This window comes from Zootoca vivipara, chromosome 1 (genome assembly GCF_965207765.1).
Source record: "Zootoca vivipara chromosome 1, rZooViv2.hap1.1, whole genome shotgun sequence".
Taxonomy (NCBI): domain Eukaryota; kingdom Metazoa; phylum Chordata; class Lepidosauria; order Squamata; family Lacertidae; genus Zootoca; species Zootoca vivipara.
Window position 1 is genome coordinate 120,971,319 of NC_142582.1, and position 72,089 is coordinate 121,043,407.

A 72,089-nucleotide genomic window follows, 5' to 3' on the forward strand; every position below is an offset into this window, starting at 1 on the left:
CCGCCCCACATAATCGCGGCACACACCCCCCCCATTTGAATGCCAATGCCAATCAACCTTGAGGGGGTAGGGGTGGGCGAAGGGACCTCAGCCCCTAGGAATCAGCTATGATCACAGAAATGAACAGTTGGAAGGGACCCCCAGAGTTATTTAGTCCACCCCCGCACTACAGGCACCTGAACTAGGTCGTCCATGGCAGATGGCCCCCCAACCCCTGCTTAGAAACCTCAACGGAAGGAGAGAGAGCCCACGGCAGCCTGTTCCACGGTGAAGCGGCTCTTGCTGCCTCCAACTGCGGAGGCAGAGCCGAGACGTCGGGGCTAGCAGTATTATTATAATGATTATAATTATTTATTGAGTTTATATACCGCCTTATACCCGGAGAGAGAGGGTCGTGGGTGCCTTCTTCCAGTCTCCAGCGTCGGGGAGCTTCGCCAACCCCAGCCTCTTCCACCCTCGCCACGAAGCGCCCTGCAAGAGACGGCGTCGGGTGGAGAGGAAGAGGGCGCGCCGGGATCGCCAAGGAAGGAACCCAACCCCCGGCCCGACGTGGGGCTGCCGCTCGCCAGAGGGCCCGCCGCCGCGCAAAGCTCTCTCCCCCCCCAAGCCCGAGGGTGGGGTTTGCTCGTCTCTCCTCCGCCCCAGCTCTCCACTCCGCCCCCTTTCCTGGAAGTCTCCGCGCTGCTTCGCGTGCCACGATCGAGGCGCAGCGGCGACAGCTTTGCGCGGTGCCCGGTCCGGTGCTGCGCGTTCTTCTGAGTCGTTGTCTCCCGCTGGCTTCGCTGCTCCGGAAGGCTGCGCGCCCCGCGCTAGGATCGCCGCTCCGCGCCTCCTAAGCTGCCTCGCCGATTCTTTCCGCCTCGGCTGCGCGCGTGCGGAGGAGAAGCAGCAGCAGCTGCTGCGGCGGCAGCGCCTCGGATCTTTGCGCCGCGGACAGGTAAGCGCAAGAGCCGCGTGGATTGCGCCGGACTTGCGAGGGCAGCGGAGACGTGCTGGTTTTCCGCGTCTCTCCCCGCCCCAGGAAAAGGGGATCGCGGTGGCCGGGTTCGAAGGCAGGCAGGCAGGCAGGCAGGAAGGAAGGATGCCGTCCCGGCTCCCGAGGGCGCAGGAAGAAGGGGAAGCGGTGGGGAGGGGCATGGGACGGGGACAAGGGGGGGGGCCGGGAGGGAAAGGGTGCTGGGACCCGAGGCAGGGGGAGGCAGGAGGCAGGCAGGGATCTGGAGGCACGACGAGCGGGGCAGGAAGAAGCCGGTTTGGAAGGGACCCTGAGGATCATCTAGTCCAACCTACTGCAGTGCAAGAATATGCGGTTGTCCCATATGGGGATCGAACCTGCAACCTTGGCCATGCTCTAACCAACTGAGCTATGCAGACATAGCTGGAGGGTAAAGCAGTCTCTAAAAAGAGGTGCTGGAACTCACCCTTGTTCTCTTAGAATGGCCATGGTGCCCACCTGAGAGGTACCGGCACTGAGTTCCTGTGAGTACCACCTGAAGAAAAGCCCTGGTGCTTGGTATGCAGAAGGTCCCAGGTTCATTCCTCAGCATCACCAGGTGGTGCTTGGAGAGAAGCCTGCCTGAGACCCCGGAGAGCTGCTGCCAGTCAGTGTAGGCGATACTGAGCTAGATGTGACTCGCTACAAGGCAGGTATGATAGAATGATCCCACTGCCTGATCAAATGTCGGGGGTCTCCTGACATTTGCTCCTGGGAAGCTCATAGGCAGGACACAGTGGCAAGAGCTGTAGCCTGCCCTCATCAGAGCTATCCTTTGTCTAGATATGGATATTCTGGTCCATCTGTCTCTGATAATGTTACCTGCAGGACAGGTGTTTGTCTGGCCCTTTAAAAACAGCCGCAGCAACAACAACCCTGCGCTGTTGGCCCTCTCTGGCAGTGGCCTTTGGAGCAGGGGTGTGTGGAAGTGTCACAGTGCAGAAGGAAAAGCAGAGGTGGGGAGCAAAAAGAGTAGGTTTTAAGCCATATTTACTCCTGTTGATTTCACCGGGACTATATTCCAAGAAAGCATGCTTTGGGTGGCAGCTTGAGGGGTGGAAGGAACAGAGGTGGGGCGGTGGAAAGGATGAGGTAAAAGCAGAAGAATCATAGAATTGTAGAGTTGGAAGGAACCCCTGAGGGACATCTAGTCCAACCCCCTGCAATGCAGGAATCTCAGGATGGGGGGGGGCATCCAAACCTCTGCTTCAGAGCAAGCACGGGGGCAGGTGACTGGGGAGCAAAAGGGAGAGAGCTGAGGCTGGGCTGATGTAAAGGGAAGTGTGCAGAAATTTGAAGGAACTGTGTAGAGAACTGTGCATAGGTTCAGGAGAACTAACCTGGAGGTTGCCAGGAGCTTTCTCAGCAAATGCCTTTAAACCCAAGCAAGTCCCGTCCCCCCCCTTCCAGTAGTCCCTACTCCAGGGATGGGCGGAAGGTAGATTGGGCTGTACTGGCAGATCTCTGGGTGTTTTGCAGTAGATTGGCAAGGGCTTCTGACTGCCGACTGATTAACATCAGCAACAGCAGGAAAAAGAAGGTGCCTTTTTCCCCCTTTAAAGAAACAAAGAACGCTTCTGGACCGGTTGCTATTTTTGGGTGGGATTCAGCCATATACTGGCAAATCCAGGTCTCACCATGGCCGTTGATCAGGAAGTCTTGTGCAACAGACCTGCTTTCCTGAACAGATCAGGCTTCTTGCGATAAGGAAAGTGATGGGAACATTCACTGGCACGCAAGAGGGAACTTTGACGCAACTGGTCCTTTTACCTCCGCACAAACAAATCAGAATGAATGCTCCTTAAATAGTCACCCTTTGTCTGGAAGTGCTCAGAGGAGCAAACTGGAGTGGGATTGTGTGACTTTTGTGCAAAAGGACGAGTGAGCCCTCTTCGGTTCTGGTTCCAAAAACTTGTTCCTAGGCTCAGGAAGGCAGTTGGGACATTCTTTTTCTTAATTTGGATTGAAGCTTGTTTGAAGGGCGGGGCGGGAAGTGTGTCAAAACACAGTATTTCATAAGCACCAGCAGGATAGACATGGATTGAGTCATAGAATTCTAGAAGGGACCCCAAGGGTCATCTAGTCCAACCCTCCGCAATGCAGGAATATGCAGTTGTCCCACATGGGGATCAAACCTGCAACCTTGGCGTTATCAGCACCACGCTCTAAACCAGGCATCTCCAGACTTCGGCCCTCCAGATGTTTTGGACTACAATTCCCATCTTCCCCGACCACTGGTCCTGTTAGCTAGGGATCATGGGAGTTGTAGGCCAAAACATCTGGAGGGCCGCAGTTTGGGGATGCTTGCTCTAACCAACTGAGCTATGTCCAGGGAAGTCAAACACTTACCGTTTGGCAAGCACAGATCGGTAGCAGAAGGAAAAGGTGCAGCCCGAGAATGCCAAGACTCAGGCAGGGGAAGGGGGGAATAAGTGGAGAGGATATGAAGGAAATTGGTAAAGAATCAAGGTTAAGTATCAACAGCAGAACTAGCACCACACATTCATGATGGAATCAGAACAACAGTAGCTGTTAAACCTGTGAGTTAGGACCATTTTTGTGGTCGAGGATTTTCTTTGGGGAGTTAAATCGGAGGATCTGGTAATTTCCCTTCTCCTAGCTCTTACTTTCCCAGAACTTAAACCAGGGTGATGCCTTCCTCATAGGGTTTGTGTCTTATGTAGAGCAGTGGTCAAAGGTTTTAGGAGAAAGTTAAGATTTCAGCGTCAGTTTGCTAACAAGATTTCATTGGCACGTGGCATTGCCAGCCGGGAACTGGCAGTGCAGTCCAATATATGTCTATTCAGAAGCAAATAGAATTCAGCTCAACAGGGCTTAGCCGCAGAAAAGTATGTTTAGGATTGCAGCCTGCAGCACAGAGGAGCAAACAGGGCTGCTGAAAATGGGAAGGAGAGAGGAAGAATGAAAACACTTGTGGCTCCCGGCTCCCGTTTTTGAGTGCAACCTTTTATTTGTGGAAAGAAGATGGGTATATGGAATCGTAGTCTAATCTACAATCTGCAGCTTTTCGCCCTCAGTCATGAAACATCCTGTGTGTTGCATGAAGCGGAAGGAAAGAAATGGTAAAGATTTGCAACAGACAACCCAAAAGGGAACAAAAATGACTGTAATAGCGAATCGGCTTCTGTAAGTGTAGGAGCGAGCAACCGCTGTCTTGCGTGAACGTCAATGAAAGAATAGCATGTCTCCTATTTGCCATTATTGATAGTTTGCATAGCAAGGTACTTGTAAACTGAGAGGTTGTAACTATAGTTATCGGCTTGTCTTGCGTGTCCCAGCTCAGGAGCCCCCAGAAGGCGAACCAAGTCTCAAAGCGAAGGAGTTGCCTACAGAACTATTGGAACGCATTCTGCAATTGCAAAGCTAGGTTGCCAGCTGAACATACCCAAAAGGGACCCCCCAATTCCAATTCTGATTCTCTGTATTTGTGTGATGTATTGGTTTCAGTGTGAGCACCTAAAAATGTATGTGGGTGAAATAGTCCACAGTGTGATGTGGCAGATCCTAGTACCACGCCTTTCAGGTTTAAGGCCAATGCTCTGTTCACCAGGATGGTGATGGGGGAGCATGTAAAACAGCCTTCATCAACCCTGTAGGGCATTTGGCTTCAACTCCAGGCTGTATAAATCTTTCAGCCCCAACCAGTACAGCCACAGCGTAGCCTAAAAAAATATATCTGGAGAACACCTGGCTGGCGAAGGCTGATGTAAAAGTTAGGGATGCTGCTTTTTAGCGTCCTTGCAGACGCATCTTTTTTGAGCCATTGCTTAGCATTGGTACTTTGCAAATTGCACACCCGCCTCTTCCTTAGCCTTGTGAAAGCAGAAAAAGAGTGGGCGCAGATTCCTGTGCATTGTATTATGGCTCCTTGGAAAAGGCATTGTGCTCCTTCCTGTAAGTGGTTGGGTACCTTGAGCACATAATATCTGAAAGAACAAATGAAAGCACATAAAACTCCCTTACACCAAGCCAGAGCATTTGGTCCATCTAGGCCAGGCATAGGGAAACTCGGCCCTCCAGATGTTTTGAGGCTACAATTCCCACCATCCCTGACCACTGGTCCTGTTAGCTAGGGATGGTGGGAGTTGTAGTCCCAAAACATCCGGAGGGCCGAGTTTGCCTATGCCTGATCCAGGCCAGTAGTGTCCACTCTGGCTGGCAGCCATTCTCTAGGATTTCAGAGCTCGTCTTTCCCAAGTGCATGGCAAGTATGTTCTCTACCACCATTCCACAAAATGAGGAGGATTACATGCATTGTATTTGTTAGAATGTACTGCCAGCAAGAAATGATGTACAAGGAGTTATTTTTTGGGTGGGTGGTGGGGATGGGAGAGAATATGAAGCAAAGTGTTTGGCCATAATGGTGGTTGCTCTGGGGGGGAAAAGTCTCTGTTGTTGCATCAAGAAAGTATGCTGCCCAAACATCCTTGATGAATGACAGCAGTGTTTAAAAGATGGACCACTTTGAATGCTAGGAATGTGAGAAACCCGAAGCTTTTACTTCTCTCAGGTTTCTTGCTTTGGCTCGCTCTGTGTTCTCAGTTCATGTCTTTGGAAATTCCACGCCGTGTCTCTGATATTTCTGCTTTTCTGAACAACCTCTGAGTTTGCAGGGGTACTTGGCCAGGAGCAGAGCTATAAATCTTGCCACAGGTGGTAAAAGCAGCACTGCCGACCCCATTGTGAACTGGGGGGGGGGGCTCCTCATTTGTGGCAGTGGCACTAAATTGTCCCTGCTTGTTTACAAAGCTATTGTACTACCAACCTTACTATATGCTTGTGAAACATGGACCACTTATAAACGCCATCTCCAACTCCTCGAAAGGTTCCATCAATGGTGTCTCCGAAAATTTTTACACATCACTTGGGAAGATAGGCAAACTAATATCAGTGTACTGGAAGAAGCAAAGATCACCAGTGTTGAAGCAATGATTCTTCAACATCAACTTCGTTGGACTGGGGTGACTTCTGTTTCAGTGTATCTGAAGACGTGTGCATGCACACAAAAGCTCATACCAATGACAAATTTAGTTGGTCTCTAAGGTGCTACTGGAAGGAATCCCCCCCCCCCGCCCCGGCTACACCAGACCAACACGGCTACCTACTTGTAACTGGATATAACTGGGTGCAAGGAAGGTTGGGGGAATTTTTTTACTGCACCAGGGGCACCACCACAACTATGTCACAAATGGAACCTGGCAAATTACCACGGCATCTATGTTTAGCGTTCATTTGTTCCACCTTTTCCTAATCCTTCAGAAACTTCAAAGGCTCCAAATTTAGTCAGCCCAGCAAGTGCTCCCTTTCTCCCTTGCAGTTAACCTGGTGGTGTGAAAAAAAAAGCAAGCCTCACCCCCGCCTTCTGACATTTTCCCATCAGGTTGGCAAATTTCACACCTACAATTACATTTATAGAAATAATGAATCCACTATGCCCTGTAAAACTGGCAGCAATGTTCATTTCTGGTTTAAGGTTTGAACTTTCTCCCTGTTTTGACAAAGTCCCCCGTGATATTCTCGCGAGGAAGCTGGTAAGATGTGGGTTGAACGAGGTAACTGTTAGGTGGATTTGTAGCTGGTTGACTGGCCGAACCCGAAGAGTACTCATTAATGGTTCCTCGTCATCCTGGAAAAAAGTGGCAAGTGGGGTGACACAGGGTTCTTTCCTGGGCCTGTCATTGTTCAACATCTTTATAAATGACTTGGATGAAGGAATTGAGGGGGTGCTAATCAAATTTGCAGATGACACTGAACTGGGAGGGGTAGCGAATGCCGCAGAAGACAGAATCAGAATTCAAAATGACCTTAACAGTTTGGAGAACTGAGCGCAAGCTAACAAAATGAATTTCAGTAGGGACAAATGTAAGGTTCTGTGCTTAGACAGGAAGAACCAGATGCACAAATACAGGATGGGGGACACCTGGCTTACTAGCAGTACAGGTGAAAAGGATCTAGGGGTCTTGGTGGACCACAAGCTGAACATGAGTCAACAGTGTGATGCAGCAGCAAAAAATAAATAAAAAAGAGCTAATGCTATTCTAGGCTGCATCAACAGATGTATAGTGTCCAGATCAATAGTGCCACACCTGGAATACTGTGTCCAATTCTGGGCACCGCAATTTAAGAAAGATGTTGACAAGCTGGAAGATGTGCAGAGGAAGGCAACCAAGGTGATCAATGGTCTGGAAACTAAGCCTTACAAGGAGCGCTTGAAGAAGCTTGGTATGTTTAGCCTGGAAAAGAGGAGACTGGGAGGAGATATGATAGCCACCTCCGAATATCTTCACATGGAAGAGAGAGCATGCTTGTTTTCTCCTGCTCTGGAGGGTAGGACCCGAACCAATGGCTTCAAGTTGCAAGAAAGGAGATTCCAACCCAGGGGTCAGCAACCTTTTTCAGCCGTGGGCCGGTCCACCGTCCCTCAGACCATGTGGCGGGCCGGACTATATTTTTTGGGGGGGGGGGGTTGAACGAATTCCTACCGGCATGTCCCACAAACAACCCAGAGATGCATTTTAAATAAAAGCACGCATTCTGCTCATGTAAAAACACCAGGCAGGCTCCACAAATAACCCAGAGATGCATTTTTAATAAAAGCACACATTCTACTCATGTAAAAACATGCTGATTCACGGACCATCCGTGGGCCGGATTGAGGTGGTGATTGGGCCACATCCAGCCCACGGGCCCTAGGTTGCCTACCCCTGTTCCAACCTAAACATTTTGAAAAACTTTCTGACAGTAAGAGCTGTTCAGCAGTGGAACAGACTCCCACAAGAGGTGGTGGACTCTCCTTCTTTGGAGGTTTTTAAGCAGAAGTTGGATGGCCATCTGCTTTAGCTAAGATTCCTGCATTGCAGGGGGTTGGACTAGATGACCCTTGGGGGTCCTTTCCAGCTCTAAGATTCTATGAATCCCAGAGACTGACTGCCAGGCAGAAAAAGCACCTAAGAACGTTCCTGTTAATTTGCACAGATAACTGCTTGCATTTTCACCTCCTCGTGTTAGGGAAAAAGCTAGCATTTCCCCTGTATGCTCACAGATTTAGGGGAGTTGGGTGGGTGGAGGATTTAAACCGAATCCCTTAAATTGCAATAGTTTTGATTCTGCTGGACATGAGGAGTGAGAACTCATTTTCTATTTTTTGGAGTGGTTTTAGGAATTGTTATTTTCGTGCCATTCAGGGAGTGTAATTGAGCTGTTGCTGGCTGTGATGAGCACACACACGTCTTTTTGTCCCACTGTTATCTCCGGCAGTTGTTTTGCGGAGTTTAGTAACAGCACCAAAACATGCACAACTTTGTGAACAAAAAAAGATTGTTGATGCCACTGTTCTTGAGATGAGAGAATTGCGGTTGGCATCACACAACCACTGTGAGGACGTAGGAAGACACCTTACACTGATTGTGTTTCCATGTAATGCAGAGCCAAGGTGGGTGGTTTGCTTAAACCACAATGTGCAAGAGTTGCATGTTGGTGCATGAGTTCAAGGGCTCCTCTTTGCACGTCTCCCTTCCTCCAGCTGGAAACAAACAAACCACCGGGTGTCTGATGTCTGAACCAGCATTTGTGCTTTGCTTCTCTCAGAAAGCCACAACCAGTGGGAAGCCAAGAACAAGCCTTGGCTTCACATTGCTGTTTGGAGAGAAACAAACCATGAATGTTGGTTTGGGTGCCATGCTAAGTCAGAACTTACTCCTGGATGGGTTAAGGGAAAAGTGAAATGGGAGCACTCGAGAGCTCAATCATGCGACATCATGGTTTAAACCAGGCATCCACAAACTGCGGCCCTCCAGATGTTTTGGCCTACAACTCCCATGATCCCTAGCTAACAGGACTAGTGGTTGGGGAAGATGGGAATTGTAGTCCAAAACATCTGGAGGGCCGAAGTTTGGGGATGCCTGGTTTAAACCATTGTTAGGAATTCAGATATATAAACTAGGTGCCGAATGGCTCCTTAAACCAGGGTTACAGTCGCCAAAATGGAATGCCTAGTTGCCATTTTTCAGCCAGACGGCTCAAAAGTCAATACAACTTCAATACTTTTGGTTCCTGAATTTCATTCTGATTGTGCAGCTAAAATATAACGGATAGAATTATACAGGATGTGTTGCTGGTGTGTGAAAACAGTCAAGATCCAAGGATCCCCAGGCATGCACCTCCAGATGGTGACGTCAGATACCATCCTGGCGCCTGGGCATTTTCACTTGGTGTGAAGTGCGCCTTGTGCCCTGGCGAATTTTGAACCCTGGTTTAAACCAGTGTTAGTCAATGTGCAACTCTCCATATGTTGCTGGACTCCAGGTCTCATCAGCATGGCCAATGAATCATAGAATCATAGCTGGAAGAGACCATGAGGGTCATTGAGTCCAGCCCCCTGGAATCTTTCACCCCACATGAAACCTACAAGCCTAAGATTAAGAGTCTCATGCTCTATCAACTGAGCTATCCCTTATGGTCAGGGATGGCTGGAGTTGGAACCCCACAAAAGGTTTCTGTTTTGTTGATTTTCATCAGTAACCCTTTTTTTCAATGTTTAGCAAGAGGATATTTTGTCTAGCTCAGGCATCCCCAAACTGCGGCCCTCCAGATGTTTTGGCCTACAACTCCCATGATCCCTAGCTAACAGGACCTGTGGTCGCGGAAGATGGGAATTGTAGTCCAAAACATCTGGAGGGCTGAAGTTTGGGAATGCCTGGTCTAGCTGGTAATGATGTTTCAAAACTTGGGATTTTCATTGTATCTTTGTAGCTGTTTTCCATCCACAGTGTTTGTTCTGACTCTTAAGAAGATGCCCTAATTCGTAAAGTGTTTTACAATGTGGGATTTTGTTGTACTTGGTCTTTATTTATGACGTGTTAAGATATGTTGTTTGTAGGCCACTTAGGGATCCTCCCCTCCCTTAAAATTCAAGCAGCAAATAAATTCCTAAATAAATAAAAATATATATATAATCTGGAAGGTAGCACATTGGCTGCCCCTGGTTTAAACAAACCACATGCCACGACTCAGTATTATGTCTGAACGCAGCCACTGATTTAGACCACTGGTGGATCTAGCTCAGTATTGTCTAACCAGAGTCTCCCCCAGCCTGACCTGAAGAAGTTGGGGATAAAATCTGGGGCCTCCTTTATGCAATGCATGGGCTCTTATCGACTTGTTGATTTCTGTCTCCAGCCTTGCAACTTAGTGGCTGCCACACCTGGGGTGTGGAGGGCCCTACTCTTAAGTCCCTATTTACCTGCACTACAAAGCCATCCCTTAATTTGCCACCATTGAGTGATAGTTGTTTGACAGCAGCCAGGGATTGAAAGAACAGCTTTCTCAACTGAAGTGCCTTGCGGGAAGCGGAGGTGGAGGAAGGGAGGAAGGAAACTTGTGTGTGTTGCCTGCCTACACGTAACCTGGACAAAGGCAGCATTTTATGTCCCCGAGCCTGGCGAACAAGACATTCAGTGCTTGGTGGAAAGAAAGGGGGAAAGTGTCACACAGCACAGCCTTTTCAGAACCGATTCCTGCCCCCAACACACATTTCCAAAAGCAAAACAGAGCCTAGACGGCGGATTTTGGAGTCAATATTATGGGTACAGAGGGCGCTGCCTGTGGGGTTTGTTAAGCAACAGTCGTTTTGCATGCACATCCCCACCATGCAGCTAAACTATTTAACACGTGAAGAGATTCAAATGAATTAACATGTGCAACTGATGAGCCCACTTTTCGTTTTTTTTTACATGAATGTATGACGGTGCCTTACATAAATATATGAGTCAGGCCATGCTGGAAGCAGATTATATAGTCCTTGACACACTCCAGCTCAGCATGGCCTCCTTGGACTTGCAATGACTCTCTTAAGCTCTGCTAATGGAGATATTTTAATTGGGCAAACTGGGAATTTTGCTGAAGATCTCAGAGTTTGTTTGCTCTGCCTCTGAGAAGAGGAGGAGGAGGAGGAGGAGGAGGAGGAGGAGTTTGGATTTGATATCCCCCTTTATCACTATGCGAAGGAGTCTCAAAGCGGCTAACATTCTCCTTTCCCTTCCTCCCCCACAACAAACACTCTGTGAGGTGGGTGGAGCTGAGAGACTTCAGAGAAGTGTGACTAGCCCAAGGTCACCCAGCAGCTGCATGTGGAGGAGCGGAGACACGAACCCGGTTCCCCAGATTACGAATCTACCGCTCTTAACCACTACACCACACTGGCTCTCATTGAGCTCATGGACCCATCTCCTTTTCAGCTAGGACAGATAGTTGGTTAGATGCAATCTCTAATACCAAGACGCCAACCACAGGACTTCTTTCAGGGCTGTGTGTGCTCACTGCTCATCTTGAAATTGAACAAGGCACCACAGTTCAAGAAGGATACTGACAAGCTGGAACGTGTCCAGAAGAGGGCAACCAAAATGGTCAAAGGCCTGGAAACGATGCCTTATGAGGAACGGCTTAGGGAGCTGGGTATGTTTAGCCTGGAGAAGAGAAGGTTAAGGGGTGATATGATAGCCATGTTCAAATATATGAAAGGATGTCATATGGAGGAGGGAGAAAGATTGTTTTCTGCTGCTCCAGAGAAGCGGACACGGAGCAATGGATTCAAAGTACAAGAAAGAAGATTCCACCTAAACATTAGGAAGAACTTCCTGACAGTAAGAGCTGTTTGACAGTGGAATTTGCTGCCAAGAAGTGTGGTAGAGTCTCCTTCTTTGGAGGTCTTTAAGCAGAGGCTTGACAGCCATATGTCAGGAATGCTTTGATGGTGTTTCCTGCTTGGCAGGGGGTTGGACTGGATGGCCCTTTGGTCTCTTCCAACTCTATGATTCTAAGGCCCCAATACGTGGAAGGCTATGGATTCTGTGAACTGCCCTGAGATCTTATTATGAAGGGCAGTATATAAATCTTTTTCTTTTTTTTAATGCATGGCTGCCAGTGTTTTCCCCCACCAACAATTCCAACTTTTATTGTGGTGTTGAATTTCTGAAGAGGGTTTGCATTCGCTATCTTACCTTATGTTCCTTATTCCCAGCTTAAGCCCTACAGGAAACTGGCACCGAATGATGCCTAGAGTGGAGGAATCGGAAAATAAGCGATACTGCCAATTTTGTCTAATCATGTGTTATCTGTCTCACCTTTAGCTCCTTTCTACTGAGAGCCGGCACAGTTTGTTTTTTTCCAAACTTCGCCTGGTATTCAAGAATCATAGGTCCCATTCTGGGCATACCACGCTGCCTTGTGGATATAAGTTGCCACCCTTCCTAGAGGAAATGGACAGCAGGTCCGGGAGGGGGGGGGGGAGAGAGAGAGAAGCACACACCCCTCAGGCATGCATGCTCATTTGCATGTGTTAATTGATTTATGCAAGGAAACCGACTTAAAAGAAGTGCGAGATGTAGGGGCAGGGAGGGGAGCTGTCAGAATAAGTACAAAAACAAGCCAGGTGGCAAATCAATGGTGTCTGGTTCTTCAAACGCTGTTTGGTGAGGATGATTTCTAGCCTCTTTTCTGATGTTTAAAGCCTTAGCATGGCTAGGGATCCAGGTACCTTGAGGAACGTCCGACGTCAAATACCTTGGCTATTTAGATCTTCTGTGGAGGTCCTTCTCTCGTGCCCCTGTCATCTGAAACCTGCTTCGGGTGTTCTCGAAATTCAGGAATCCCTGGTCCCCACCACTTCTGTGGAGGATTCCTGCGCTATGCAGAACTCTTTTCTAGAGTTCTCCATTGCACAGAGAACATCTACAAGTCCTGAAGGATCCGTGCTTCCGACAGGTGGCCTTCAGCTCATGGAGGGCAATGGCAATGGAAGCGGGAGGGGACCAAGCTGGCACGCTCATTGCTGAGATCCTCTCCAACGAGCCTCTCCTGGATTAGAGGAAGGCTAGATATAAAGAGAAAAGGGACACGGGTGGTGCTGTGGGTTAAACCACTGAGCCTAGGGCTGGCCGATCAGAAGGCCGGTGGTTCGAATCCCCATGATGGGGTGAGCTCCCGTTGCTCGGTCCCTGCTCCTGCCAACCTAGCAGTTCGAAAGCACGTCAAAGTGCAAGTAGATAAATTAGGTACCGCTACAGCGGGAAGGTAAACGGCGTTTCCATGTGCTGCTCTAGTTCGCCAGAAGCAGCTTAGTCATGCTGGCCACATGACCTGGAAGCTATACGCCGGCTCCCTTGGCCAATAAAGCGAGATGAGCGCCGCAACCCCAGAGTCGGTCACGACTGGACCTAATGGTCAGGGGTCCCTTTACCTTTAGAGATAAAGCAAGTGGGGGGCAAAGTAAGGTGCTTTTCAGCTGCTGAGCCTGGCTGGATCAGGTGAAAGGCCCAAGTCGTCTGGCACCCTGTTCTCACAGTGACCAACTGGATACATATGAGGAACCCGCAAGCCGGACTTGCAATGGGATATCCTCTAGGCAAAAGCCCTTCTTAGCCTCCCAGACTTTGGAATTATTTTTCACGTACTTCTTAAACACGGATAGTTTTATTGTGCGTTCGTGATCCGACTGTGTTGTATTTAAAGGCACTTTTGGTGCCTTTGCTGTTTACCGTATTTTATTGCTTATGGACCTGCGCAGGGCAATATATAAATTCTCCCAATAAATAAGGATAAAGATAAGCAAACAAATAACTCCTGATAATTTTCGAGGGGAAGATAGGAGCACGAGTGCCAGTCTCCTGCGTGGCAGTACTTTGTCCTGTTACCATAGCAACCGCCGAGCCTCCTTTGCATAAGGCACCCAAGTTCTGCGCTGCTCGGTAGGCCTCATACTCCTGGCAGGCCGCTAAGCAAATCAAGCTGGGTGTGTTTTGTCGTATTTCACATGTGTTCATGGACTGGTTTGAATTTGGAAAAGTTGTGCGTCGTCTTGTCACAGCATGTGTCTTTGCCCACAGCCTGTAAACAGAAGTCTTCAATGGAAAGGCACTTTTCTTACGAGGAGAGCTTGAGAACGAGATGGGGTTGGCTGGTGAGGAAGGGCAATCTGTTCATGCTCAGAGGCGCTTCTCTGCCTGTCCATCTCTGGCAGAGGGTGTGTGTACAGGTGAAACTCGAAAAATTAGAATATCGCCGAAAAGTTCATTTATTTCAGCAATTCAACTTAAAAGGTAAAAGCAATATAGGAGATAGACGCATGACAGGCAAAGCGAGATATGTCAAGCCTTTATTTGTTGTATTTGTGATTGTTATGGCGTACAGCTGAAGAAAACCCCAAATTCACAATCTCAGAAAATTAGAATGGTGTTTAGCTACTCAATCCATAACACCAGCAAAGGGTTCCTGAGCCTTTAAATCAGGCATCCCCAAACTTCGGCCCTCCAGATGTTTTGGACTACAATTCCCATCTTCCCCGACCACTGGTCCTGTTAGCTAGGGATCATGGGAGTTGTAGGCCAAAATATCTGGAGGGCCGCAGTTTGGGGATGCCTGCTTTAAATGGTCTCTCTGTCTGCTTCAGCAGGAATCACAATCATGGTAAAGGCTGCTGACCTGACAGATGTGCAGAAAGCCATCATCGAGACCCTCCATAAGGAGGGAAAGCCTCAAAAGGTTATTGCAAAAGAAGTTGGATGTTCCCAAAGTGCTGTATTAATGCACATTAGTGGAAAGTTATGTGGAAGGGAAAAGTGTGGAAGAAAAAGGTGCACAAGCAGCAGGGATGACCGCAGCCTGCAGAGGGTTGTCAGGAAAAGACCATTCAAACGTGTTGGGGACTGAGGCTGGAGTTAGTGCATCAAGAGCCACCACACACAGACGGATCCTGGAGATGGGCTTCAAATGTCGTATTCCTCTTGTCAAGCTGCTCCTGAACAAGAAACAACGTCAGAAGCGTCTTACCTGGGCTAAAGAAAAAAAGAACTGGTCTGCTTCTCAAGTCCTCTTTTCTGATGAGAGCAACTTTTGCATCTCATTTGGAAACCAAGGACCCAGAGTCTGGAGTAAGAATGGAGAGGCACACAATATTCTTAATTTTTCGAGTTTCACCTGTAAGCCCAACCAAATTAATCAAATGAATTTCTATTTCGCATTTATTTTGTTTATGGAAGTATTTATATACTGCTTATAGTGTCGTCTGGTAGAACTCAGCTTCCTGTGTCTTCCAGGGCAGCGCTTTCTTGAACTCCTCTAACTACTTTTGAAACTTTAAAAAAGAATTCTACCAAAGAAGGGGGGGGGAGGGAATAAGGCATGGGTCCTTGTTTCATGATAAAGCTGCACCAAAAAGCAAAAGCAAAAACCGCTTGCATTTCCCTAGGACTCCCAGTGCCAAATGAGGCGCAGGATCATGACCTTAAAATTACACATCAAGTTGCAATAATCCAATGGTGGCAGGCCTGTCATTTTCATTTCGTTCTCTTGCTTTTACATTTACCTTCAGCGCACCGGCTACAGTTTCTTGCTTTGGAACCCACAGGGCTGGGTTGTTGGTTTTTTTTTTGTTCATTAACAATTTCTTTTCTTTTTCACCCCATGGTCGAGTGCAGCTTTTTCTGTGCAACTGAACTGACTTCCGAGACACCACATTACATTGCTCTGTGGCAATCCTTAGTACATTGGAAACTCAGTTTAAATTGATTTTAGCTTTTTTGTAAAAAAAGAAAAGAAGAGAAAAGAAATCACAACAAGACACCCACCAATTCCTTATAGTGGTACAAACCTAACCATACATCCATTGTTCGAAATAAACTCCCATAGAACAGAGAGTACCTATTAAGACTGTAATCTGTGGGTTCAGTCTGTAGTTAATTGAAATGATTGACAGATGTCCCATTAAATTTTAGTGAATTGCACTCTAACCCATCTGTTTGTCTCCCTGTGTTCCTGCTAGAGCTGAGTGAATATTGCCTACCCATATTCAATATTATTTTTGTCGCTGCCAAAAAATGCTCTCTGCTTTTGGCGTTTGTTTATCAGGTGACTCACAATATTTGTCCAAGTTGGTCTGCGTTCTGAATTGCACATGGTCAACAACGATGCGACGACGCCCAACGTTGTCGGTGCGGCATGTCGTATGCTGTCTTGACCCATGTGACTTATTTCCTGGTTTTTGCTGACTTAATAAAGTTCTGCATTTCCGTGCAACTATATAGTGCTTCTTATGGTCTGTGCAGGTGGAAGTAAATGGAGTCAGGGGATCCTGTGCCCCAGTTGATGGAGTGGCCTGCTCTGTGGCTCTCAGGTCTGACAAAGCAAGAAGTGTTTTGGTTGAGTGTGGGGAATGAGCATTGTGTGCATATAAGGCCAAGTTGTGGTCCATCCAAGCAAAATCTAAGCATAATACCTCTACTTACGAGATCCTTTGCATCCCGGTCATCATCTGTTTGACTTGCTTCCATCTGGACGTCGCTACAGGACTCTATACACAAAAACAGCTAGGCACAGGAACAGTTTTTCCCCTTGTGCCATCAATTTGTTAAATTCGTAGTTGTGTAGCGGAAGGGGAGGCCAGTTAGGGGTGGGGTCCCTTTGCTGTGCTATTGTAATGTGAGTGGAACAGTGTTTGTATAAGGTTGTAGTCGAAGCAAAATTCCAAGTGTGTTTGGTATTGGCCAATAAATTATTCTATTCTATTCTATTCTATTCTGGTTACGTATCCTTCGGGATACGCATGCGGCAAACCCGGAAGTATTTTTCCAGGTTTCGCCCCCTTGCACATGCGCAGAAGCACTCTACCGTGCCACGCGTATGCACAGAACAGGCACCTCCGGTTGCAAAAAAACTCAGGATCTGACCGGAGCTCTGGAACGAATCCTGCCCGCAACCGGAGGTACCACTGTATGCATGTTTCCTGGGTAGCAGGAATAGCTGGTGGAGAGGGTGCTGCTGTGGACCTCTCCTCCCAGCAGTGGTGTTGCTTCTTCATATCTGGATGGTGGGGCAGAAGGCAATGAGGTCCTGGTGGCTCAGTTGCACCAGCAGAGCCAATCTTTGTGACCAAACTGTCCTAACCTTGCTACCACCCCCTGACGTCCCAGTTAATGGTAGGCGGCCAGGTGGCCCTATATGCAGTGCCACCCCTCCCCTCCATCTGCTCCAACTGTTTCATTGGATTGTATGAGGCTTATTTCAAAGTAATTGTGCACAGCCTTACAGTGCAATCCTACATGTGTGATACGGAAGCGGTCTTTTTGTAGTGACACCAGTGTTCTGGAAATATTCCAGTAGTCCAGAAAACTTCAGCCCTCCCTGCTGAAATACGAGGTGTCATCTCTATTGGCATTCCACCAGCATTTGAAGACACACCAGTTTACAGAGGGATTCCACTGGTCCCTTGACCCGAGTCTCTTGTTCTACTTGCCGTATTGTCTTAATGGGATTGTTTTATTGTAAGCTATATTTACTCGAGTCAAACGTGTCGTTGAATCCAATGCACACCTCAATTTTCAGAACCTTGAAACCAAAAAAAAATATTTGCTGGCAAATGTAAATGTGCCATGGAATCTAATGCGCACCTTTATTTTCGCAGCGTAATTTCGCCTCAAAAGGTAAGCATTAGATTCGAGTAAATATGGTATTTTCGATATGGATGTTTATATTTTAATGCTTTTGTATTTGGCCTTTCTACTTCATAAACCACTTAGAAGTCTGAGTATATTTCATTGCCCATTGTTGTAGATACCAAGGACACAATCCAGTCAAAGATTTCAGGACTTCAGTGGGGGATGGAAGTAGTGAACTTCAGCCAGTTTGTGCCCCAAGCTTTTAGGAGTGTGTATCACCAGTGAACATACCGCATTTTTCCATGTATAAGACGCCCGCATGTATAAGACGACCCCTATTTTTTTAAACCCAAAATTAAGAAATTAAGTTATTTAGCTTTTGGGGTGGGGGTGGGGAAGGTCACTTCCGCCAATCGCTCACCTGCCTGCCCGCCACAGCTGATCACACACCTCGCTGCAGCCGCCAATTGTCTGCCCGTTCGCTGCCACCAACAGCCCACCCGCCCACTTGCCGCAGCCGCCAATCGCCTGCCCACTTGCCGCAGCCAATCACCAGCAGGCATTGCCACAGCTGCCAGTCACCCGCCCAATCGCCGCTGCCAATTTCCTGCTTGCTGCTGCCATTAATCACACATCTCCCCTCTGCATCCACTATCCATGAATAAGACAAGACCCAACTTTTGCCTAATTTTTTTAGCAGAAAGCATCGCCTTATACACAGAAAAAAATACGGTAATTTGCTCTTTTCTTGCAGAGAGAGAGAGAGAGAGAGAGAGAGAGAGAGAGAGAGAGAGAGAGAGAGAAGCAGATTTTTTTTTGAATCTCTTGTGCTTCTTTTTCTTTCCCCTCCCCACAATTTATTTCCCTCCACTGTCTTGACACTTGTCTGGTCCTTGCTTATGTTCCGAAAGACTTGCCCACACAGCCTTCTGCTCGGGGGAAACCATGTACAGACATTTGGTCGTTGCGCTTCAAGCTCAGTAAAGAACAGTGAGCAGCATGCGTCTCTGTTTGACGGATTGGGAACATTCGCATTTCTAAAACCCTGTCCAAAATTAAAATGAAATGAAGAGGAGATGGTGGTGGAGGAGCTAAGATCAGGTCTGCCATCAGCTCCCTGTAGGTGCTGAAAAATGCAGTCATAGAATAATAAAATTGTAGCATTGGAAGTGAACCCAAGGGCCATCTCCTCTTCAGTGAATCTCTGGCAGACGGCCATCCAACTTCTGTTAAAAAATCTCCAGTGAAGGAGAAAATGATGTTGACGGTTCTTCTTCTATTTCTATGCTAGAAACTTGGGAGCCAGAAAATAAAATATATGTATGAGTTGTTCGCGACTGGACTTAACTGTCAGGGGTCCTTTACCTTTTTATGTTTCAGTGCAAAGGGGGGGGGGCTTGTTCAACCACTTCTCCTTCTGCACTTAAAATGTTTCTTCACCCTTTAATGTTGAGATAAATTCTAAGTTACTCGAGATATAATAATAATAATAAATTAATAATAAATTTTTATTTATACCCCGCCCTCCCCAGTCAAAACCGGGCTCAGGGTGGCTAACACCAATAAAATTACAATAAGACATAAAAAAAGAAAACAATTAAAATACAGATTAAAATACAATATTAAAATTTAGAATGCAGCCTCATTTTAAGTAGTCCATAAATCCAAACCATGAGGGAGGAAAACACAGGGGTCAGACTGAATCCAACCCAAAGGCTAGACGGAACAGCTCTGTCTTGCAGATCCTGCGGAAAGATGACAAATCCCGCAGGGCCCTGGTCTCCTGTGAAAGAGCGTTCCACCAAGTTGGGGCCAATACTGAAAAGGCCCTGGTCCTAGTTGAGGCCAATCTAGCCACCTTATGGCTCGGGATCTCCAGAATATTGTTGTTTGTGGACCTTAAGATCCTCCGTGGGGCATACCAGGAGAGGCGGTCCCGTAGGTACGAGGGTCCCAAGCCACATAACTTAGTCCGGTAATGGTAGTGAAAGATGTATGCAAACTATAAAATAATTGCAGAAGAGATAAGTTTTTGGGACAACACTCAGGTTAGCAGAAGAAACAATATCCTAGAAGTTGTCATGTCCAGCTCAATGGAGCATGGGGTTTTTCAACCCCCGTTGTGAGGCTGCCCTTATTACAGACAAAGAAAATCCCATGTGTTACAACATGAAACAATCTGATCGACAAAATGCAAAATGCTAATAATGTATTGGCGATATTTATGAAACGCTATCAATTGTTTCTTGATTCATAAACAAAAGCCATATAATATGTGCAAGAAGTCACAAACTAATAGAAGTCAAATAAATATTCCTGGTTGCACTATCGCCAGATCAATGAAATGTATCAGGGAAATTTGAAAGAAAATGGATTTGATCATAATAAATCAAAATATGAAAGTGAAATATTAAACAGTAATTGTAAAATATTGTCGAAAATGTATAAATTGCTGTTGGAATGGCATTTGAAGGGCGAAGAGGTGAAGTCGGTTATGATTCATTGGGCCAAAGATTTTGGGTATAATATACAGTTAAAAGATTGGGGGAAACTGTGGAAAGAAGGGGGGGAATTACAGCCTGCAATGCTTTGAAAGAAAATATGATGAAAATGATGTATAGATAGGATATTATGCCAGTGACGTTAGCTAAAATGTATAAAAGAAGTAATAAATAGCTTCAAAGTGTTGAAGGACATGGGTGAAAGGACAGCCTAGGAAGCTTGGAGGTTCGTCTCTCTATCTGCTTTCTCCCCATGCGGACTCAGCAGCCTCCAGTACAAGCTGAGTTGTATTCCAACGCTTGCAACACACCCTGTGTTCATTCACACAAAGCCATAGTCTGACTTAACATTATGTTCTTAGTTAGTGCACAAGAACACCAGAAGAGCCCTACTGGATCAGACCAGAGGTCTCTCTCATCTAGTACAGTATCCTGTTCTCACCATACCTGCCAAGTTCCAGCCTGAGAAATAAGGGACCGGACCGGAAGTAGCAGACCGCAAGTAGCACTGCCGCCATTTTGGAACTGGGCGGAGCATGCTCAGAAGTGACTTTTGATGCTGCTGTGCCCAGTTCCAAAATGGCCGCCGCACCAGAAGTCACGCTGCAGCCATTTTGGAACTGGGCAGAGCAGCATCAAAAGTCGCTTTCTGAGCATGCTCCGCCCAGTTCCAAAATGGCCATCGCGCCAGAATAAACCGGGGGGGGGGGGAATTGTTTTTTCGGCTGGGAACAGCTGGAAAAACGGGGGTTTCCCGGGGAATACGGGAGACTTGGCAGCTATGGTTCTCACAGTGGCCAACAACCCAATGCCTTTGGGATGCCTTCAGGTTCCTTGTTCATCTATTTATGGGCATGAACCAGCTTTTTAAGGGTCCTTGCGACAACGTGTCTTGTGCTGAGACAAAGTCTTGAGCCGGATGAGACTGGGCGAGAAGATTATGACAGTGGCGGTTAACATGAACAGCAGTTAAGGCTGATGCAGCAAAGGAAAATTACAAGATTAGTTTCAAACATGTTGGGGTTTTTTCATTGTTGTTGTACTGATAAGAAAGAGAGACAGATTGCCTTGCTGACATGGTTAAACGTTCGAAAAACTAATTTAGAAAGAAAAGGAGGTACTCGCCCCAAAATATGGAGATTATGGGTTGTATTCAACTAAGTGTTACTCAGAGTAGACTCACTGAAATTAGATGACCTAAGTTATTCATGCCCATTAATATCTATACCACGAGAGTATTATTAGTATTCGTATGTAATTGCTTTATACTTCACACTTTCCTGCAAAGGAGCCCAGGGTGGAAACCATATCAATACGAATGCAATTAAAACCACTAAAAAAAACCAGTTTAAAACTAAAATTAATGACTTGCTCTCAAGCTAATAATTTCAGGGTTTCCATGCATAGAACTTTCAGCCATCAAATGCCTGGCTGGTCCCATGCTGGGAGACTGAGGCAACTCACTAGGGAGGGCATTCCACAAATGTGGGGGATACCACCAAGAAGACCCTTTCACAGCTCACAGCCAGCCAGGCAACCCCCAGTGGAGCCACCACCAACAGGGCCTCTGTATGGCCAACATTGACCACAACCCATTGCACTGTCAAGGGGTGGCTACTTTTCAGGCTACTTTTCCAATAACAATCAACGATGACAAAAAGCCATTTCTGCATCAAAGTGGACATTCGTTGCAACTTTCAGCAAGTATGCCAGTCCAGGTGTGGGCAGGCGGTTGGTTGGGATCTACTGTTAGATCCCTGGGCAATTTGTGGTATAATATGCAAGTTGTTTCACTCCAGTGACCCTGAAAACTAGGCTACTGAAATGAAGAATGTTTGTGAGGAGGAGCAAAAAGTGAGGAGTGCATTTTTCAGATCCTGTTAACAGATTTGAGCCACGTGTTTGAGCCACGTGTTCAAAAGCACCTTATTTATTTATTTATTTAGAAAAATGCACAGAGCACTTAATCAAACACATCTTAAGTTGTCTAAATAATAAAATAACCACCAGTTAAAACTCTAGGGATGTGTCTTTCCTCCTGAGCTCCAATTGAGGTAGATCTTGAGGTTCTAGTAGACCCCGTCTCACTTGTGCACTAGTCTGATTCTCCCCCCCCCCCAGAAAATAATTTCAGCCTTATTTTGTGGTGACCAAGCTTTACCTCACAAATATATACAGCTTCCCATTGTGGCGCCTGCAGTCTAGGATTTGCCTGCAATCCTGAGATGCCCCCAAATTCTTTCCCCACGTATCGCTTGTAGTCTCAGACGGTGAGATAAAAACCTCTTTGCTTAAGTTCTTAGGTAGCCCTTCATTTTAAAGTCTAGAAGTTAAGATTGCTACATTCACCCAGGTTTTTGCAGCATGAATGGAGATAAGCATGAATGATGGATGAGTGTTTTTTTTAATTTTGGGGAGGTCTAGTTAGAATTGCCTCAGAGTATTCTGTTTATATAGGCTGAACACGCACCATACATTTAGAACAAAATACTATTGTGAATGGTCTTCTTTGCAATCCACGGCGTACATGTTTAGAAAATTGTGGCGATTTTCTTGAGCTGCTATTGCAAATCTGGCCACTTTGTTTGTATTGTAACCTGAAGGAGCATCTCCACCCCCATCGTTCAGGCCGGACACTGAGGTCCAGCTCTGAGGGCCTTCTGGCAGTTCCTTCACTGTGAGAACTGAGGTTACAGGGAACCAGGCAGAGGGCCTTCTCGGTAGTGGCGCCCGCCCTGTGGAATGCTCTCCCATCAGATGTCAGGGAAATAAACAACTATCTGACTTTTAGAAGATATGTGAGGGCAGACCTATATGTTGTTGTTTAGTTGTGTCTGACTCTTTGTGACCCCATGGACCAGAGCACGCCAGGCACTCCTGTCTTCCACTGCCTCCCGCAGTTTGGTCAAACTCATGTTCATAGCTTCGAGAACACTGTCCAACCATCTCGTCCTCTGTCGTCCCCTTCTCCTAGTGCCCTCAATCTTTCCCAACATCAGGGTCTTTTCCAGGGAGTCTTCTCTTCTCATGAGGTGGTCAAAGTATTGGAGCCTCAGCTTCAGGATCTGTCCTTCCAGTGAGCACTCGGGGCTGATTTCCTTCAGAATGGATAGGTTTGATCTTCTTGCAGTCCATGGGACTCTCAATAGTCTCCTCCAGCACCATCATTCAAAAGCATCAAGTATAGGGAAGTTTTTAACATTTGATGTCTTACTGTGTTTTAATTTGTTGGAGGCTGCCCAGAGTGGCTGGGGCAACCCAGTCAGATGAGTGAGGTACAAAGAATAAAATTATTATTATCATTATCATGGTCTGCCAGTAGATCACAAGTAGTATCAGTCAGGCTCCAACCTTCTGTAGGTCTCAAAAACTATCCCAAAAGGCAAGCTCTGAGATCTCTATACAAGGGACATTGCAAAAGGTATCTTCTACTGTATCTTTCACTTCCCCAGTACCACAAACATGTATCTGCTGTATATTAGAGAATCCTTCATTCTTTCCCTCCAAAGAAGATAAAGGCATTGTTTGGAAACAACGGGCAGCAAAAGCTTTTTCCGCAGCAAACAAAAGTAAGAGCTGTTGATAATATGGATCCCTCTTCAATAAACTAAACTGAGGGGGAAACACTTCGAGTTGGCTGGCAAGAACATCTTCATGAGAATCTACCTCAAAAAGTCTGCTTCTAATTTGTCCTTATGGACTTGGAGAATCTGAGTACCCCCAACACAAGATGGCGACAATCGTAACCAATGAAGGGTCCATCCACCTGTGGCAAGTTGTTCTGTGAATTGGTGTGTCGATATACTGATAAACAGAGGGTATCTCTTGGACTACAGAGGAGGCTAAGTTGCTGAACTGCTTCATATTATGTGCATTTCATTCATAGACAAGTTAAGCATGGTTAGCCCTGCAATGGCGGTAGGCCTGGACCCAAAAGAGGTGACCTGAAAGAGGCCCCTCTGCGTATACAGGTAGCTAGCAAGCACTTGGGAAGTAAAGGTAAAGGTAAGGGACCCCTGGACAGTTAAGACCAGTCAAAGGTGACTGTGGGGTCGTGGCGCTCCTCTCACTTTCAGGCCGAGGGAGCCAGTGTTTGTCCATAGACAGCTTTCCAGGTCATGTGGCCAGCATGACTAAACTGTTTCTGGCACAACTGAACACCGTGACAGAAACCAGAGCACACGGAAACACGGTTTACCTTCCCACCACAATGGTAGCTATTTATCTACCTGCACTGGTGTGCTTTCAAACTGCTAGGTTGGCAGGAGCTGGGACTGAGCAATGGAAGCTCACTCCGTTGCGGGGATTCAAACCGCCGACCTTCCGATCGGAAAGCCCAAGAGGCTCAGTGGTTTATTCTTGGCTCAGGAATCTTTTTGACCCACGTGGGGCTCAAACCCACAACCTTGAGATTAAGAGTCTTATGCTCTGCCGACTGAGATATCCCAGGGATAGATTATGTAACCCTTCCAGCAGAATTCACTTCAGATCAACAAATAGTTGGTGACGGGGGGGGGGGGATGAAGATATACAGAACCCCAAAAAGGTGCCTTGCATCCAGCACTTGAATGCACATCACCCAGTGTGTGTGTACATGCCCTTGGAAATACATGCGGCATTTACCATATTTTTCAGTGTATAAGACACCCCCATGTATAAGGCGACCCCTATTTTTGAGCCCAAAATTAAAAAAATAAATAAATGCAACATTCTGTATATAAGACGACCCCCCCCCCATTTTAAACTTTAAAAAAAAATGGGGGAAAAATATGGTGTATTTGTACAGTGGTACCTCGGTTTACAACCACAATTGGTTCCAGAAGTCTGTACTTAACCTGAAGCGTACTTAACCTGAAGTGAACCTGTACTTAACCTGAAGCGTACTTAACCTGAAGTGAACTTTCCCATTGAAAGTAATGGAAAGTGGATTAATCTGTTCCAGATGGGTCCGTGGAGTACTCAACCTGAAGCGTACTTAACCCGAAGTATGAGTGTAATTGGTTCCGGAAGTCTGTACTGAAACTGAAGCGTACTTAACCTGAATCGAACTTTCCCATTGAAAGTAATGGAAAGTGAATTAATCCGTTCCAGATGGGTCCGCGGTGTTTGTAAACCGAGGCGGTTGTAAACCGAGGTATGACTGTATTTACAAAGTGTGCTGTAGAAATCCTCTTCTGTTTTCTCTACTGCAGAAAAAGGTGGTTTTGCCTATTAAAGGCATTTTCCAACCCCCAGAAGATTTGTAGCACCCCCCCCCCAACTATATTATCCAGAAAGAGCAGCCTCCCACTCCCTTTCGCTCTCTAGAACATCATGCTGTGTGCTCCATTCGGAGACGTCTGAATCTTCACATCAATAAGTTGCTTTATCTCCTTGGCTTTTGGAGATAAATCCAACATCATTAGAGCTAATCTACACATCTGTGTGGAGGAAGTCAGCTCCGGCCGTATAGAAACCAGGGGGAACTCAAGCACAGCGTGGGTGGGAAGAGACAGGAGCGGCTTCTGGAAACAGAGAATAGAAAACAACTCTCTAATTTGTAGTCCCTGACATTCCTCGCTTTCCCCAGTTGCTTAGGAGAGAGAAGGGAGGAAGAGAGAAGAGATTTGAATCCAAAAAGGAGTGGGAGGTTTTAAAGAGGATCCCCCACACAAGGGAGAATTTATCTCTGCTGGGTTGTGTTCGGAGAATAATTTTACACATTTTATATCATTGCCACCGTTGGTTTCAGGAACCTTCCGAAGTGCTAAATGTTCTTATCTGCCCACCCATCCCTCCTGAGAGAGTAACCACCGAGACACACTCAGTACAGAGAAGATAAGGACCACCACACTGGATCAGAGTGAAACAGACTAATTCAGCACTTGTACTGCAAGAGCTTCTATGGGGATTAGAGAGGCCTGAATTCGTATCCACCCTCGGCTATGAAACTGATGGGGAGGCCTTTGGCTCTTCAGCCTTTCCTACCATACAAAACTGGCGTAAGGGTGAAATGAGGTAACACGTGAATGCTGCTTTCAGATCCTTGAAACAGATGGGCTGAATGGCTGCGTTAAAACAATTAAGACTTGGCTTAATGAGCCAAGATATGCATGAGCCTTTCCCCCATGCATGAAGCCTTTTCTCCTCGCTTAACCATAGTTTCCCATTTCAACTTAGGAAACTATGGTTTGGATCAAGCCAGGATTGTAAACCAACTTCCTATGAAACCAAAGCACTCACGAATATTCACCCACATTGCAGTGTGAATTTTTCCTAGTGTGCACATGTTTGCAGATTTTAATCAATGTGCACATTTTTTTTGCAACCCAATCTCCACTAATGTAATGCATTTTTATGCTGATTTGATGAATATATGCATTTGTATGCACAATTTGCTGCAGTGTATACATTTTTACGCACATTACTTGGCTGGAGAACCACATTGCAACTTTCAGAGAAGTGCAGATTTCAGAGGATGCCTGTGTTTCGGTTCTCGTATTGTTTTTGGGAGGTGCAAATTAGGTCAGTTCCCTTTCATTGTGAACTGAATCGGACTTCTCCCTGATCCCTAACCAAAACCTTCTTCGTGAAAACCATGTGCTCTAACCATTGAGCTACAGCCCTTTCACCAGCGATAGGTAGCAGAAAACAATGGACAACTGGAGCATAACTAAATCCTATATACAAAGTGACCCTGGACCGTATAAAGTGCTATTTGTCTGGGAGAGAAAAGTGTGGCCTGTTTTGGTCCTCTGGTGCCAGATCATCTTTTAACATTCACAAATGCCTATATGCAAACTTGAAATATTGCTCTGAGGCAATGGGCTTTCTGAAGATAGTTGCCATGAGGCAACTTCCCTTTTGTTGAAATGATTGCTAGGCTGTTATGCTAATATTTCCTCGTGATATCATGGAGGAATGATTTGCCAGAGTCATTTGAGCTGTTAGTCAGGTTGGTTGGTGTTCTTATTACTGAATTTGCTGGAAGATCAGAAAACAACAACAACAACAACAACAACAACTTATTATACCTCGCCCATCTGGCTGGGTTTCCCCAGCCACTCTGCACGGCTCTCCACAGAATATTAAAAACACAATAAAACATTAAACATTAAAAATTTCCCAATACAGGGTTGCCTTCAGATGTCTTCTAAAAGTCAGATAGTTGTTTATTTCCTTGACATTCAGTGGGAGGGTGTTCCACAGGGCGGGCGCCACTACCGAGAAGGCCCTCTGCCTGGTTCCCTATAACCACACTTCTTGCAGGGAGGGAACCGCCAGAAGGTCCTCGAATGTGGCCCTCAATGTCTGGGCTGAATGATGGGGGTGGGAACACCCCTTCAGGTATCATCCTTTAAAAGATGATTGTTTAAATTAATGGGGGATAAGGATATCAGTGGCTGCCAGTCACAGTGACAATGTTCTACCATGGCTGAATGGCAGTCTCTGGGAAGCACAAATCAGGTACTGCTTGTAGAATTCCCATAGACCTCTGGTTGGCCACTGTGAAAACGGGAAGTTGGATTGCATGCGACTACTGGCTTAATTTTGCAAAATTAATAATGTTTAATATGGTCTGAAGCTCAACATCAAAAAAACCAAGATCATGGCCATTGGTCCCATCACCTCCTGGCAAATAGAAGGGGAAGAAATTGAGGCAGTGAGAGATTTTACTTTCTTGGGTTCCTTGATCACTGCAGATGGTGACAGTAGTCACAAAATTAAAAGACGCCTGCTTCTTGGGAGAAAAGCAATGACAAACCTAGACAGCATCTTAAAAAGCAGAGACATCACCTTGACGACAAAGGTCCGTATAGTTAAAGCTATGGTTTTCCCAGTTGTGATGTATGGAAGTGAGAGCTGGACCATAAAGAAGGCTGATCGCCGAAGAATTGATGCTTTTGAATTATGGTGCTGGAGGAGACTCTTGAGAGTCCCATGGACTGCAAGAAGATCAAACCTATCCATTCTTAAGGAAATCAGCCCTGAGTGCTCCCTGGAAGGACAGATCGTGAAGCTGAGGCTCCAATACTTTGGCCACCTCATGAGACGAGAAGAATCCTTGGAAAAGACCCTGATGTTGGGAAAGATTGAGGGCACTAGGAGAAGGGGACGACAGAGGACAAGATGGTTGGACAGTGTTCTCGAAGCTACGAACATGAGTTTGACCAAACTGTGGGAGGCAGTGCAAGACAGGAGTGCCTGGCGTGCTATGGTCCATGGGGTCATGAAGAGTCGGACACGACTAAACGACTAAACAACAACAAACAACAACTGGCTTAATGGAGAAGGTTCTTATGTTCTTACGTATTCTCATCCAGATAGATTGTTCCATGCACAATAGCAGCTTTTGAAATTGCTTGCCTTTACAGGTCAACTGGTTCAGGTCAACTGGTCCAGGCAGAATTTTAGCGGGTGGTGATATCATGAGCAGAGAGCTTTCTCCCAGGGCTACTATCTCTGGTCCCATTTTCAAAACAGATGTAAGCAACTTGAACTGGGTGGTGAATTTCACAAGGAGGAAAGATGTCATCGTCTTTGATTTGATAATTGGGTGAAATTGCCTAGAGCTTTTAGTCGAATTCTGGAACGGAGTTGGGTGGCGGCGGCGGAGGGGGGGTTGTGCTAGGAGGAACAGGATTATTAATATTAGCTTGGAAACACGGAGGTAATTACTGTGCACTCGCACAACCCGAACACTGCCTGTGTGCCCGGGGCTTGGTCAAGGAATAGGTGTTAGAAGACAAGGGACAATTTTGCCTAATCACCCTCTTTGAATGAAATCAGTGTGTTGTTAATCTGCTAATCTGAATCCTGGCAAAAAAAGAGGGGTTCCTAAACAAGAAGGTTTGTTTAATCGCTTGGGCTGGGATCCAAGTCACCGGAGGACATGCAGCGCGCAAACTGCTGCTATTCACTTTGGCGAAAACGCCTTTTCTGCATCTGAGGAAATAGCTGTGGCTGGCATAAAAATACTTTTGGCAAAGGATTCCTGGGGGTGGGGAGAAGCAAAGCGTGTGTGCTGAAGCAGCTATCATGACTGCGATTTTCATGTACTTTTGAGAATGCGGGACCTTCAAAGAAGCAAGGCCCTGCTGTAATTCTATCGGGGGGGGGGGACTGGGCTTATTCAGTACCCATGTGGGAGCGATAACCCATTCAGTGGCCGTCATGTGTGTGGGAACCTGGGCTGGAAATGCTATGAGGGGAAACAGCAGCAGGGGTGATTTGGAGGGGAAACACAGCCGGTGGGAGGAGGGATGTCAAACCCGTCTTCACCTGCCGCCCACATCTCATCTGTATCTCCCACCCTGCTGGGGTTAGAGAACTACATTTCCATCCACGGGCTGGGAGATCGATGTGGAATACTGAAAAATTAAAGGTAGGCGTATCTACCAAGTAAACAATGTTTAATGCTTGAGAACTACCCACCTGCCGAAAGGGTAATCTCACTGCAGTCATCAGCAGTCGTTAACAGCCATCAACAGGTTCACCACTCCTATAAGCCCATCACCCATTCCCACCCCCCCACCCTCTGAATATAAATAAGGGTCTGGTTGATTCTGTTTCAGTGTATCTGACGAAGTGTGCATGCACACGAAAGCTCATACCAAAATAAAAACTTAGTTGGTCTTTAAGGTGCTACTGAAGGAATTTTTTTATTTTGCTTCGACTCAGACCAACACGGCTACCTACCTGTAACTCACACCTTCCTTGTTATCTTTTAGGCTCCAGCTAAAGTCTGTCATGCTTACTCAAAGTTTTTTTCTGGGGGGGGGATTAATTTGATTTGCTGCATTGTCTGGTTTTTTTATTAAAAAATCATTCTGTTATCCTTGTCCGTTTTAATAATTGTTGCGATCAGGGGTGGGAAGAGTTTAGGCCTTGTGAGATGGACTTCATTTTCTTTGAACTAGAATCCCCAAATCCACCAACTCGAGTCTGTTGCAAAAGCCATACACTTAAGAACTTAAAAGTTCTGAGCCCAGGAAACGGATTAACAGAATTGAATGGAGTCTTGAACCTCTTGTACATTCACCAACCAGCACCCTATTCCCCGTTACCCCAAACTCTCTTCATTTTAGCAGTGTCCCAGGTTTGATCCATGGCATCTCCTGGTAAATCTGGGAGAGACCCCCATCTGAGACCCAGTGTAGTCACTGTAGACAATACTGAGTTGGATGGACCATAACAACAAACAACAACAACAACAACAACAACAACAACAATATATTTATGCCCCAGCCACTCTGGGTGGCTTCCAACAAAATATTAAAAATACAATAAAACATCAAATATTAAAAGCTTCCCTAAACAGGGCTGCCTTCAGATGTCTTCTAAAAGTCAGAGAGTTGTTTATTTCCTTGACATGTGATGGGAGGGCATTCCACAGGGTGGGTGCCACTACCGAGAAGGCCCTCTGTCTGGTTCCCTGTAACTTTGCTTCTCGCAGTGAGGGAACCGTAAGAAGGCCCTCAGCGCTGGACCTCAGTGTCTGGGCTGAGCAATAGGGGTGGAGACACTCCTTCAGGTATACTGGGCCGAGGCTGCTTCTTCACCATAGGCAGTTTCTTACCTCCCTAAGATGATTCAGCTTTTGGGTGGAGACACCCCAGGTATTGGAGACTACTCAACATCACCCAAAATAGCTCTGTCGGGTAAGCCTTCGCAACGATAAGGTGATGATATCATTTCTACTCATGAAAAGAGAATTGGTTGGTCCCAGCAAATTTATACACAGGAAATGGCATTTGGTTTTCTTCTTGGCTCTGGAATTGTATGAAACTTCCCAACACAGGACTTTCTTCTCTCCCTGTCCGTCATGTTCGTCACGCTCATCCTTCCTTGCCATTTCTCCAAGCTTCCTCACTTTCGCTACATCCTCTGATTCACTCCAAGGTTGTCATTTTCAGATACGTCGAGTGTTTGACGCAATTTGCACAAACACTTCCTCCCCAAAGCGAACATTGGCAGCAGGACTAGGTCTTTCTGGAGACAGCATCCATTCATGTGCTTGGAAGGTAAATGTGATATTCATGCTCAGATGCTGCAGCTATTATCATGTGCGCTCAACCTCCTCTTCCTGTTTTTGTCAAAAAATAATATTGATTTTTTTAAAAAAAACAAAAACCCAAAAAACTGCCTCATGTGTGGTTTAAATTCTGAAAATTAGATTATGTGTCCTCCTGACAGACTTCACTCTTGAGAGCATTTGTTCCCAGTTGCAAACTAGATTTGGGGATGGGGGAGATTTTGTAGAAAAAAAGATCAATGACTTTTGTGTCTGGATTTTCACTTTTTAAAATATGGCAACCCTAGGGTTCTGTCTTGGGCCCAGTCTTATTCAACACCCAGTGGATTTGTAACTGGTTGACTGACCGAACCCAAGGGATGCTCATCAATGGCTCCTGGCTCCTCCTCATCCTGGAGAGTGGTGACTAGTGGGGTGCCACAGGGTTCTGTCTTGGGCCCAGTCTTATTCAACATCTTTATCAATGACTTGGATGATGGGCTTGAGGGCATCCTGAGCAAGTTTGCAGATGACACCAAATTGGGAGGGGTGGCTAATACCCCAGAGGACAGGATCACACTTCAAAATGACCTTAACAGATTAGACAACTGGTCCAAAGCAAACAAGAGGAATTTTAACAGGGAGAAGTGTAAAGTACTACACTTGGGCAAAAAAAATGAAAGGCAGAAATACAGGATGGGGGACACCTGGCTTGAGAGCAGTAGATGTGAAAAGGATCTAGGAGTCTTGGTAGACCACAAACTTGACATGAGTCAGCAGTGTGATGCAGCAGCTAAAAACGCCAATGCAATTCTGGGCTGCATCAATAGGAGTATAGCGTCTAGATCAAGGGAAGTAATAGTACCACTGTAATCCGCTCTGGTCAGACCTCATCTGGGGTACTATGTCCAGTTCTGGGCACCACAGTTCAAGAAGGATACTGACAAGCTGGAACGTGTCCAGAGGAGGGCAACCAAAATGGTCAAAGGCCTGGAAACAATGCCTTATGAGGAACGGCTTAGGGAGCTGGGTATGTTTAGGCTGGAGAAGAGAAGGTTAAGGGGTGATATGATAGCCATGTTCAAATATATAAAAGGATGTCATATAGAGGAGGGAGAAAGGTTTTCTGCTGCTCCAGAGAAGCGGACACGGAGCAATGGATTCAAGCTACAAGAAAGAAGATTCCACCTAAACATTAGGAAGAACTTCCTGACAGTAAGAGCTGTTCGACAGTAGAATTTGCTGCCAAGCAGTGTGGTGGAGTCTCCTTCTTTGGAGGTCTTTAAGCAGAGGCTTGACAGCCATATGTCAGGAATGCTTTGATGGCGTTTCCTGCTCGGCAGGGGGTTGGACTGGATGGCCCTTGTGGTCTCTTCCAACTCTATGATTCTATGACTGGAGCATGGGCTATTTCTGCATAATGCCATCAACCTTCAAATCATGATGGAGCAAGTGGTGCTAGCATGTGCATTTATTATTATTATTATTATTATTATTATTATTATTATTATTACAAATATGAAACATCAAAAAATGAAAACATCATCAGCTGACATTAACAATATAAATAATCTGTCATTCCTGGCTTCGTATAAGCGGTTCATACATCTGAATAGAAATCCAGATATTGGCTATTACAAGATGTAGAAAGGGCAGTGAGATTTTCAAACTACTGAGAAAAGGATGGTGAGTGTTTATCCTTCCAGCCTTGAAGTATAAGTCTCTTTGAAGCCATAAGGGCTCTCAGGATTCACTTCTGTTGCCCATCTGTTAGTCCTCACATCGCAGGAATATAGCTTAAAAGTGTGGGAACATACGCAAAGATCAAGAATTTCTTCTACAAAATAAAAAAAATTCCTTCTAGTAGCACCTTAGAGACCAAGTTTGTCATTGGTATGAGCTTTCATGTGCATGCACACTTCTTCAGATAACAGGATTTTTTTAAAAAAAAATGTTTCGACTACAGCAGATTCTAAACCAAAGTTCACAAGAAGAGTAATTATTGACCTGAAAGAAGGCACTACAGCACACAGCAGTATTATATGCCTGAAAGAGGCATGGTGCACATTATGTTGCCAGCTTCTATATGAGGAACCAGATTTTTTCCTATAAAGGCACTGTGGGCTGTTTTATTATTATCATTATTTGTGTGTGTGAGTGTAAAGGTAAGGTGAAGGTAAAGAAGGTAAAGGACCCCTGGATGGTTAAGTCCAGTCAAATGTGACGATAGAGTGCTGCACTCATCTCTGCTTTCAGGCCGAGGGAGCCGGTGTTTGTCCACAGACAACTTTTCCGGATCATGTGGCCAGTATGACTAAACCGCTTCTGGCCCATGGAACACCGTGACGAATAGCAGAGTGCATGGAAATGGCATTTACCTTCCTGCCACTGTGGTACCTATTTATCTACTTGTGCTGGTATGCTTTCGAACTTTTAAGTTGGCAGGAGCTGGGACAGAGCAACAGGAGTTCACCTTGTTGTGTGGATTCGAACTGCCGACCTTATGGTTGGCAAGCCCAAGAGGCTTGGTGGTTTAGACCTCAGTGCTACCAGCATCCCTCTGTGCGTGTACACACTACACACACACACACACACACACACACACAAGCAGTGCTTTTTTTCTTTTTTCTTTTCTTTTAAAATGTTTAGGGGTACTCTCATTTTAACTCAAGAAAATCACCATTTTATAGTTCAAATCAGAAAAAATAAATACATTAAAGGACAAAAGCACAAAGATTCACAAAATGTTTAGGGGTATGCATACCCCTGTGTACCCCCAGGAAAAAAGCACTGCATAGAGGCAACCTCTGATTTGCATGGGGGTTGCATTCTGGGTCATTGTGTGTGTCAGCAGAGCGTGCTTAAGTCTGCGCCACTGTGCCCATGCCCTGCTCCTGTTCCACCCCCATTCCTCCCTCTTTCAGGTCCGAAAATGGCCCATGGCCCACTTGTGCATGGCTGCACATTCTCTGAATGGGCACAAAATAGGGGTTGCCTGTATATATTCATGATTTTCTCTGTAGTCCTCCCAAAGGCAGACTATTCAGCACACATTTTTGATGCCCGCTGCAGCAATTGCGGAGAGAGAATTAGAACCAGCCAGGCTTGTTACAACTCATGGTTGATGAGGTGAGAGCTTCACCACGAGCCTCAGTTGGGATGGCACACTAAGACAAACCTTGGTTTAGTGTGGCTTGGCAGCAAAAGAAGACCACAGATGAGCTTGCACAGTTTTGCTAAGCTTAGTCTACTGTGCGAACCAAACCACTGACAGAGTGGCTCTTCAGGACTGACCCCGTGACCTTGTGCAAAGCATATCCTCTACCACTGAGCCACAGCCCTTCCATAGTTGCTTCCAGAAATGCCGTCGTATTTTAAACCTTTGCTTTCCATGTGCAGGTGGGGCTCTTGTATGCCGGAATTCAATCCCGGGCCCTGATTTTGAAAGCCATCCTTGCAACATGTTAAAAAGACGACAAAGGAAAGACATCCGTTGTACATCTGCGGAATGACAGTTGTCACAGTGAAGTTGCTACAGGTCCACCCACATTGGGTGGCGCTGTGGTCTAATCCACCGAGCCTCTTGGGCTTGCCAATTGGAAGGTCGGCGGTTCAAATCCCCGCAACGGAGTGAGCTCCTGTTGCTCTGCCCCAGCTCCTGCCAACCTAGCAGTTCAAAAGCACGCCAGTGCACGTTGATAAATAGGTACCGCTGTGGCGGGAAGGTAAACTGCATTTCCATGCGCTCTGGCAGTCGTCACAGTCCTCCGTGCGCCAGTAGCAGTTTAGTCATGCTGGCCGCATGACCTGGAAAGCTATCTGTGGACAAACGCCGGCTCCCTTGGCCTGAAAGTGAGATGAGCGCCGCAACCCCATAGTCGCCTTTGATTACCTTACCTTTACCCCTGACATCAGTGGTCAGGAAGATCAGCACCTTACATATTTAAATCATTTTTTTTTAAATCTTTGGTTTTAGAAATTCAGCCCTCTCATTACTACAGGCTGGTATGCATGCCACATTTCTCCGCTCCTGAAGCAATTAAATTCTCCCTGCCAATGTTTCCCACCGAGCCGCAGTGCCAAGTTGCAACAATCTGTATTTCCTGGAGACCACACTAGCCAGAAACTGCCAGCTCCCAAGCATCCTGGGCTCCTCATTTTTTATTCTGCCAGTTGTCCGAGAGCTCTCAGCCCATCGCTTCCCAGCTCCCTTGGGGACTATAAAGGAGGCATCCTATGTTTTGACCTCAGTCTAGGATAGTGGCTCCAGCCCTGCATGCCTCCGCATCCTCAGGGATTTTGAACCTCCTGGTGACTGACAGTCAGCTGTAAAGAATTCTTAGCGTGCCTGGAGCCCATTTGTTATCTTGCAACTACATGGATGGGCAGCTGCAATTCCTCCCCATTAGCCGTATCTCTGCAGAGTATTTTTCAGGAGATGCCTCGATATTTAAGCCTCGCTGCTCCTGCAGACGGCATTATCTGCTCCCGCGCTCCTTGCCCACCTCGCCTCTTCCCTCGGGCAAGCACTTCTATGTGGAGTTCGTGAGCCGTTTTTAATTCCTCCTAGCTCAAACCTGATCCTCTGCCATGTATCTGGTTTTCTTGGTCCCCCTCCCCCCCGGAACGGCGTAAAGTATAACCCGTCCTGCCATCTTGCGCCACAAAATTCCCCCTTTACGTGCAACGGAAGCAGGGGAGAGAGAGGAGAATGGTCTAATTTCATCAGCATAGAAGCTGATTCATTCAGGCATCTGTTGTGGCTGTGGCATGTAACATTCTCCGCTTTCCCCCTCCCAGACAGAGCCATTTGTCTTTCCTAATTCTGGGCATGTCTGCAGCAGCTGTTTCTTAAGGGATAGGCCCCGTGGCAAGCAACTGGGATGCCAGTAGCATCTCATTACAGGCTGTGGCCCCGATCTGATCTGCCCGTGAGGTTTTTCACCCTTGGAAAGTTAGTACCTCCTCCTTAAAGCAGTACTAACTTACTCCCAGTGGCGTTGCTCCCTGTCGCAGCGTCCCAGACAACCGAACGCAGTTCACCAGCGATGTATTGCTTCTCAGTTTATGCCCTCCTCCTCCTCTTCTTTTTTTTTGGGGGGGGAGGGGGCCTTTCATTTCTGCAGTCTCTTGATACTTGGCAACACAGGAGACTTTTCGAGACACTGGAGATCCGCCATACATTGCAGATAGGCTGCATCTGGCTTAGAGGTTCGCGGATATTTTTAGGCCTGTGTTAAACACGGTACAGGCAATTCTCCACTTACGCTTGCTAGACTCACATGACATAGCACATACCTGCCAAGTCTCCCACTGAAAAATGCGGGATCAGCAGCGGAGCGGCACCGGATGTTGCGTAGATGCAATTTCCGGGGCCGCTCTGCCCATGTGTGGGCACCGGAAATAGGGCAGAGCGGCACCGGAAGTCGCTTCTACGCATGCCCGGCAGCCATCTTGGTGGTGGCCACATGGCGGCGGCCATCTTGGCGGTGGCCACACGGCCGTCACCATGCGGCTACCACCAAGATGGCCACCGGGCATGTGTAGAAGCAACTTCCAGTGCCACGCTGCCCGATTTCCAGTGCCCACACATGGGCAGAGTGGGATCCAAAATGGAGGCTCCCCGGCAGGTAGGAAAACTGGGGGATTTCCAGGATTTTTCTCCATTCAGGAGAACAGTGGGAAACGGATTAAAATCCGGGGGTTTCCCGTGAAAAACGGGATACTTGGCAGCTAAGGCATGGCAATGGGAAATAATTAAACCTGGAAATGGTGGGAGAGAGCTGGACAGTCCTCGTGGTTTGCAAGGAGACCATCAAAACGGCTGGAAGAGAACATCAATGAGGCTGGAGTAAGCCCCAAAGAGACCGGAGGTGCAGCAAGTTTTGTTTCAGCTGCTCAGCCTCCCCGCCTCACAGCTGATGTGTGTGGTAGTGCAGCAGCAGCAGCTGCTTTCCTGCCTGTCCCCCAGCCTCCTGCCAGCCCCAGAGCTTTAATTCTAGTTGTGGATATTTTTGGATACAGTATTTTCAGTCTGGATTAGAGAGTGTGTGGCAGGGAGGGTCTTTAGAGCAGTGTTTCTCAACCAGGAGCTATATGGCCCCCTGGGAGCCCCCAGGGTATGCCAAGGGGGCCACAGGTGAAAATTGTGTAAATGGAAAAGAGAGATGGGGCCAAGAAAAGAAAACCCTCATGGCATTTCGTATTTCATATTTAGGAGAATGAGGTTTCAGTCATTGATTGAGAAATACTTAAAGTATAAATTCTTATGTAATTGTATTTTGTATAAATTATAAAAAAATTAAATAAAACATGTTCTATTTACAAAAAAAACATTTAAATAGTTACCTTTCTACTGGTAGGACCGGGGGCCACAGGAAGGAAACAAGGTTGGAAAAAGTTTGAGAAACACCGTTTTAGAGGGTACTTCTCACTGTACCTGATTAACTTACACGCACGGCCCCCCGAAACGTAACCCCTGTGCTCCAATTGGGGGTACAACCATTGCTCAGTGGCAGGACACTTGCTTTGGATGTAGAAGGTCCCAGGTTCAGATTCAGCCTCGGGCATTCAACTAAAAGAGCTGAGTTATAGGAGATCTGGAAAAACACTATTGTCCATGTACATTACAGTAGTCTTAATTGTGAAGTTACCAACGGGTGGCCATCTGTCATGGATGCTTTAGCTGAGATTCCTGCATTGCAAGGGGTTGGACTAGATGACCCTTGGGGGTCCCTTCCAACTCTACAGTTTTATGATTCTGTAATGCACGGCCCTCTCCCTGTCCAGAAATCATTGTACAGTCATACCTCTGGATACGAATGCTGCGGGTTGCGTACAACACGGGTTACGAACGTGCCGAACCCAGAAGTAATGGAACAGGTTACTTCTGGGTTCGGCGGTCTGCACATACGTAGAAGTGTCGAATGACGTCATGCGCAGAAGCACTGAATCGCGACCCGCGCACGCGCAGAAGCACTGACGCGGGTTGCGTACTACTCATATTGCGAACGGGGCTCCGGAACAGATCCTGTTCACAACCAGAGGTACCGCTGTAGTTAGCTGAAGTTGGCAGTTGGTGCTCTGAGGTCACCTGGTTTAGCAATGACAGTTAAGGATGTCGGAGCACACCAAAGGATACACCTGCTCCTTTACAGGCAACTCAGCCCCATTCAGAACTAGTGTACAATCCAGTTTCCAGACCTGGAATTGACTATCCATAGCAGGCATAGGCAAACTCGGCCCTCCAGGTGTTTTGGGACTACAGTTCCCATCATCCCTGAGCGGTGATCGCTCAGAGATTGGGGGATGTCCCCAGACAGGAGGACATAGCCCTTGTGAAATCTGGGATGTTTTTAGGGGAGCAGGTGTATCAGTCTGCACCAGCCCGTTACCTGGCGGATATCCACTACGTGGAATACCGCAGACTACTTACTGCGGCTAGACTGAATGTCCTTGATTCGGCAGTTTTGAGGGGAAGATTTGGAGGAGTCCCATACAGTCAGAGAATGTGCCATTGTGCCTTGGGTGAGGTAGAATCCACAGAACACATTCTACTGAGTTGTCGCTTTTATAATGATTTAAGGCAATATCTTATAGCCCCATATTTATCTCAGTTTAGTTCCCGACTAAGAGAACGGCAGGCAGCATATTTGCTAAACAAGCCCACTGGGAAAATAATCTTCTCGGTGGCTAAATTCCTCTTCCTGGCGCTCAAGTGTCGGAAACGTATAATCGAATGTCTTGATGTGGGTTACCTGTAGGAGGTTTAGTAGCGCAGTCATACCCCATTTATGTATCCCTCTGATGCCTTCAGTTTTATATGTTTATCTTTGTATTGAGAAATGTTTTTTGTTTCTGACTATCGGTCGAATAAAGTATATTGATTGATTGATCATCCCTGACCACTGGTCCGGTTAGCTAGGGATGATGGGAGTTGTAGTCCCAAAAACATCTGGAGGGCCGAGTTTGCCTATGCCTGATCCAAAGGGTCTCTCGTATGATCAGGATTTAGGCCCAGTTTATTAGCCCATATCAGACCTATGACTGCATCCAGGCACCCGCTCAGGACATGCACACAGCTTCTCTTGATTCAGATGCTGCAGAGAAGTAGAGCTGGGTATCATTAGCATCCTGCTGACACCTTGCCCCAAATCCCCTAATGATGTGCTTCACAGAGTCCATGGCAATGAACTGGATGCATATCAACAGGGTGAGCCGCCCGCGAGGCTTGACAGTAATTATTATTTGTCCTGAAAACATTTGCCTTCGGAATCAAAATGATTCCCCCCCCACACACACACTAGACTCTCACCAGTGCAGAGTATTGCTCAGGAGAGTGGGCGGAGGGTGGGAGTTAAAAAATTGTGGGACTTGGTAACTCTATGATTACGGATACACATGGACGCCTGCTGTTTTGGTCCTGAATGAGGGACAGCTTGAGGGTTTTGGTAGGGCAGGGCAGGAGGAGGAATGAATCTGGCCGAAGGGCCAGGTAGCTATCTCCCACACACACCTTGTGTGTGTGTATATATATATAGACTTGTCCTTGACTCAGATTAAGTCCATGTGGACTGCGTACAATTCTCCTTAGCATAGAATTCACGTATCGCTGAGGTCATTACCGCTTTCTGGAAGGGTGCCAGAGCAGGTGGGGAAGGAGACAGGTGTTGGCAAACTTAACCCCAAATCTGTTCCCTTGTAATGAAGTGAATGAGGCCGTGTGTGTGTGTGTGTGTGTGTGTGTGTGTGTGGAACTGACAGTTCACCTGCTTCATAAAACAATTGCTCCAGGCTGTTCCGTTGGGCAGAACCTCAAAACACCCTAGAATAGCATCAGCGTGCCTATGAATTCCAAGCATACCTCATAAGGGTAGGATTCTTAAAGAGCTTTGCATAACAGAACCCAGACAGAGGAGCACCTATCTGGCAGAGCTGTGAGCAGGGCGGTTCAATTCATTGCTGCGAGGTATTTATTCTGTGCTGAACAGTTCCCCCACAGTTCCATTAAATGGATCTACAGTTATTATTATATGCTGATGCTGCTGATTGATTGATTGATTGATTGCCCACCCTTGGCCCTGAGATCAAAGGGTGGGACACAACCATTGAACATACAACATTACAAACAGTTTAAAACAAATTACAGTCTCAAGAACAGAGTAGCATCTAAAAATATGCACCTCAAGTGGCAAAGGTTACTTCACTTGTGTTGTGTAAATATAGATATGTAAATTCTAAAGGGGCACAGAGTTTTATAATGTATATGTATATCGGGGTAGGAAATTCAGCTCAGTTCTTACTTTAATGTGAACCTATCAGTTTCACAGTTCCTGAAATTTTTACCTCTCCAAATTTTGCAAAAAAAAGGGGGGGCATACAAAAAAGGTTTACAAAAATGCATATACGTGGGGAAATTTTGCATACAGCGTTACAATGCATTAGGTGCAAGTACGTGCAAATATGTGTAAATTGGGGAGAGCTACATAACAAAAGAGTCGGACACGACTAAACGACTAAACAACAACATAACAAAATGTGCAAAAGCAATTATTTTTGTGAGTTGTTGGGTTTTTTTTTATAATGGAAAATGATGTAGAAATGTGGCCAACTGAAGTTAAGACTGGGAAAATGAGAGGCGGAAAGAAACCAGCGTTGACAGATTTGGCCATCCCTCGATGTAGATTTTTAAATTGTGTCTGGAATTCATCCAAACCTCTCCTAATTGCAGCATGACGGAGGTGATGAACACACGCGAACCTGTTATGGAGGAATTCACCTTGAGCCAGCCTGAGGAAGAAGGAGGCACCTCCAGCCAGGTAAATGTAGGCAAATTACACAAAATGCTACAGCCAACTAATTTTATCTATTTAATGTTTGTCAAAAGTATTTAGCTTCCTGGAGCCACTGAGAAGGACACACTACAGGTACACTGTATATATAAATAGAATTCTTTTATAAGGAGTAGGAGCCTGGATTTCCTTTTTCCTTCTTTTGCTGTTCCTTTGAAGCCTGGGGCGAAATTCACGTTGGCTTCAATGAGAGCTAACAAAGTTTCATGCAACGTAGCCCAGGCAGAGCAGTCAGGTGTGCAGCCACTTGGACTTGTCATCAGTTAAGTGCATAAAGGGGACCCAGGTGGCGCTGTGGGTTAAACCACTGAGCCTAGGGCTTGCCGATCAGAAGGTCGGCGGTTCGAATCCCTGTGACGGGGTGAGCTCCCGTTGCTTGGTCCCAGCTCCTGCCAACCTAGCAGTTCGAAAGCACGTCCAAGTGCAAGTAGAGAAATAGGAACCACTACAGACAGCGGGAAGGTAAACGGCGTTTCCATGTGCTGCTCTGGTCAGCCAGAAGCGGCTTTGTCATGCTGGCCACATGACCTGGAAGCTATACGCCGGCTCCCTCGGCCAATAATGCGAGATGAGCGCGCATAATCCCAGAGTCGGTCACGACTGGACCTAATGGTCAGGGGTCCCTTTACCTTTACCTTTAAGTGCATAAAACCAAAAAGGTATATCCAGGATCTACAGCAGGGATGAGGAACATGTGGCCTTTCAGATGTTGGACTCCAACTCCCATCAGCCTCTTTCAGTGCGGCCAATGGTCAGGGATGATAGGAATCATAGTCCAGAACATCTGGAGGGCCGCAGGTTACCCTGTCCTGATTTATGCATTGGAACGGTCAACACTTGGAATGGGTACCCCGTTCTGGCTGCAGCGATTTTGGACAGCTGTTTTTGGACCTCTGCTTTAGAGACTGGAGATCTGTTCTCTGTCCTGGCTGGCATCCATTTACAGGGGATTAACATGCAAAAGAATAGGGTGAGAATGATGCTGTCAGAGGCATCCCAAGGTGTTCCCCAAATGGACATTTTTCAGACTGAGTTAATAACCACAGGGGTTTAGTAGGCCAGGCTTTTAGCTGAGTTGAGACCTCAGTTTTCCCCAGGACCTAACAGTAGTAATTCAATCAACTTTTGCAGCTTGGTTTAAAAGCATCCATGGTTAAGTCTAATCCTACTCAGGGGTAAGCTGCATTGTGTTCAGTAGGACTTACCTTTAGCCAAGTGTCCAAGATTGCAGTCTTAATGTCTTTAAAACATTAGAAATACAGGTCTTTAGAATAATTTACGCCTTTATGGCAGCCTTCCATCAACCTGATGTTCTCTAGATGTTTTGGACTACCTCAGCCACAGCCAGTGCGTGGTCAATAAACAAATGAATCCATAAGGATCCTCATTTGGAAATCACCCTTGTCCCCAGTGTAAATCCTATTATACACAATGGAACTTACACCAAAGTAAATGCATGTAGAATTGCACTGTTACCATGCTAAGCATGTCTACTCAGAAGTTAAGCCCAACGAGGTGTAGAGCATTGCAGTTCTTAGAGATTAAAGTTTTTAATTAATTTGGCGGTTTGAAACAAGGTACGAAAGGTATGAGCGCTTCTTACCCGGATGTTGCCACAATCTGGATGATATCTTTTGGGGAATTATGTCTGATGCTAGCATATCACATGTTTCTTCATGCCTCTGATATTACTGGTAACAATTCCTATGCCTACTGTGTGAATTCTTCTCAATATGTGTTAGTTATAGTAAATGCCAGAACTTGGATTGTGGTTTGTATTTACTACTTAATTCTTAAGAGTTCAGGCAGCCTACTGGGAATTGTCATGAATGTATTGAGGTTTAACGTTTACGCCCGTGGTGCGTGGCAAATTTCTTCTGCCAGCAAATGATGAGAATGAAGATGACATTTTGCTGAGAGCTGTCAGGAGGACTTGAAATTTACTGCTAGACCTTCAAATATTTCTGACCAGTTCCTCCAGACCTCGGAAGAAACTCAAGAACTACGAGTAAATGTCACAATCCACCAAGTTTCTGGAACTTAGTGCAACAGAACATGTACACCCACGCAGACATATTAACTTACTAAGTGTTTTTCTCCTTCTTACGGTTCTCTCCTTCAGTGGTACTTGGATATAGAGGACTCATGTAGTCCTTAACACAACAGAACGAGCTTTTATCATTTTGAGTGTTACACTTAAAAAAAGAGGATTCGTGCTAACTGCATAGGCAGCTCTGAGATTGAGAATAGCTACCACTGCCACGCAATAGGTGGTCAGGCAGACGACACATATTTATACAGGGCGGAGGCCGGAAATGTGCTCGAATGAATGAGCCATCTTTTCCCTTGCAGAGCTGCATTCATTCTCCTGAATAATATAATCTAACAAGTGGCATTGACATCAGCAGGATGAATGAGAAAGCATATAATGGTGGTGGCCTGGGACAGAGTGTCGCATCTGAATAAGTCCTACTCGGGGTAGACCCCTCATTGAGATCAGTGGATTTACATTAGTCATCAAATTGAATCAATGGATTCAACCATCCCTATTGATATTGATGGATCCATTCCAAGTATTTGCTACCTGCACTGTCGGAATGCTAGCTTACAACAACAACAACAACAACAACAACAACAACAACAACAACAACAATTTATTATTTTTACCTATAGCTGCCAAGTCTCCCGCTGAAAAATGCGGAATCAGCAGCGGCGCGGCACCGGAAGTCGCTTCTATGCATGTCCAGACATGGGTAGAAGCAGCTTCTGGTGCCGCTCTGCCCAATTTCCGGTGCCCAGACATGGGCAGAGCGGCACCCGAAATGGAGCCTCCCTGGCAAGTAGGAAATCCGGGGGATTTCCGATATTTTTTTCTATTCGGGATAACAGCGGGAAACGGATTAAAATCTGGGGGTTTCCCGCGAAAAATGGGAGACTTGGCAGCTATGTTTATACCCCGCCCATCTGGCTGGGTTTCCCCAGCCACTCTGGGCGGCTTCCAACTGAATATTAAAAACAATAGAGCATCAAACATTAAAAACTTCCCTAAACAGGGCCGCCTTCAGTTGTCTTTTAAAAGTAAAATAGTTGCTTATTGCCTTGACATCTGCTGGGAGGGCTTTCCACAGGGCAGGTGCCACTACCGAGAAGGCCCTCTGCCTGGTTCCCTGTAACCTCACTTCTCGCAATGAGGGAACCGCCAGAAGTCCCTCGGTGCTGGATCTCAGTGTCCGGGCTGAACGATGGGGGTGGAGACGCTCCTTCAGGTATACAGGACCGAGGCCGTTTAGAGCTTTAAAGGTCAGTACCAACACTTTGAATCGTGCTCGGAAAGGTACTGGGAGCCAGTGTAGATCTCTCAGGACCGGTGTTATGTGGTCCCGGCGGCCACTCCCAGTCACCAGTCTAGCTGTCGCATTCTGGATTAATTGCAGTTTCCGGGTCACCTTCAAAGGTAGCCCCACGTAGAGCGCATTGCAGTAGTCCAAGCGGGAGATAACCAGAGCATGCACCATTCTGGCGAGGCAGTCTGCGGGCAGGTAGGGTCTCAGCCTGCATACCAGATGGAGCTGGTAGACAGCCGCCCTGGACACAGAATTAACCTGTGCCTCCATGGACAGCTGTGAGTCCAAAACGACTCCCAGGCTGCACACCTGGTCCTTCAGGGGCACAGTTACCCCATTCAGGACCAGGGAGTCCCCCACACCTGCCCACCTCCCTTGTCAGGATTCAACCTCAATCTGTTAGCTGTCATCCATCCTCCAACCGCCTCCAAGCACTCACACAGGACCTTCACCGCCTTCAAGAGTCTTCTAGTTGGCCACTGTCAGAACAGGATGCTGGAACTGGTGTTCTAGCAGGCACTTCTTATATTTCCAGCTATTTATTTATTTGGCTCACTGACAATCCTCTCTGCACCTACCAAAATATGTTTGTTAATTGAGCATACACCGTGCTTTGAGTTGGGGATTGTCACACATTTTCACAGCGGGTTATTAAACACCAATTGTTGTTTGCATTGCACCATATCCTTCCCCAGAATATTGATATATTAACGCATCACAGCAAAGGACTGTTGCCCCAAGAAACCATGAATGAATCATAATGCAGCACTGCTAGTAAAGCACAAGGGGTTGAAGATGAAGGTCTTGATTTAGTAGTGCAAACGTTGCCTTTTGTTACCAGAGACCGAGTGTGAATGTTAAACCATTTTTCCTTTTCCATTGCCTCCATGGCAACCATGTCTGGTCGGCAACTACTTTAGCCAGCAGGCAACGTGGAGGCTGTGGGTGGAGGGACCCCTGGCTCTCGTTCCAATGAGAATGGCTTCAAATCATTAATTTGTAGAGAGGCAACCACAAGGGTGCAAGGAAGGTTTTCTTTAAAACTCATTTTCTCAATGTTCTGGCATGTTTCAAGCCGGCTTGTTCATCCTTGAGTGAAAAGGACTCCACATCCAGATTGAGAAAATAAGCCTTTATCACTTAAATCCACTCTCCTCCAGAAATAACTTTCTCAGCAATAACTTAAATAAAATAAATAAATAAAATAAATAAAATAACTTTCTCAGCAAGGCATACAGCTGAAGGAAGACATTGCTGGTCATGAAAAAGCTGCTCCTTCCACAAACTTAATAGGTATTTATTTTAAAAGTAGGTATTGCTAGGGGACGCGGGTGGCGCTGTGGTCTAAACCACTGAGCCTAGGGCTTGCCAACTGGAAGGTCGGCAGTTCGAATCCCTGCAACAGGGTGAGCTCCCATTGCTCGGTCCCAGCTCCTGCCCACCTAGCAGTTCGAAAGCACGTCAAAGTGCAAGTAGATAAATAGGTACCGCTACAGCGGGAAGGTAAACGGCGTTTCCGTGCGCTGCTCTGCTTTCGCCAGAAGTGGCTTAGTCATGCTGGCCACATACAACTATCTGTGGACAAATGTCAGCTCCCTCGGCCAGTAAAGCGAGATGAGCGTCACAACCCCAGAGTCGTTTGTGACTGGACCTAACTGTCAGGGGTCCTTTACCTTTACCTTTAGGTGTTAAGACCTTTCTTCTTTTTGGAAATTTGGAAAATCAGCTTGTTAATGAATCTTTGCTTTTGTCTTTGACCATTCCAAATCCTTTTGGTGTGTGAAGCAGAAAATGCAAATAGTTCTCAACTTCCGCTAATTAATATGGAGCATGATCCACAGAAAATTCTCCTCCATGCGACTCCTTGAGCTGAACAGGAGCTGCACAAGAACAACCCCCTTGCTTTTGTGTAGTTCACGTTTATTTTCGTAGGGCATGTCCTGATGAATTCCCCAGCGGGTCGATGCGCCCGAGAGCCAGACTTGTCTGCCCCTTGCTCTCTTTTGAGAAATGTCAAAAAATGAATAAATAATGTAAAAATGAAATGAAATATCACCTTAGGCTTTTCCAGAGGCACACGAAAAGTACCCCAAGCTGTCGAAAAGATTACCCTCCATTGTGGTAGAGCCATCCGAGACGGGGGATGTGGAAAGCGGAGAGCTTCGTTGGCCACCGGACGATCTGAAATCCATGGAGGACAAGAAGGCTCTCGCTGCACAGAGGGCTCAACAGCAGAAAATGGATCTTGAATGTATGGTTCATTTTAATTTAACCTCTATCGGGGGCGGGAGGGGAGCCTGAAACGGCACTTTCAAAATGGCGGGAGGGTATGCCAGGCCTATATGCCAGCTCACTGTTGTGCAACATCTCCTGGAAAAGAATATGACAAGCTGGTTCCTCTTTATTGATTGTCCCTAAATACTGTCCCTACTTTCTGCATTTATTAATTGGTTGGTTGACTGTACTCAGGTCACCTTTTATAGGGCAAAGCTTCTTTCTTCACCCTTCAGAGTACTGAAGTAATAAAGTAACATAATCATAGTCGGAAAGGATCACAAGGGTCATCTAGTCTAGTCCAACCCCTTACAATGTCGGAATCTTTTTGCCCAACGTGGGGCTCAAACCCACGATCCTGAGATTAAGAGTGCCATGCTCTTGCTGACTGAGCTATCCGCTGTCATAGGACTGGTTCTTTCTTTGCCCCTCAGAGACGTGAAGTGCCATGGAACTTGCTTTGCACCTCTGAGTCACAAAATGTTACAGAACCTCTTTTACTTCACCCTCAGAGGGCGACTGGAATTCATTCTTGCTCTTTCCTCGGGCGCAAGAGGCCCTGCTCTTCACCGGGGAGGAAGAAGAGCAACCCTCCTAGCTCCCCTCAGAATCCCACATGCCCCTTTGCCTCCGAAGCCACAGGGACTGTGTGTACAATCTGCAGATTTCCTAACGTCCCTTCCCAGATCTTTGAGAGCTGTGAGGCCTCCTGTCTTCCTTTCTGTGTCACCCTCCAAGCTGCTTATCTGAAGATACAGGATGGGTGACACCTGGCTTGAGAGCAGTACATGTGAAAAGGATCTAGGAGTCTTGGTAGACCACAAACTTGACATGAGTCAGCAGTGTGATGCAGCAGCTAAAAAAGCCAATGCAATTCTGGGCTGCATCAATAGGAGTATAGCATCTAGATCAAGGGAAGTAATAGTACCACTGTATTCTGCTCTGATCAGACCTCACCTGGAGTACTGTGTCCAGTTCTGGGCACCACAGTTCAAGAAGGATACTGACAAGCTGGAACGTGTCCAGAAGAGGGCAACCAAAATGGTCAAAGGCCTGGAAATGATGCCTTATGAGGAGTGGCTTAGGGAGCTGGGTATGTTTAGCCTGGAGAAGAGAAGGTTAAGGGGTGATATGATAGCCATGTTCAAATATATGAAAGGAGGGAGAAAGATTGTTTTCTGCTGCTCCAGAGAAGCGGATACGGAGCAATGGATTCAAGCTACAAGAAAGAAGCTTCCACCTAAACATTAGGAAGAACTTCCTGACAGTAAGAGCTGTTTGACAGTGGAATTTGCTACCAAGGAGTGTGTTGGAGTCTCCTCCTTTGGAGGTCTTTAAGCAGAGGCTTGACAGCCATATGTCAAGAATGCTTTGGTGGTGTTTCCTGCTTGGCAGGGGGTTGGACTGGATGGCCCTTGTGGTCTCTTCCAACTCTATGATTCTATGATTTTGATATAAGTGTGTAGTGTGGATGAGGTATCCATATAAGACAGCTTTCTGTGTTCCTATGAAGAGGCCGAGAAAGGGTAGATGACATGAGTATTATCATCCCTTTGGAGCTGTATCTTTGTATTTTTTTGTGGGAATGTTAAGAATTGTAGGAAAGGATATATTGAATAAGTACTGTATTATCCTTCCTTCACTCACGCTAGTAAGTGATGGAGGTTCCCCCCCCCAATATAGCTGGAAGCTAGTTTGCAGATTCGTTTGAACCTCTTAGTTAAGATTATTTCCTGGTGTCCTCTTTAATCCCTCTGAAAAGAATAAAGACACAAGAGTCTCTGAGTTAGGTAACAAAAGGTTTACTCACATTTCAGTTCACGATTGGATCCCTGAAAGGCAGGCTTTACACAAGAAACTGTGAGTTCATGTCATAGGGAGACTGAACTCATGTGCTGCTGGCTGAGAGCCAGCAGACAGCACAATTACATTTAGACAACAAAATGGCTGCAGAAGAGCAGCATGGCTGCAAAAGATAAGAACAAGACAACGGCAGTATCAAGATGAACAAGAGACAAAACTGCAAGTGAGAAAATGTCTGCGTCACTCGACTCTTTTATGGAGTCAACCAGAGTCATGCCCATCTCCCAGGTCACATGCAAGGGGAAGAAGTTCCAGACCAGCGGAACAGGAAGTTACGCTGACTAGAGGTTCCCCTGTCTGTGCCCACTCTAGGGAAATAAGGAATGTTGCACTTGACTATACCAATGGATTACAACCCACACTTTTGTCCTTCCCGGGGGTGACACTTTATAGTTTACATTTTTGATACCCCCCCCTTTTTTTTGTTCATTGGCACTTAAAAAAAACCACAAATCGATTAATTGCCTTAAAAAAGAGAAAGGGGTAGATAAAGTCAAGGACTGGTATCTTGACAGTGCTGCAAGAGTGTTGATCTTAGCATGAAATAGGGACTGCTTCAGTTCATCTGAAACTAAACAGCCAGTAAATGTTTTCTCCTCCAGGTGCTTCGCCACATCAGGACATGGGAGACAGTACAGAATCCGCTAGAACCAGAACTGAGGATGATGACTGAGGAACGTCTTTCCAGAAGTTGGAGATTTGGTGTGAACTTAATCGGAAAGCTAGCATATTCTGAAGACATGTCAGAGTGATCTATTTAAAAATTGTAAAGGGTTTTTTTTTCCTTAAAAAAAAATTAAGTTAGTATGTGACTAGGAATTCGTAGGCTTTAGAACTGTTCCTTTCAAAAAAAAAGTTTACCTTTTCAGGCTGGCGTTCATATCATTTAAATCTCCTTTGGGAGGAAGCGGATCACATTGGGGAAATACATTCCAGTGATTATTAAAGTAAACACGAAACATGTAAACTAAACATGAGCAAGCTGAATTTGTTGCAGTTAGCACTTTTAAAGGAAATTGCCTTGTTCAAGTAAGGCTACGATCAGCAATCCGTGGCAACACAAAAGGGGTTTGCATGGCTACAGAACTCTTTAAATCTTTTAAGCCTCTCTTCTCTTAGCCATTTAAAAACTAGCACTGTGATATTATGGATAATTGATGTAATATAATGGCACCATTTGACTTTGTACTTTTTTTTTTATAGAGACATGAGCTTAACTTTTGAATATTTAGGACTGCCTTTTAAGTGGTGCAGAACAGGGAAATATACTTAATCCCATTGCCCAATCTCTCTTTTTGTGTGCAGTTCGAAATGAACCAGCCTTTTACTGACGCAGTGTACTTTAAAGAAAACGAAACAAAAGTTTAAGGAGTTCTTTATCGATGTGCATTTACTAGGTGTTCGCCAGTGGCTTGTGAATTGAATCAGTTCTGTGTTTGTTTGGTTGGCTGGGCTTTGCTTACAACTTGTGCAAACGATGCTCTCGTGGTCCAAATTCTGCCGTGGTGTAACTGAGCGCCCCCCACCCCCTGCAAAACAGGGGGAACAATTGCTGCTATTTACATCAAGGTCGAATTTACTCCAGGGTGTTGATAGGAAATATTGTTGCTATTTTTATGACATTTTAAATATACAAATATATATATACAGTACATATATATATATAGTTATAGATATAGACACCCTGCTGACTTTTTTACATACATTTTTGGGGTCTCAAGACTGGCTGGAACAGGTAAGGGGTGCATCTTTTGCCTAATTAGTACTGTCCCTCACACCATAATGTCTTATTTTGACTATTTAGTCTGCTAAGGGTTTTGTGCGTGTGTGTGGCCAGGTCTGAGGCGTTAGTACAGGGGTGGAAAACCTCAGGCCCCGGGGGGTTGAATGTGTCTCTCCAGGACTCTCTGTCCCTACTGCCCTCGGGATTCACACTAGGCCACGCCCCTAACTCCACAGGCCACACCCCTCCCTGGCCTTGATCCGTGGCCTCCTCAAGTGCTTTTGCCTGGCTCGAACTGTGACAGTGCCTCTTGCTTGCCTGCATGGAAGACAGAGAGCTGTGGCTGCAGGAACCTCTGGCTTTTGTGTGTGGCTGGAATGTATTATTATTATTATTATTATTTATTCAATTTATACACTGCCAAAGATCCCAGGGCGGTGTACAACATTAAGAAGACATTTTACAGAGCACAAGAATGAAAACGTAATAAAAAGCATAACAACAGACAGAATAATACTAAAACAGTCATAATAACAGTCCCCCTTACCCCACAGCTTTAACAGCCCATAGATTATTCAGTGGGTAAAAAGCAATGTTTTTCCTGGCGCCTAAAGACATGCGACGATGGTGCCAGGCAGGCCTCTCTGGGGAGAGCATTCCACAAACGGAGAGACATCACCAAAAAGGCCCGTTCTCACGTTGCCTGCTATTTGAAAGTAAGAGTCACATATCCGCTGGATTTTTGCCTCTGGTACCTTCCACCACCGCCATGCGAATTGTTCCCTGTGAGGATATGCAGCCGTTGGGTTGAAAAAGGTTCCCTATATTGGCAGATGCCGTGAACAGAGCCATTGATACTTTCACCAGTTACTCTGAATAACTTTGTTACTCTTTCACCAGTTACTCTGAATAACTTTGCACTGACCAAAAATAAATGGGGAAATACAACGTATCAGAATATCCCTCCAACTACCAATGTAGTCCATGTACGCCCTGTGGGGAAAGCATTGTACAGTATTCCCAGGGGGGCCAAAGTAGAATGTTGTCCAATTATCCAATGGGTAGACAACAATAAACACAGCTTTGTGAGACAGAAGGATAGCAGAGAATCGATCTGCCTACGACAACTATTAGCTGTGTTGTAGAAGCGTTGCAAAAAATACTCAGCCCAGTACGCTTCCGTCCAAATATCAAGCCTTGTTTCTAAACGGTCCAGGAATTTTCCTTCCCAGTTTAGATAACAGTCCGTAGCAGCGAAAGTCTTATCCAGCTTTCTATGCCTGTGAAAAATAAACTCACATTGACTCCTTGTTCGTTAAAACAAAGAAGATTTATTAAGTTAGGGCAGCTCAGCCGGGAGAGTTCAAACCCATCTTCGGCTGCAACTGCGACACGAACAAAAAGAACAGAATGCAAACAGACAGTGTCATATATTACAGAATACACAACAGCAACAGGTACTACTTCCTGTTTCCTGTTTACATGACACGTCACAGGCCCCATGATCCAGGACGACTGCTGAGCTATTAACCCTCTCAGCTCACACCTTCCACCTGCCTGCAGCTGCGCACAACCTCTGCAATCTTGCATGTGGCTTGAAACAAGAATGATCTGAGCCAAGGAGGAGCAACCCATGCCCCCCCCCAAGACTCCAACTCCCATCTCAAACATAGCATGGCCATTAGTCAGGCACGATGGGAGTTGTAGTTCAGCAACACCAGGCAGGGCACAGGTCCCCCATCCCTGCTCTAAGTTATTTGCAATCTTCCTGTGCTTAAGGAGGTACAGGGGTTCGAAAGACCAGCGTCCTTGTGCGACCACCATATGAAACATTGAGATGATGCCCAGGTTGTAGGCTGACGTGATCTCAAAGCGTTCATTTCAATAGCTTCCTCAGGCATCTCCCTCCCTTTAAGTCTCCCCCCCCCCAGGAGTTGCGTGGCTTTGTGGGGAAGAGTTTGCAGGCGTGCAAAGTTGTAAAGCATCGATCTTTTCCTAGATTTGCATGCTACGCTGTTGTTGTTGTTCTTAAAGAAGAGAATCTAGCCATGCTTGCCAACAAGAGCGCATCAGCGCAGCCTTGGGAACCATGGGTGTGTTTAAGTATTGAGGCTTGGAGCTGCTTAGCAATCTTGAGAGCAGGGTCTCCAAAGCTCCACATTGCTCCACTCCCATTTCCCTTTCAATACGTGGCTTGTTCAAGGAGGCATCACTTTAGCAAATGAGACATGGTTCAGAAGAGGGGGACACTGGAGTCGGCTGTTTCTTAGGTGAGGTTCACTTCCAGAGTAAATGAAGAGCTTACCATCAGCAACGTGAGCAGAGTAAGTGGAACGCGGGTGGCGCTGTGGTCTAAACCACTGAACCTCTTGGGCTTGCCGATCAGAAGGTCGGCAGTTCAAATCCCTGTGATAGGGTGAGCTCCCATTGCTCTGTCCCAGCTCCTGCCAACCTAGGAGTTAAAAAGCACACCAGTGCAAAGTAGATAAATAGGTACTGCTGTGGCGGGAAGGTAAACTGCATTTCCGTGCACTCGAGTTTCCGTTGTGGTGTCTCATTGCACCAGAAGCGGTTTAGTCATGCTGGCCACATGACCTGGAAAGCTGTCTCTGGGCAAACACTGGCTCCCTCGGCCTGAAAGCGAGATGAGCTTCGCAACCCGCTAGTCACCTTTGACTGGACTTAACCGTTTTGGGGTCCTTTACCTTTGCCTTTTTATAAGAGGGCAATCCAGTGCTTGTGAATCCAAATAGCCTGCATTTCCTCTCTAACACTTAAAAAAACAACCTGCTACCGGTATATGCATTTAGCAAATTAATAGCTTCTGACCCTCATCCAGCTAAAATCAGTGGTGTGACTCATAGTGCAAACCTACACATGTTTACCTAGAGAGATGTCCAACTGCGTTCAGTAGGGCTTTCTCCCAAGTAAGTGTACATAGGTTTATAGATTAATCCCAATTGAAACCAATCGGTAATGATGTCGAACTGCATCAGAACTTTCACTTCTTCTCCCTGACTTAGAGTGGGTAGGTGGAGTGCACCTTACTTGACTGCCCACCAGCACACCTGCTCCAACTCCAGCCCCCAAACCCTGGTTGTCGATGCCAGGGTATGACTTTTTAATGGGGAATCTGCTCCTGCGATCCAAACATGCATAGGCTCAGATTGCTTGGCCAGTTTGCCAGAACTGGCCTAAGTCACTGCTCAGTTCCGAATGGGTTTACCTTAATGCATTTTCCCCCTTCTCTTGAAGAAAATGCATGAGTATAGGAACTATTTTTTATTTTTTTGCAGTTTCCTGTGTTCAGGGTGGCACAGAACACCCTTCTCATATTTTACCCCTCCAGTGACACGGTTAATGTACTGATCCTGGGCTTAAATGTTTTATCACTTAAGTACTTTTTATTTTATTTTTACCTCCCTCTTGGTGAGAAACAGCGTAAGATCCTGTGCAAGGAACTGAGAAGAGAAAGAGGGGAAACTGTTTAGGAAAACAAATCTTTTATTGAAATTGCATATACCACATTGTTTTATCAGTGTACAGTGGTGTTGTCTTGTCTGATAAACCTAATGATGGTTCCTGTATTATTATTTTTGCTTCTAGATAAAAATGCTTTGTAGAAACTTACAAATGAGAAGAAAATCCCCCTCGAAATGTTTGATCATATTTTTGTAGTATATTACATACAGTGCATTTTTTTGAAAGGGGGGGAAAGAGATTTTATGGAATAATATATTGTTGAAACCTGCTCCTTTGTAGTTCTTTCATTTTTTTGTAAATTGCCATCTGTATATAACCTTCAACAATTGCGTGGCCTGTAGATGTATTTGGTCAATTAAAAAGCCTACAATGGAGCTGATTTGATGAGCTGGTATAATAAACATTTCTTTAAAAAAAAAGATGGATCTTCTTTTTTTAAAAAAAGATTTATCTCCATTCTCCTCAACCCACAAGCTGTTCTGGGAGTCCTCCCTACCTCTCCTCAGAGCACACACACACACCCAAAACAAGGAGATCGCTCCCCACATTGCTGCAGTGGCGTAGCGTGGGTTGCCATGACACAGGGCCACACAGAGGTGGGGTGGGAGGGAGAGAAACAGACAGAGTCCGCATGCTCATTCAGATGCCTAACAGCATCCACATCACCCAGGAGATCACAGCCGCAGAGATAAGAAAAAAAAGAGTCATTCCATTGTCTGGAGTGGTCACTTCCTGGATCGCATGGAGAAGCCATTTTCAACAGAACTCATCAACGGAAGTGTATAGCACCGGATGTTGAAATTTTGTGCCCCCTAAACATTTTGCGCCCGGGGCAACTGTCCCATGGCTCCCACACACTATGCTGGACATGCTAAACTGGCATTGCTGGACTCCTGGACATACGGTGTTATTTTTTCATTCAGAGATCTTAACCTGTGGGGCACATCTCTCCCACCTAGAAATATCCTTACCCCTTCTTTGCTGCCGCCCCAGTTTTTTTTCCCCTAGTGCTGCTGCTGGTAACTACATCTGGAGACTGAAACCCACAGTGCTTCTTTTTTTAAAAAAGAAAAAAAATAGAAATACTTTATTGTCACTGTACCACTTGTTTACAGTGAGATTAAACGAGCACCCCTCCCCCCCAATCTCTCAGTCCTTGTTACACTCTGTGTGCTGTCGTACGGCCACCAACCCCGAAGGTCAGCTGCAAAGTTGCTGTCTTCCATTCAGCAGCCTCACGGCCCATGGGTAGAAACTGTTCTTTAACCTGTTGGTGCGGCTTATCATGCTTCTATATCTCCTGCCTGAGGGGCAGGAGGTTAAAAAGGTGCTGGCCAGGGTGTGGGTCTTCCCTGAGAATGTTCCTCGCTCTTCTGAGGCAACGGCCTCCCACGATAACATCTAGCGGACTCAGGGGACAGCCCATGGACACCCTCCATGGGGACTCTCTGTCCATGGCTGTCAAACCAGCATACCACACCGTAATGCAGTATGGGAGAACACTTTCTATCCTGGACCGATAGAAGGAAATCATCAGTTGTTGTCCAACCTTGTTCTTTCACAAGACCCTAAGGGAATGAAGTCTCTGTTGGGCCTTCCTAACCACCTGGGCTGTATTGACCTTCCAAGTTAGGTCTTCACTAAGATGGACTCCCAGGTATTTAAAGGAGAGACTCTCTCCACACAGCCCCCCCCCCCTGATATACAACGGGGCTAGCGTCCCTCTCTTCCTCCAAAAGTCCAACACCATCTCCAGAAAGAAAAGAAAAAGCCAAGGCAAATTCTTTCAGACACATTGAGAAAGAGCTTGTCCTTTCCATTATAAGGGACATGTGCCTATTTTTAAACTTTTCAGAATCAGCACACTATGTGAGATTGTGCCAGCATATTAGGAAGTCTATTAATTCTGACAGCCTATGAAAGGAAGCCAAATCTTAACCTTCTCTTTTTTAAAAAAGAAGAAGAAGAAGAGAGGATTACAGCAGTTTAGACTCCCCCCTTTAATGAATGAACTGGTAATTAAATTTATGAATCATACAAGATACCAACCAGCTACTCCCATATTATTATTAGACATATGCAGTACTTTTGGGTGCTAATATGCCTAAACTTAAAATAAACTGAAGATATTGGGAGGGGGCAGGGGATTGACTTGTGCTCAGCTAATATGGAGTCCAAATATTACTTCCGTGCTCTCCTTAAAGCAGCGTTACTGGGCCTATTAGATATCAGGGTCAGAAAGAGTGAGTGAACTTGCTTTTTCTCATGTGTTTTTTCTTGCCCCGTCAAGCCAACCAACGCAGTCCCATCAATGCTATTGATCGTTTCACTGCATGGCACGGCAGGGGAACAGAAACACCCCGTGGACACAACAGTCCTCTGACTCTCTCAGGTAAAAGTGGGAGAATTTCTGTCTAAACACACATCCCACATTTTTTTTTATCCCCTGGGACTGATCAAGATTTTGACTTCTGTGTGGAAGCATATAGTGAAGTCATTTGGCTTACTGTCAATGCTATTTTGATCGTTTCCTGTCCTTTTCATGAGGAAAAATGCAGTAATCAGAAAACCCTTTCCCAGCCAAACAGCTCCTTGTGCTGATGCAGCAAATCATTTTTTAGGCTTCTTTCCGAATCACTTTGGGAACAAGACAGGGAGACATTAGTGCTCTCTCTCTCTCTCTCTCTCTCTCTCTCTCTCTCTCTCTCTCTCTCTCTCTGTGTGTGTGTGTGTGTGTGTTCAGTGGCGGAGAGGGAGGGAGGGTTGAGACACACGCCTCTTTGTCCTCTGGAATTCATCTAGGATCTCACCGATGAATAAGCCACTTTATTCAACTTGGAGTCTGACTAAAAATAGGTACGAGTTCCTTAGACCTTATTTAATCTACTGGTTCCTGACACATTTTCCCCGCTTTCCTGACTGACTTTGTCATGGGAACGCTGATGGGAGACGATACAAAGCAGGCTTTGCCAACATGTTGCCCTCCAGATGTTTTCACCTGCATCTCCCATCACCACCAAAAACCCCTCCCAGCCAGCATAGTCATTGAGAGCTGGTCTAAAAAATCCAGGTGGCTCCAAGTTGTTGAAAGGCCGATGGAACGACTGGGGAGGAGCTCAAACTCTATACCGAAACATCTGCAGCTTGGTGAACCTTGATTTAAAGGACAAAGAGCTCTTTGATGTTGTCACAAAACAGTTGCCCAGCTTTTTGCTGTGGCGGTTTTTGCATTTTCTATCCTTCGGAGAAGGCTGTTTAGACATTTCGCTCACACAGCCCTTTTATATTTGTCAATACTTGTCTTTCCCACAGGCTCAAGAACCCAACTTCTCTGGGCAGTTTTGAATAAAGGTTAAAACCATAAACAATAGCTAAATTGTAAAACAGAATTAAAAACTGTGTTTTTAATAAGATTGCCAATAGAGGATACCAGCAGAGTGAAAGTTCTAAGGGGCATGAAAATGTTTTCTAAAAAGCCTGGAAACCAAGAAACAAAAAAGGTCTCTTATCTGGCACCAAAAAGCCACACCTTGGATACCAGGTGAAAGACTCTGGGGGAAGGCATTCTGCAAATGGAGAGCCCCCTCTTTAGCTGTTTGTCTGAATCATGGAGTTGGAAGGGATCCCGAGGAACGTTTAGTCCAGTCCTCTGCAGTGCAGGAATCTTTCACTCTATGTAGGGTTTGAACCCTGAGATTAAGAGTCTCATGCTCTACCAACAGAGCTATCCCTCAGGAGTTGGTTTCTGAGTCTTAGAAACAAGTTGATTCGGTGGCTCTCAAAGGGTGCAGCAAGCCCCACTGGTGTGGCAAAAGAGAATGACGAATGTGGCAGGAAGATTCGAGGGCAATCAAAGAAACATTTAAACATTTCAAAATAACATGGAATAGCACGGTATCAGTGCCGGATTTACATATAAGCTAAACAAGCTATAGCTTAGGGCTCCACTCTCTTGGGGGCCCCCCAAAAAATTAAAGAAAAAACAAACACTGGAGGTACAATTCCAAACTATAAGATAAAAAACAAATTTTAAAAAACCCCTACATACAGCAACAGTGTTTTGTGTTGTGTAGGCTCCTATGATGTAAGTAATGGGCTGCTCCCTAAAATATCACTGGTTTGCTCATTTCTATATATAGGGTGCCTACATTCTGCATATGCAAATGGCTTTAGATCCCTATTAGGTCCATAAATTACCACATAGCATATTTTCAACACAAAAAACAGCGACAATTTGTGGTTGACAAAGGACAGCTGGACATATAAAGGGCCCCACTACTTTCAGTAGCTTAGGGCCTCATAGATAGATAGATAGATAGATAGATAGATAGATAGATAGATAGATAGATAGATAGATGATAGATAGATAGATAGATAGATAGATAGATGCTTTATTGTCATTGTACATAGTACAACGAAATTGAATGCCATCCCATAAAAAACAAAACAAAAACACAATAACAGCCACACACATACGCACACACACACACACATACATACACACACACATCAAACCTAAATCTGGCCCTGCACAGTATCAAAATGATATTCTTTATTTGCAGAATATTGTCAGATGTGGAACAGGGATTTTTAACTCTGACAAATATGAAAGATCAGAAAAGAGGAGGGGGAAATCAGCGTGGCACGAGCAAATTTTCATTCTTAAAGTGAATAAGAACTTGAGAACCACTGGGTTAACCTATTTGCATTGTTTTATGTGATGTTGCATGGATTGATTGATTTATCCTTTGTATTCACTTATAGATATGATTTCTACTTGATTCTAATACGTACTTCTTAAAGTGTTCGCGTGATACCTTGTTAGCCACTTTGGGCACAGTTTCGTGGGAGGGTGGCGTACAAATGGAGAGACGGCCATGACTCATCGGCAGTCTCAGCTGCACCTTGCGCTGCTGGATAAGTTCCTGCTTTCGAGCACAACCGCTGCCCTCGATAAACTTATTAAAATTTCACAAAGAAAGTCCTAAGCAATGACGCCTTCACCCAAGGCACCTTGCCCAGCGTGGCGCAGCTGCTTTCATTAACACCCACCAACAGACTGAGGGACTCGGGGAGCACAGAGCTTCCTTTGGCATCTTCCTTGCCAGCTTTATTCCGGCTGAACGTTGCCGGCTGTGTGAAGACGCTCATAAATGTTTCAGAGGAGCCTCATTAGCCAGTGAGCAAAGAATGAAGGCAGGTGACAGAAGCAGAGGGAAGGGCGACTGACCTCTTTCTCTCAAGGTGCGGACTGCCAAGTTGCATCTAGGATTCAGGGACGAAGAAGACCGCAGTGCAGTTAACATAGAGAGAGAGAAAGCAATTACAAACCTAAGAAAATGACAAACAGGAATGTTAATAATAATAATAATAATAATAATAATAATAATAATAATAATAATAATAATGCAGTCATACCTCAGGTTACAGATGCTTCAGGTTGCGCATTTTCGGGTTGTGCACTGCGCTGAACCCGGAAATACTGGAACGGGCTACTTTCGGATTTCGGCACTCGCGCATGCGCACATTTTTATTTGTATCCCGCCCTCCCTGGCCTCGGCCGGGCTCAGAGCAGCTAACATCATAAAAACAACACAATATGCATAAAAACAGACATCAATTAATTAAAATACATCTTAAAATTAATTCAGACAGGTTAAAATCTGGGCAGGTGGCAATTATCAGGTTGGAATTGAGAGTGGTTAATCCGTTTGACTTCCGATATGTTCGAAAACCAAGCACGGCTTCTGATTGGTGCAGGAGCCCCGGAAACAATAGCTGACAGCCGCATTGGGCATTCGGCTTCCAAAAAATGTTCGAAAATCGGAACAGTTACTTCCATTTTTTTGTGTGTTTGAGAACCAAGATACCACTGTCTTGGAATTTTATGTGAAATTTGCAGAAATTTAATAAAATATGTTAAAAATAAAATATGAACTGCATCAGATTTCGTTGCCACCCCTATCAGTACGGAATCCAAGAAGTCAATGCATTTAGTTTCACTGAGATGCCTTTCCTGTGCCTTTTTTTTTTTTCAACCAAAAATTAAGAAGCAGCGGTTTCTGTGCCTGACATTCTGAACGAGGGTTTAAAATTAATAGACTACAGAGTAAGCCTTGTAATGACTAGATAACGTGACATGGAGCACTGTCACTTTGCAAATTAGGGGGAATCATTAGAGGCTGTGTAGGAACAAGCACACCATGGGAAATTTATTGCCTGCAATTCCTGCAAAACAGAGCAGGTTTGAAGAATAAACGGTAGCTGGCAGATTAATTGTTGTTGTTGTTGTTTAGTCGTATAGTCGTGTCCGACTCTTCGTGACCCCATGGACCATAGCACGCCAGGCACTCCTGTCTTCCACTGCCTCCCGCAGTTTGGTCAAACTCATGTTGGTGGCTCCGAGAACACTGTCCAACCATCTCGTCCTCTGTCGTCCCCTTCTCCTAGTGCCCTCCATCTTTCCCAACATCAGGGTCTTTTCCAAGGATTCTTCTCTTCTCATGAGGTGGCCAAAGTATTGGAGCCTCAGCTTCATGATCTTTCCTTCCAGTGAGCGGCAGATTAAACTCCATGGACAAAGACAACAGGCAGATTAATATGAATATATAATACTTTCCAAAGCACACCATCACTGTGTGGACTTTCAGGGCAAAATGTTCAACGAGGTGGTGCTAGTACATTTTTTAAAAAACAACAACAACAACAGCTGCTGAGTTTGTAGCTCACATGAAATTCATTTGCGGGGGGGGGGGGGGATAGCACAGAAATACAGTATTTCAAATATATTCCGTTCCAGTCAGCGCCAGTAGAATTAGGGCAAATTCAATGTTCCTTTCACCTCCCGCACTTTAAAAATGATGTACAGCTAAGAGGATTTTAAGGTACAGACTTGAAAAATGCAAAGTGTCAACAAGAAGCTGAGGGGGAAATTCCAATCATATCTGTTACACTTACAGGTGAAACTCGGAAAATTAGAATATCGTCGAAAAGTGCATTTACAGTATTTCAGAAATGCAACTTATTGTTTTTTATTTTTATTTTTATTTTTACAAATGCTTTCTTTTGGAAATTCCACAGCAATAAAACAAATAGTTACAATAATACAAAAATAAACATCGCTATTACATTTCATTAATGACATTCCATTTATAATTGACCCACCGAAGGACAAATAATTACAATTACAACAAATAAAGGCTTGACACATCTTGCTTTGCATGTCATGCATCTATCTCATATATTGGTTTCGCCTTTTAAGCTGCCTTACTGAAATAAATGCACTTTTCGACGATATTCTAATTTTCCGAGTTTGACCTATAGGTGCTGTAGTGCGCAGTGCATGCCCTTCGAGATGAAACTCCATTCCGTCCTGCCATTTTCCATTCCTACTCTCCCCCAACAGCCAGCCAGCATTCTATGCCCACTGAGCATGCTTGCTGATCTAAACACCATTTATACCTAGGACTGTGTTTGCCAGAAATCATAATCTGTCCTGCAAGTAATTATAGATAGGCTTTCCTGTTTACAACATGTGCTGATACACCTCCAAGAGATTTTGAAGTCACAATTGGGAAAGAGAGAAGGGCCCTAAATCATCTGCATATATTTCTGTTCCTAATTATTGGAGGGGTGGGAAGTTTTCGTTGGCTAAATACGGCACCCAGACATTAATATAAAAGTTTTTTTTTAAGTGGGAGCCAGAATGCAACTTTGCTTCACTCCTTGCAACATTTTGAAAGCACCAGTCATCCCACCATGTAAACCTACTCTGACCCTCTTTTCTCAGATCAACAGTAAAAGTCTGCCGTCGGTATTGGTGATTTTAAATTTCTCCCACAGTCTATTTCGATTAACGTAACACAGTTGAATGCAGCAGAAAGATCAATAATGGCTATGTATTTCTTTTGTTGTCCATTGTGGTTTTAGATTTTAAGCCACACTTACAGAAACAACAATTACCTTGAAAGGCAGCCCATATATTGATTTAAAAACAAAGAAACAAAAAAACACAGCATCATTTTTTGCTGTTTTTCTGCCGTAGTAGACAGTGTTTGTATACAATCTGCGGAACAGGGGTCATACACATATGTATGACCCCTGTGTATAACCCCCTGTTCCGCAGATTGTATACAAACACTAAGTTAAAAAACTGAAGAAGACCAAACCGAAACAGTAGGATTACCTTGGATCACTGTCTCTCATGTTGTTATAGTTTACAAAGATAAAAACAGATATATTTCACCCGTGGAATTGGTTGACGTGTTGCCTCTTTTTTTGGTATTTTGACTCAAGTCTGCAACATAGGGGTTGTTTCATTAGTAGTAGACAAAGTAGACAGAGAAGCATTTTAAGGGTTACTAGAAGAGAGCCCGTGTGGTATAGTGGTTAAGAGCGGTAGACTTGTAATCTGTGGAACCGGGTTCGCATCCACATGCAGCTGCTGGGTGACCTTGGGCTAGTCACACTTCTCTGAAGTCTCTCAGCCCCACCCACCTCACAGAGTGTCTGTTGTGGAGGAGGAAGGGAAAGGAGATTGTTAGCCACTTTGAGACTCCTTCGGGTAGTGATAAAGCGGGATATCAAATCCAAACTACTCTTCTTCTTCTTCTTCTTCTTCTTCTTCTTCTTCTTCTTCTTCTTCTTCTTCTTCTTCTTCTTCTTCTTCTTCTTCTTCTTCTTCTTCCATTGCTTGCCACATAACCTCATTGCTTAACTTGCCCCTAAACAGCAGGGGCAGCCCTTAACTCAATGGCAGAGCATGTATTCTGCATATGAGCCAGCCCAAGACATTTTGCTGCCTGAAGCGATGGACAAGATGGCATCCTGCTGGCCATTCCACATACTTCCTTTCACAAAGCTATGTAGGCAACAGGACACAGTCCTCCACCACCGCTGAGGCCAGTTGCCTAGCTTATGGAATGGAGGTCACATCGTCAGTGGCACACACAACTCTGTCCTCCTGCCATCTTGTTCCTGAAACACCTGATTCACTTTGCCAAATGGTAGGGCCGGCCCTGTAGGCCAGCCAGCATGTCCTTCCATGCAGTTGGTCCTGGGTAGGGCTTAATACTCACCCTCCAATATTTCACAGATAAAAAATAAGGACAGACTTCACAATATCCCAATTGTCATACTAAGGATCAATCTCCTGAACATTTTACCCACCCTCCACATAAAAACATAGTACTAAATAGGCAGAGTAGGCCCTTGCCTATGTGCCCCATACCTTTTGGGGCCCCCGTGACAACTGATCAAAATAATATTGATTTGATCTTGAAAGAAAATTGCAATTAAGCTTTCTTAGTTCAATGTTATCCCGCTAGAGCAGGGGTTGGCAACCTAAGGCCCATGGGCCACAAGCGGCCCACAGGGGCTGTTTAACTGGCCCACGAGCCGCCCCCAAACCGAGCCGTCCGCTGGCATCTCTATGGTATATTGTAATTTTGCTCTGCAAAAGATTTGACCTAAAAAGTGCCTGGGTGACCTTGGGCCTTTTTCCTGATGAACATGAAGCAAAGAGGATCAGATTGTCCAATCCATCCCTGGGGGGAATTTTCTCTGCAAGGGTTCAGGGAGTGCTTGCTGCCTCTGCGATCTTCCCTTGCCCTGCACCAGGTGAGTTTTGGGGCTGTTGAGCACTCTCTATGCTTTTGCAAAACACTAAGCACACACACGCACGCACGCACACACACGCACGCACACGCACACACACTGTCAGGGATCAGGCTGATGGGTACTGCTCTGAGGAGGAATAGTAGGAGTAAGGCCAGGATCCTGAAGCTCCACATGAGCAGGAGGATAGTATCGACCTAGAGCAATGGTTTGTGGAGGGACACAGTTTGGAGACTGATAGTTGGGCCAAACTGGAAGGGGAACAAGGGGGAGAAGAATGGGAGGGGAGAGAGCTGGTTGACTCTCCCTCACTAGAAAGTGTGCAGCCTATCAGTCCTAGAGCTAGACAATTAGATAGGGTAGCCTCTCGGAAGGCTCATTGGTGGAGGGGTCACGTGGCTAGGAGACGGGAAGATGGAAGTAGCTAGAGGGAAGTGGGAGGAACTCAATTGGGAGCACCTGGAGGGTGAGAACGGATGCTGGATTATGTGCTGTGTTTAATAAACCTTTCTGATGCTGGGAAAAGACTACTTTCGCTTTGTGCTGCTATATCGGGTCCTCCCTGACAAGAGGGCATGTGTTGTGATGGGACCTGGGTTGTGGGTGGGAATATTGGAGCGGCCACAACACCCTATTGTTGGTCCCTCTAACAAGGGAGCAATTGGGCCTGAGGGACGCCAGTCAAAGCAATCAGGGGACCACTATTTAACCCAGTGCATGTGCCCTGAGCTTTCTCTCTTGCTCAGTGCATCGGAAGATCCATCCACCTCTCCCTATATTTAGGGCTTGCGCTTGACCTTGCTATGCCATCGTGTGTCGCCTGTCATTGGGACAGGGGCATGGCAGGAATTTCCCCCACTTGGCTGATTGGCTGGTGCCACTTGGGTTTCGCCTGCCACGTAGCAAATCGTCTTGTCTGAATTTATTTCTGGGGGTGGTTAAAAGGTCTCCACACGCAACTGCAAAGAAGAGGGAAAGGTAAGGCTTGCCCAGCAGCCTGACACACAACACAGCCCTTGCAAGTGACTTCAACACGTGGAAAAGGCCAGTCCCCTTTCAGGTGCAGCAGCAAGATGTTGTTTTTGCCCACAAGAGGCATCCACGCCCCCCTTTGATATTTGCACTCTAGAGATCCTGGGGAGGGAGGTAAACCCTGAAGAATAATCATTCTCGCAACTCATGCTAAGAATGTTAACAAGACAACCTCAGACCAGCAAAAGCAGGTTTGTGTCCTGGCAATCTGGAGCAACGCAGGTAAATAAGGACAGTTCTGGCGTGTGAAACCAGCACAGAATGTTCACTTTCCAAATGTATTTCATGAAATGCACCATCGGTTTGTGTCCAGAAGGGTGAACAAATCAATAAAGGCTGCTCTTCGAGGTCAGCCAGTGCTCAGGTGAGAAGTAGCTCTCTTGTGAACCTGTTTTCTTCCCTCACCTCTCCAGGCAAAACCTTAAAAAAACAACCTGCTTTTTCAAGCGACGTTTATAAATACCTTCTCACATTTTGTCACGGCCAGATTCATAGGAATTTCGGTATCGGTTTTTCCTACCTTTTCACAGTTTGGATAATTATACACTGCCCTGAGCGAAGTCATCTGAGATGTGTTGATGGCACAGAAATAGCCGTTTGTGTCTAATGGGGTGTTTGCAGAAAAGGAGAGCAAAACATAAGCAGAAGATAAAAGGGGGAAGCCATTGATAGCGCATAGGATAGGTGGCCTGAGGTGCTCCTGACCTTTCAATCAGACCGAGTGGAAATCATTAGTACAGAGACCCTGCTATGCAGGGAACGCAGCAGCCGCAGCAGTACCTTTTAGTGGCCTATGAGTCGTCAACATTGCTAGGTTCAGCAGAATCCTTGTGTAGGAATAAATGAGCTTTCCGCCCCAATAATGAGTTTCAAAGCTTTAGTGCAGAACAATCTTAAAACACACACATATAAGGATTATATGAACAAAGTAACACACTGCAAACCAGCAATGCAGTTCAGTCCTTTAAGTCAAAGAGTCAAAGAACAGCAGTTGGGACCCGAGGGCCATCTAGTCCAACCCACTGCGATGCAGGAATCTCAGCTAAATCATCCATGACAGATGGCCATCCAATCTCTGCTTAAAAACCTCCAAGGAAGGAGAGTCCACGGCCTCCCAAGGGAGGCCGTTCCACTGTCAAACAGCTCTTACTGTCAGAAAGTTTTCCTGTATGTTTAGTTGGAATCTCCTTTCTTGTAACTTGAAGCCATTGGTTCGAGTCCTACCCTCCAGAGCAGGAAAAAACAAGCTTGCTCCCTCTTCCATGTGACAGCCCTTAAGATATTTGAAGATGGCTATCATATCTCCTCTCAGTCTCCTCTTTCCCAGGCTAAACATACCCAGCTTTTTCATTTATGCAGTTCAGTAAACTTTCCTCTCTCTGCTCCCAGAGAGAGATCCTAAACTTTTTCATCATTGCAGAGTTTAGCTTCAACTACCATTCTATGAGCCATCTCTGACCTCTCAAGTTTCCTCTCCTGCTGTGACATCTGAAGTTCAGGTGTCCTGCGATGTAGCTCACTGAAATGAGAAAACACTAGCTTTCCACTTACTTCAATTAATGTTCTTGGTTGTTTGTTCTAAAGCTCTGGTGGGCACGATAAGGCCCTCCAGTTAGGGATGGGATTGAAATTGATTCAGTTAACATTTGAAGATGAATCTACCTAATCCATGTTTTTCAAAACAATACAAGAATTGGAACACAGCCATCCTTTGAAATTCACCCTTCTCCAAATTTTGTGATGCAGTTTCTGCTGGGACAAAGTGTGCACAAAAATACATATATTTGTGAGAAAAGCTACAAACATGTGTTCTATTGTGGTTTTAACTTTCTGATTGTAATTTTTTTTAGTGATGATTTTATTGTTATGTTGTTGTCATGTATTCACTGCAAACTGAAATTACTGTAAAGGATGATACAGGACTAAAATGCCCGTTGAAAGATATGTGAAAGCCTTTTCAAGTCGGAATCCAGCCTCTCCGTTGCATATTTCTATCTAAGCTTTTTATTATTATTATTACAAATCTTTTCCGAGTAGCAAGATAATTTCAGATAGAGATTGTGGAAGCTGATGAGCAGAGCCTTTGGGGGATCCACTTGTGCAAACTGCGGTTGAAACAGGTGATATTTAAACAGAAGATGTTAAGGAGATGAATCGAGATTGACAGGTTTGTGTCACCATGGCAACAACCTCTCGTGAATATCAGGATCAAATGCTGAGGGTGCATCGTGCAAACAAGCATTTAATCAAGAGATATCATCGCCATCCTACTTCCTTCCATTTTATCTCTGCCTCGCAGTTCTGAAAAGGGGCTTGGGTTGAGATGAACCCTCAGAGATTCCAAAGAAAAACACACAAGTGAGCATATTCAGTAAGTCAAAAAGATACCATATCTCATATACGGTGTCTCATTTCCAAGCAGGGTAGCAAGATTATGTCAATTGGCAAAACAGCTACCGGTACCTGCAAGTAGCTGTAGCTCAGGGGCAGAGAGCTGGATGTTATTGGATTCCAGCTCACATCATTCCAGAATCACTGGCTATGCTGGCTGAGGTTGGGGAGAGTTGGAGTTCAACAACATCTGGATGGCCACTGCTTTCCTGCCTCTGCTGTTACAGCTCCAGCTGTTACAAACCATGGCGGTGATACAACAGGAAATACCTGTGATTCATGTTTTCCCTTCATCACTTCAGCACCACAATATTTATTGATTGATTGATATTCTTTTTTATTGTTTTTTCCATATACAAAGCAAAATGACAAAAAGAAATTATCACAAAAATTACAGGAGTTGTACAAATATTATCATAACGATACATTCTTCTGATATATGCAAACATTTGTTGGGAAAGATGGAGGGCACAAGGAGAAGGGGACGACAGAGGACGAGATGGTTGGCCAGTGTTCTTGAAGCTACGAACATGAGTCTGACCAAACTGCGGGAGGCAGTGGAAGACAGGAGTGCCTGGCGTGCTCTGGTCCATGGGGTCACGAAGAGTCGGACACGACTAAATGACTCAACAACATTATTATTATTATGAAATATGAAAAGAATGTTCTTTTAGTTATCCTTCATTTTTAAAAAACAAAAACAAATGCTCAATGCAGATTCACAGTGCTGCAGAAAATGTCACGAACCACCCACCAAGTTCAATCCTCAGAAGAAGGTGTTGGCAGCATTCGCACACACACTTCCTCCTCTGCTAGAAAGTCTCCTAGTCCTGCAAAGTTTGCACACATCCTGTTTTAAATATGTGGCTTAATTGTTATTTACAGTCTGCAGGACGGGGGTGGGGGGGTTGCTCTTGTGTTGGCATCTGGTTGGCCACTGTGAGAACAAGATGCTGGAATAGATGGGCCATTGGCCTGATTCAGCAGCCACTTCTTATGCTCTTATGAAAGCTGAGGTTGCTGGACAGACTCTTGGGCTGGGGTATTGTTTAGCAGAAGGTTGTTGCTGTTCTTTATATTAATTTTTTGTATAGTTGTTTGAGATCTTGTGATTTATGTGCAAATTGTTCAGTTTTGTTGTGTGTTTTTTAATGTTCTATTTATTGTTTATGACTGCTTTTGTTATGTTTGTAATTATTATCTATCTATCTATCATCTATCTATCTATCATCTATCTATCTAAATGTAGAAGGTGTGTGTTTGTTATTCCATACCTTTCTCCACAACTGCTTCCCCGATCGCCCTCAATTTTGCCCACAACATCAGAGTCACATGTGGGGGTGTAACCATCCACTTACATTGACCAGATGACACACCTAGCACAGGTAGAAACCTGGATTTCTGTACAAAAAAGTGCTCCCTCCAGTGGACATCTGGGGAACCTGGGAAATAGAAGGCAGAAGAGGTTGCAACACAGCGCCCTCTAACGGTGGCTGCATTGGTACTACAGCTAGAAAACCTTGGCCCTCTATCGGAGGCTACACTGGTACTGCAGCTACTAGGCCAAATGGAGGCTCGCCTTTACGCACTAGGCTGAATGGAGGTGGGGACTCGCCTGAGTGTGGGTTGGGGGCAGGAGGGGATGGGATAGGTCATGGATCGGGACAGGGTGGGGGGAATCACAGGGATGAGCCACAGCAACGCGTGGCCTGGCCAGCTTGTGTGAGTGTGTGTGTGTGTGAAATTTTTATTAAGTTTTTCTATTTTACATTTTAGAACATTCATTTAAACAACCTTAAAATATCGACGACTTCCCTTCTTCTCTTTCCATGGTTCATTTTACATAACATAAATCCCTGCATATTTTACATGAGCTAAACCATTCACTATTCCATTATTACATCCGCCAAAACTTATTTACACTGCTGAATTTATCTTAATGCTACCAGTGTTTTCAAATGTACACAATTTTCACCCATATATTCAATAAACATTTTCCAATCTTCTTTAAACGTATGATCTTCTTGTTCACTTATTCTATAAGTTAAGTCCGCAAACTGCGCATATTCCATCAGCTTACGTTGCCATTTTTCTTTAGTTGGGACCTCACTTGTTTTCCATTTGTAATTATGTATTCCCCCCCCCCCCCAAATGTTGTAAGCCGCCTTGAGCTTGGTTTGAACTACGGAAAGGCAGCATGCAAACAAAACGATGCATGTATGTAGGAAGTTGACCACTGTGAGGATGCTGGAACAGATGGGCCTTGAGTTGATCCAGCTGCGTTTCCTCTTACGCTCTTACACCATAACAGTAGCAGGATTTATCCCACCCGGTTAATGCAGTCCTTTATCCTCATCAATTTGAGATGCGGAAGCCAATTGAAAACGGCTTTTCATGTAATGCGCCCCCTCGACCTCTCCTTTTATTGTGCTTCATGAAGGGATTGAAGAGGGTGGGTATGAATAGGAGACCGGGCACAATAGAGCGAAGCATCTGAAATAAACGCTGAGCAATTAGTGCAGGAAGTTCTGGTCCCATCAAAGGAACAGAAACATCTCCCGCCTCCATGGTGCGGAGATGGCAGGTCGCCCCAGAGCACCACTTTCTCCCCATCTTGCCGAGGACACTCACAGGTGCTAAATTTGAAAAGAAATCCCTGGGCAGAGCCAGCAGTCTAGCAGCAAAGGCTCGTACTGGATTAATATCAATTATTTGTAAAGGGCTAGTGTGAAGATAAAAACGCCACGGTAAACGTTTTCATAAGTCACGATGGGTGCTAAGGATGTGGAAGACTCTGGTGAGAGGCAAGGATTTTCGGGGGGATCCAGTGACCTCACGATGCTGTCCTCATGCCCTACGGCAGTGATGGCGAACCTATGACACGCGTGTCAGATGTGACACACAGAGCCCTCACTGCTGGCACGCGCCCCATCGGCCCATTTGCGCTGCTGTTGTTGTTGTTGTTTTCCCCCCATTTGTTCTCCCGCTCCTCCTACAGCTTGTCTCCGCTGTTAAAACCAGGATCCTTTTTTGTTGTTGTTGCTGCTGGTAGCCAGAGATTGGTTTTTTAACCCTTTCTGTGCTGTTTTTTCTGGCGCATCGGCAGACTATGATTGGGTGTAACAGTGTTCGTTTTTTAACCCGTTCTGTGCTGGGTTTTTTGGCGCTTCGGCAGACTATGTCGGTGCTGTGTGTTAGTTCCAGCGAAGGTATTATTCACCATTTATTTCTGTTCTCTTCCCCCCCCCCAAAAGTGCAGCAGCTTTGGGGCATCCCCCCCAAAAGCAAAGCAACTTTTGCACCCCCCCAAAAAACCTCCAAAACTTTGGTCAGCAGCTCCCCCCAAAAAGCTCAACAATTCTGGGCACTTTGTGATAAATAAGGGTTTTTTGGTTTGGTTTGGTTAAATAATTAGTTTTTGGTTTATTAAATACAGTTATATATTACAATTGTACATTTTTGTTATTTAAACTATAAATATTGTGAAATTATGGGTTTTTTCTCGAAGTGACACACCACCCAAGTTATGCTCGGTTTTTAGGCGAATTTTGACACACCAAGCTCAAAAGGTTGCCCATCACTGCCCTACGGCAACAAATGGCCCAACTGCATGGGATGCTACGAATGTCATTGGGAGCACAGGAAGTGGCCTTCCCCTGAGTCCGACCCTTGCTCCATTTAGCTCAGTACTGTCCACACAGACTGGCAACAGCTCTCCAGAATTTCCAGGTTAGGAACGTTCCCATCCCTACCTGGAGGTAGGCAGGGTTTGAACCTTCTGCAGGCCAAGCAAATGGCCACGCCTCCATGAGCTAGAGTTCTTCCCCAAACTACAGCAGTGTCCCTCCCCTTGGTTAGTAGAATGGCCTGGTTTCCATAAGTACAACTGCATACAGGATGGGATACTGAACATTTCCCTTTCCCACCCTTGTTTTTGCTGCATTTGCAGCACCAAAGTGACCTTCCCCAGACTGCAAGCCTCGGCAGTGTGTGCGGAGGTCCTGGGCTGCCCAGATGACAAGACTCCCCTCTTGGCCTGGCTGATGTGGCCCAAAGGAAAGCCCCAATCTGGTGGAACGCTCTGTTACAAGAGACTAGGGCAGGACTTGACATCTTTCCGCAGGGCCTGCAAGACGGAGCTGTTTCACCAGGCCTTTGGTCAAGGCACAGTCTGACCCCCCCCCCTCTCCTTCTGTAATCCTCATAGTAGAACTCAAGCCCAATGGTTGCCATTAATTTGGTTCTGAATTGATTTTAGAATGTATTTTAATTAATTGACTGTGTGATTTTATGTACACTGTGCTACTTTTACTTCTTGTTAGCTGTTCTGAGCCCGGCTTTGGCCAGGGAGGGCGGGATACAAATAAAATTTTATTATTATTACTAGTTGTACCCAGCCACGTGTTGCTGTGGCTCATCCCTTTGACTCCCCTCGTCCCGACCTGACCTATGACCCGTCCCGAACCCGTCCTACCCCCACCTCCAACCCAGACGAGTCCCCACCTCCACTCAGCCCAGTCTCCTGTTTCACTCTTCCCTTGAAACCCGAGCTGAGCTGTTTTGGAGAGGAAAGCTTTTCTGGTTGCAGTACCAGTGGAGTCACCGCTAGAGGGTGATGTTTTGCAACCTCTCATGTTCCTGTTTTTCTGGTTGTTGTTTTTTAAAAACATGTTTTTACCTGTGATAGGTGTGACATCTGTATAATCTAAGTTTATACAAACACTCACCTATTTGCATGTGACATTATGTCCAAATTTCAACGCAATCAGTCAAGCGGTTTCGGAGAAAAGTGGAATATACATGTACAGCTTACATTTTTAGATAGATAGATGATTAGATGATAGATAGATAGATAGATAGATAGATAGATAGATAGATAGATAGATAGATAGATAATTGTTGTTGCTGCTGCTGCTGCTGCTGTTGTTGTTGTTGTTGTTGTTGTTGTTGTTGTTGTTGTTGTTGGCACCAGCTTGGCTCCAGGAGTTCCCAGAAGGAGGTTACAAGGCGCCATCAAACCATAGCTGCCAAGTTATCCCTTTTTTTAAGGGATTTTCCCTTATGCTGAATAGGCTTCCTCGCGAGAAAAGGGAAAACTTGGCAGCTATGCATCAAACTGTCTGAGGAACTCAGGATTTGCGTAAGGTTTACTATTGAGCCTTTTCTACCCTTGAAGATATCTCACAAGGCAGCAGAGGGGTGTGTGTGTGTGTGTGTGTGTGTGTTTAATAAATGAACGTAGGAGTTGAAGCTGAAGGAAGCCTTGAAATTCTGCTGGGATTTTGCCAGCTGATAATTGGGAGTGAGAGAGGCACGCAAGTCAAGGGGATTACTTGGGCAGAGATGGCTCTGGAGGTTGTGAGTTCCACGCACTGCTCCGGTTTACGGCGAATTTGTTTTCATTCTCCTCTGAATAAACACACTGTCTGCTGTTAACCCTGGGAAATTGTCAGCGAAACCCACACTTAAAGGGTTTGAACACCTACCCAATGCTACATGACAACAGGGTATTACAGTGCTGGAAATGTCTGGAGGGGAGACAGAAGTTGCCAAAGCATTGCCGATGGGGGAGAGTCT

The 72,089-nt window shown here is 45.6% G+C and overlaps 1 protein-coding gene across 2 annotated transcripts; it reads left to right on the forward strand.

The window, feature by feature from the left end:
- Positions 1–400: 400 nt before the first annotated feature.
- LBHD2 (LBH domain containing 2) lies at positions 401–49,240 on the forward strand. 2 transcript variants are annotated; one of them, XM_088673486.1, is made up of 4 exons: positions 401–937; positions 40,667–40,754; positions 46,193–46,382; positions 48,871–49,240. In XM_088673486.1, the coding sequence occupies exons 2-4, from the start codon at positions 40,668–40,670 to the stop codon at positions 48,939–48,941; spliced, it is 348 nt and encodes a 115-aa protein (XP_088529612.1). In that variant the 5' UTR covers positions 401–937; position 40,667; the 3' UTR covers positions 48,942–49,240. The 2 variants fall into 2 exon arrangements, with proteins under 2 accessions (XP_088529612.1, XP_088529614.1); XM_088673488.1 differs by lacking the exon at positions 401–937 and adding an exon at positions 39,844–39,904.
- Positions 49,241–72,089: the final 22,849 nt, after the last annotated feature.

Bases quoted from the DNA above. Each gene is read 5' to 3' on its own strand.
- LBHD2 (XM_088673486.1), top strand. From the start codon at position 40,668: ATGACGGAGGTGATGAACACACGCGAACCTGTTATGGAGGAATTCACC. The intron at 40,755-46,192 runs GTAAATGTAGGC...ATATCACCTTAG, and splicing joins AAGGAGGCACCTCCAGCCAG to GCTTTTCCAGAGGCACACGA. The intron at 46,383-48,870 runs GTATGGTTCATT...TTTCTCCTCCAG, and splicing joins GCAGAAAATGGATCTTGAAT to GTGCTTCGCCACATCAGGAC.